Genomic DNA, 69,132 nt, shown 5'->3' on the forward strand with positions numbered 1-69,132 from the left:
TCCCAGGGGACCCCAAGACCCAGATTCCTTGAATCTCACAACAAAGGGAAATAAACCATTCCCTCCCACCTCTTTACCTCCTCCCAGATCTTTCCAGCCTGGATACACTAGGAGATACCGTGAGTCAATTCCTTGAAACACAACACAGAGAGATCAAGTTTCTATCTCCCCTTCTCCCAGAGACAAAACAGATTCAAGCTGCGTGACTCTAACACAAAGAGGAAATTTATCCTTCCCTTCCCCCCAAAATATTCCCTGGTATGTACAGACTCAATTTCTTTGAGCCTTATTTAAGAGAGAAATATCAACAGGTCTTAAAAGCAAAACTTTTAATAAAAAAAAAGAAAGAAAAAACTAAAAGGTTTATCTCTGCACTTTAGATGGTAAAACAGTTACAGGGTCTTTCAACTTATAAACAATAGAAAGAAACTTTCTCCAGCAGAAACACAATTTAAGCTACTTCCAGCAAGTACACATATGTAAATGAAAAAAAACAAATTAAAAGACTATGACTGCTTTTTCTTACTTACAGTTCTGAATAGATAAGAGACTGTAGCAGGGAAATTGGCAGAAACCTCTAGTCCCGTCCAGGACCCAGAGAGAACAAAGCCAAACCCCAAACCCACAAACAAAGGCTTCCCTCCCATGAGATTTTAAAATACCTTGTCTCCTGATTGGTCCTCTGGTCAGGTGTTACAGGTCACTCTTTGTTAACCCTTTACAAGTGAAAGAAACATTCACCCTTAGCTATCTGTTTAGGACAAGGTCATCTAGTCCAACCCCCCTGCTCAAAGTAGGACCAATCCCCAACTAAATCCCCAAACGGCCCCCTCAAGGATTGAACTCACAACCCTAGGTTAAGCAGGCCAACGCTCAAACCACTGAGCTACCCCTCCCCTCACAAGGGTCAGTCCACCAGGCCTGGACCCACAAAAGGGCCGCCCCCTGATATTGTTGGTGCCTAGTATCAGTCCATTGATTACTGCTTTCATAGTCCAGCCAATCTGAGAAGGCCTCAGTGAGAGTACCGCAAACCCACGCCTGCTCTGTATACCTACCAGAGAGAGATGTGTGGTTCTCAGCATCCCCATGAGCAGCCCAAACTCTACACTCAGTGCAAATATTGCATTGGGTGAGAACAAAAGGGAGCCTTCAGCTGCTGATGTTGGAGAGAGGGAAGCTGTTTTTTCTTGGCAAATTGGCCCAAAGTACTCACGGAGTTCTGGTTACGTGGAGAACTTGTGCGTGCAAAGCTCAGCTACATGTGTGCATGAGCAAACAGGAGCAGCTCAGTTCAAGAAGCCCTTGCCCCGCTTCCCCCATCACTCACAAAGTGCCACTCTGGGCCAGTTTCCAAGACAAATTGCCAGTGATAAGGAAGCAGTTTGAACAAAGAATGGCATCTCTCCAGTTGCTGGAAAAGCAAAACATCACTGATATGGAAAGAGAATGGCATATATTCAATGGCAGGAGCTAGAAGTTAAGGCAAAAGTGGACAGACTTAAGCTCGAGCTCAAAAGAATAAAGGAACAACAGAAACCAGATCATCCTGAAAAGCCAGCTCCTCTCAACGACAAAGATGGGGCTAGAATCTGTCCAGTTTGGAACAGTGTTGGTTTGTTGTTTGACTCTAAGCAGTTGTCTGTGTGTAACCAAATTTACCTCATCACTGCCACCTTTTATGTAAATGCTTTTACTGTGAGCTCGGGTGAAGGTCACCCCATAACTTGTGCAGAGAATGTAAAAATCAATGGGAAAAGCTGTTTAGGGCAAATTACAGCTGCTAACATCACACTTGTTAAAGCGGATCTTGTCAAAGAGGAGGATTGTTCACCAGATAAGAGTGAATACTGTAATCCTCTATGAGTTTACTGTAAGGGTATACTACACTACGAAATTAGGTTGATTTTATAGAAGTTGATTTTTAGAAATTGATTTTATACAGTCGATTGCATACGTCCACACTAAGCGCATTAAGTTGGAGGAGTGCGTCCTCACTACCGCGGCTAGTATCAATTTACAGAGCGGTGCACTGTGGGTAGCTATCCCACAGTTCCTGCAGTCTCTGCTTCCCGTTGAAATTCTGAGTTAAGCTCCCAATGTCTGATGGGGCAAAAACTGTAGTGAGTGGTTTCGGGTACATGTCGTCAGTCACCCCTCCCTCTGTGAAAGCAATGGCAGACAATCCGTTCACGCCTTTTTTCCTGGGTTACCCATGCAGACACCGTAGCACGGCAAGCACAGAGACCGCTCAGCACACCGTCACTGCTGCAGTTGCAGGCTGGAGGCTTCTGCCTCAGGCTGCTCTTCCGGACAGCAGAACTGCATGGTTGCACCTACCCCAGCCTATCCCTTGCTCCTATGGCTCATGAAGCCTGACAGAAGTAAGGAGAAGTACAACTATAGGCTGAGCAAGTGCAGCATGGTGGTAGAATGTGCCTTTGGATGTTTAAAAGCTCGATGGCGGTGTTGGGCAGACCTCAGAGCAACCAACATTCCCATAGTTATTGCTGCTTGCTGTGAACTCCATAATTCCTGTGAGAGTAAGGGGGAGACGTTTATGGCAGGGTGAGAGGTTGAGGCAAAGCACCTGGCATCTGATTTTGAGCTGCCAGACATCAAGGCAATTAGAAGTATACAGGAAGGTGTGCTGTGCATCAGAGAGGCTTTGAAAACCAGTTTCTTGACTGGCCAGGTTTCAGTGTGACAGTTGCCTGTGTTTCTCCTTGATGCAAACCTGCCCCTTTGTTCATTATAATTCCCTGTAAGCCAACCACCCTCCCCCCTTCGAAATAAAGTAACTATTGTTTTGAAACCATGCATTCTTTCTTTATTAATTACAAAAAATATGAGATAACGGACAAGGTAGCTTGGGTGGGGTGGGGAAGAAGGGAAGGACAAGGCCACATTGCTTATTGTAGCCAAACTAAAAATCAAACTGTTTGAATGACAGCCTTCTGTTGCTTGGCCAGCCTCTAGAGTGGAGTGATTGGTGCCTGGAGCTTCCCGCCCAGTGTTCTTGGGCATCTGGGCGAGGCGGCTATGGAACATAGGGAGAAGGGTAGGCGGTTATACAGTGGATGCAGCGGCAATCTATGCTCTTGTTGGCTTTCCTGCAGCTCCAACAGACGCTTCATCATGTCCATTTGCTCCCCCATTAGCCTGAGCATCGCGTCCTGCTTCCGCTCTTCACTCTCACTTAATTCTTTCCTAGCCTCTGCCACTCAATGGCTCCATGCATTAAGCTGTGCCCTATCAATGCAGGAGGACTGCATGAGATCGGAAAACATGTCATTGTGACAGGGCCGCCCAGAGGATTCAGGAGGTGTGACGAACTAGGAATGTTCTTAATGTTTTCTCTGAATACTGTGTTGGTGCCTCAGTGTCCCCATGGCAGTTCTTAAGTATCTGGCAGAGCAAAGGGCCAGTGCACCCAAATGCCTGGCACTCTGTCTCCTAGCAACTGATGGCCTGGGCCCCTCCCCTGCAAAGGTGCCAGCTGAAGGTGTTGGAGACAAAGAGATCAGGTGACCTCCTGGCCCGGGAAAGGGGCTGAGCAGAGGAGGAGGGGCTGAAGGGGATTGTTAGTCTGGAGCTGGCTGGGGACGAGGAGTGAAGTGTAGACCTGGGGGTCTGGCTCACTGCCCCCCAGAATGGACCCGGCCTAGGGGTCCGGTTCGCTGTATCTACAAGTTCTATTTTAGACCCTGTTCCTGTCATCGAATAAACCTCTGTTTTACTGGCTGGCTGAGAGTCATGGCTGATTGAGAAGTGGGGGTGCAGGACCCTGTGGCTTCCCCTGGACCTCGCTGGGGCGGGCTCGCTGTGGGAAGCGCACAGAGGGGCAGAGCATGCTGAATGCTCCAAGGAGAGACCCAGGAGGTGAAGCCGTGTGAGCTTCTTGCCCTGAACAAGTCTTCTCCAAGCAAGAGGAGGCTCCCCAAAGTCCTGCCTTGCTTGGTGGGGAGCAGTTCCAGAGCGTCGCCCGGTCACTCCGTGACAGGAGGCCTGGGGTCTTTGGAGGCGGGGTCCCCACTTCAGTGGTAATTCTACGGCGGGGGGTCCATCCACTCCGGGACCAGCCGCCTAAGTGCCCTGAAGACCTGTGGCGGGGACCCCTGCTGCCGAATTACCTCTGACGACCCAGCACTTCAGCGGCGGGTCCTGCTTCGGCGGTAATTCTGTGTCGGAGAGTTCTTCCACCCTGGGGCAGAACGACCCCCCCACTGCCGAAGACCTGGAGTGGAAGAAGCTCCAGGGGCCCGGGCCGCACGAGAGTTTTCCGGAGACTCCGGAGCGAGTGAAGGACCCCGCTCCAGGGACCCCACAAAACTCTCATGGGGGCTCCTGCGGGGCCCGAGGCCTGGGGAAAATTGCCCCACTTGCCCCCTCCTGGGCGGCCCTGCATTGCGAGAGCATTTTTTTTGCCTTCTAATCTGTGATAACCTCAGGGACGGAGATGATAAGGGGAGCGTAGAAACATTCTACACACTACGATTCTGGGGGGACTGCATGGTCACCTCTGCAACTGAGTGCTGCTGAGCTCACCACTCTGACCAAATTGGAAATGAAATTCAAAAGTTCCTGGGGCTTTTCCTGTGTACCTGACTAGTGCATCAGAGTTCAAAGTGCTGTCCAGAGCGGTCACAATGGAGCACTGTGCGATAGCTTCCGGCGGCCAATACCATTGATTTGCATCTGCACTACACTAAATTCAACCCAACAAGGTCAATTTTAGTGCTACTCCCCTTGTCGGGAAGAAGCACAGAAGTCGATTTTAAGAGCCCTTTAGGTTGACGGAATGGGGTTGGTTGTGTGGCTGTCATTTTTAAATCCACCTAACGGGGCTAAATTCGACCTAAGCCCGTTGCGTAAATCAGGGCTAAGTGTGCCTTTAGGCAGAATCCATCGTGACTGGAATGGTGCTAAACATGGAGTTATAGCTGGTGTAAGGAAGCTATTGCCTAAGAATCTTTTGATTGGGGATGATATTGAAGCTTTGTTCAGTCAGGCTGATGTCATAAATCAGTCACAGAAAAAAAATAACCCTAAACCTGTGTCTACAGGGGCAAGAACTTGCCTCTGGAGCGTTTCACCAAATGTTTGTCACAGGAAGATGGCTGTTTATGTGTGCAAAGAAACAGTGCATATGCGGGAGAAATTGCTGAGTGTCTGATATCTCAGAAGTGAATCTGGCATTAGATAAGTCTCAGGAAAATGTTTCTCTAGAGCAAATTAAAGTTGGTGATCAGGTTAAAGCCCTGACTGAGGGAGGAAGGGGACAGTCTTGGTGAGTGTTGGATTGTTGGCTAGTAAAGCTTGGGAAAATATGCTTAACCAATGGAAAAGTGATTTGCTTAAAGAAGCTCAGTATAATGTGGAGAATAGCAGTTTATTTGTTGGGAGTGGAAACTTGCCTGTTATATTACTTATACCAGAGGTGGTAAACTACAGGCCGCAGGCCGCAGCTGGCCCGCGGGACCCTCCTGCCTGGCCTCAGAGCTCCTGGCCCAGAAGGCTGACCATAGCCCCTCCCCACTGTGCCTCTTCCCCCACGGCCTCAGATAACTGCACCAGCGCCGCAATGCTCTGGGTGGCGGGACTGCGAGCTCTTGCCAGGCAGAGCAGCTGCGAGCCGCAGCTTGACCCGGTTCTCTGTGCAGAGTGGTAGCATGGCTGGCTCCAGCCGGGTGGCACAGCAACAGAGCCGCGGCCTGACCTGGTGCTCTGTGCAGCACGGTGACGTCGCTGGCTCAAGCCGGGCGGCACAGCTGCAGAGTCCTTAGATACAAGGAACCTTAGATACAAGGTTCTTAGATACAAGGAGTCCTTAGATACAAGGAACCCCTTCCAGTGTTTTCCAGTATTTACTGGCTAATCACCAATTTCAATTCTTTTGTTTTGGGGTGCTCACAGGTTAAAGCCTAAAATCAGAAGTCTGGTACCATGCGCATGGGTGTAGTTAAAGTTTCATAATGTTGATGCACTAACTGTGGACAATGTAAAATTGAGACCCTAACCTATGTGGAGTGTGCTGCACAGCCTAGGCTTTTCCCCCAGTCTTCATAGGACAATAAAATGTAGGGGTCTTGCCCTGCAGTACATTATAACAGATCAATTCTCTGTAAAACTACATCCCACAGCCCCTGAAAGCCATTAGTAGGTGCCATGCGGCTCAACCAAGTCAGGGGAGTGGAGAATGAGTTTCACCATGTTGAATATTAACCTGCCCAAGCTCTTATTACTTCTGTGAGACATTGCAAACCCTGCTCAGTGTAAAGGTCACCCCGTGAAAATGCACGAATCCATCCGATCCCTAAAGTTTCCGATCAGCCTCTCCCCCACCCCCACCATCTCCTTTTCTGCACTTCACAGCTCCTCCCTTCTGGGGAGCTCCTCCAATCCATGGTGACTCCCACACCTCTGCAGGGGAAGCCTCTGCTCAGCTTCCAGCGATTTTACTCTGCCCGGGGCTGGTTCCAGGCATTGGTGTGGAATCAGGGAGCTGGCACCCAGGAGTCAGATGCTGTGTAACCCCAGGTGCAGGGGACGTGGGGGCCAGAACTAGCCCAGCTCTCGCTAAGCAAAGGCCCTGCCAGCTGGGGCATAGGCAGGCGAGGACCATGGCTGGCTTTAATGTCCGCAGCGTTCTGGTGACTGGGGCCAATCGGGGAATCGGCCTGGAACTCGTCAAGCAGTTTCTGGAGAAATCAAACCCACCCGAGTGGGTCTTTGCGACCTGCCGGGACCCGGAGGGAGAGCGAGCGCAGGTGAGAACAGGGAGAGGTGAGAGGGAGTTAGCTGTAGCTGGGGTGGGGGAATCTAAGTGAGGGGCCTCCAGTACTTGGAGCCAAAAGCAACAGGCCCGAGCAGGAGGGGATTTCAGCCCCTGCTCCAGGCTGACGCTCCCTGGCGCATAAGGCTGGGGACGAGTTCTGCACGGGACACATGCAAAGCTAGCACAGCGCATTGAGGGAGAGGGCGGGGAGCACAGGTACCTTTCTCCTAAAGGGAACAGGGAAATGTGTCCCTGGCTTGACCGCACTGAGCTAAATGATGCCGGTTTAGACACCCTGCTGCAGACCCCGAAAGCCAGGGCTGGATCCTGCGCATGGGAACTTTGCAGGCAGATATTGACTTGGTCCGGGGTAGCAGCAGGGAGCTGGACTCTGCCCGGCCTGACTGTCCCTGCAGGCTGGTGGCTCTGTCAATAATCATTGACTTTATTCTCTTCCAGCAATTGAAGAACTTGGCGTCCAGGCATCCAAACCTGGCAATCGTTGCGCTAGGTGGGTGCCCTGCCCTGGGCCCGGAGCTGAGGCTCCCTTGCTCTGGGTCCCTTTGTTCCCTGTTCCCCGTCCCCCTGTCTCCGTGTTCCTGTTCCTTGCCTGGTTGGGAGCCACTGTTAGAGTTATTCCTGCCTAGGTGTTAGTGAAGGGGAGGGTGCCTAGCAGTCACCCTTCTCAGCAGAGCAACTTCCACGTCTCCTATGTCCCACTCAGGCTCTCTGGGCTTGGTCAGGAGGAGGCCCAGGATGTTCCTTGTATTTGCAGATTGTCCTGCGTGCCAGACTGGCAGGGAAGGGATGATTTTGATTGAGACAGGGGCTGCCTATGCCATGTATGAGCCTGGCTGTTTGGGTCTGAACAGACCTTGCTCTCTTGGAGACAAATTTGCTTTCATAAACTCATAGAATCAAAGAATATCAGGGTTGGAAGAGGCCTCAGGAGGTCATCTAGTCCAACCCCTTGCTCAAAGCAGACCAGTTCCTAACAAAATCATCCCAGCCAGGGCTTTCTCAAGCTGGGTCTTAAAAACCTCTTAGGAAGAAGATCCCACCACCTCCCTAGGTAACCCATTCCAGTGCTTCACCCCGCTTCTAGCAAAATAGTGTTGCCTAGTATCCAACCTAAACCTCCCTCACTGCAACTTGAGACCATTGCTCCTTGTTCTGTCATCGGCTACCACTGAGAGCGGTCTAGATCCATCCTCTTTGGAACCCTCCTTCAGGTAGTTGAAGCTTTGGAATTAAGGAATGAGTTTCATGAACAGGGAACCAATCCCAGCCTAGGGATCCTGCTAGGGCCAGATTAACAAACTAGGCCAATGGCCACCAAATTCATGGGGGAGCACCCCTAGCTCAGGTAGTAGCCATAAAGTGACTGGTCTGGTCATGCCTTTGATCTGCTGGGACCAGCTGCTTATCCTGCTGATGTTTGGAGTGCTGCTCACATGACTGAGGATAGGGGGAGCAGGGCCAAATCTGAGTGAGTGGCATAGTGACTTCACACATAGGGTCACACCAGTGCTCAGGGTGAACATCATAGATTATTAGTGTTGGAAGAGACCTCAGGAGATCATCTAGTCCAACCTGCTGATCAAAGCAGGACCAACCCCCAAATGGTTCCCTCAAGGCTTGAGCTCACAACCCTGGATTTAGTAGACCAATGCTCAAACCACTGAGCTATCCATCCCCTCCTTCGGTGATAAACCCCCTGAATTAGGGTTAACAACCCTTCAGGACTGTCCTGCATTCTCCAGGAATTAAAAATGTATGTTTAATTAATGATTGTCATGTGATGAAATCTCCAGGAATACCTCACACAAAACTTGGCAACCCTCCCTTGAAGGGGCCCAGCCTATCACCCCTCATGTGACCCCCTCTGCCCAGCCCCCCAGTGACACCCACTCTCAGACCCCTCACCTAATCCCCACCTTTCAACGACCCTCCCCTCCAGGATCCACCCTGTCAGCCCTCATGTGCCCCTCACGTGATGCCAGGGTCCCACCTCTCACTGACATCCCCGCGGGGGCCCAGCCTCCCATGTGAACCCCTACCTGCAGTGACAGTCCCACGGGGAACCAGCCTATTGCTCCCAGGCTCATCCCCCCTTTCCCGCAGCACACATGCCGCTGAGACCCGCCCGTCCGCTCCGTCCCGAGCCCCTCCTGGCTTGTCCGATGTTTTCGGTGATGTATCAAAATGACTATCAAGCTCTTTTGTTGAACCAGCTTTTTCAGTAACCCGAAAATGCTGCTGATGGTTCTGATTTAAAAAAATGCTGCAAACACGTTTTAATAGGAAAAATCGGCATGTTTCAAATGCTGCCACACAACTGTGCCATCAGGGTGCTCTCCCCTGAAGGGTGTTCTCATGGGATGATGAAAGCTGGGTGAGGGTGAGCCTGCCAGAGCTCTGATGGCAGATTTCCAACCCTGCTCACCCCTGGGAAGATCCTGTTGGTACAACACGCCTTCCTCCCACCCCATTACCACTCTCACTGCCTCACTGCTTTGCACTCGCCCAGCTGACTCCTGGTCCCCCTGATTTCACTCTCTGGCTTTGATTCCATCCGTCCTGCCCTTGCCATGGCACGACCCAGTTCTCGCTAGCTGTGTTTATGAGCTCCCGAGTCGTTAGCATGGCTCTGTAGAGAAGCCGGGGCTTCGGGTCTCTGGGAGAGGGGTTAGCGACAGGGTGGAGGAACCACACCTCTGAACTAGGGTGACCAGATGTCCCGATTTTATAGGGACAGTCCCAATTAATGGGTCTTTTTCTTATATGGTTTCCTATTATCCCCCGCCCCCTGTCCTGATTTTTACATTTGCTGTCTGCTCACCCTACTCTGAACCCCCTGCTCTGTCTCTATAGAAGCTACTGACCCAGCCAGCATCAAGGCGGCAGCAACCAGAGTTGAGGAGCATCTGAAAAGCTCAGGGCTGAATCTGTTGATAAACAATGCTGGGATAGTGAGGCCGAGCACACTAGAGTCTGAGACACCGGAGGACATGTCCCTGGTGTACGCAACCAACGTGACAGGGCCCCTGCTGGTGAGCCAGGTAAGGGCCCTGACAAAGGGCAGGTCGTCGGCTGCAGTGCGGTTTGACTTTGCATAGGCCAGAACTTCTCCCTTCCCCCTAGGGCTCTGGTTCCTGGATCAGTGAGCCAACCTGGTGTGTGTGTGTGTGTGTGTGTGTGTGTTTGGGGGCTGGGGTGTGGCGTTCATCACAGTGTAAGTGTCAGGTGCATTATGAGACTGTAATCACCCGAGAAATGGACTCAGAGGCCCTAACGCTGCCCTGGTGGGGTCTGAGCCAAGAGTTCAGCTCCTGCAGGAGAGGCCATCTCCTGAGAGCGGGGATGGGCAAACCTTTTTGGCCCAAGGGCCATACCAGGGTTGCGAAACTTTATGGAGGGCCGGGTAGGGAAAGCTGTGCCGTTGCTGGACTGGCCTGCTCTATCTCTGTGCACCAGGGCTGGGTTTTTCAAAGGTGGTTAAGAGAGTTGGGCACACAAATCACGTTGACAGTGAATGAGAGTTGGGCACTTAAATCCCAACCTTACACTGTGATAAGTTGTCGCTGAAGTGTGTGTTTGCATCTAGGTACGAGGTACTTTCCTCTCCCCCAGCAGCCCAGCCTTCTGCAGGGACAGGTATTAGACAAGGCAGTTACTGATGAGGTTGTCTTAGCTCTGATCATAGGTGCTCTGTTTTATACTGAATACGCCCACAAGTTTTTGCTGCTCCTCTTATACTGAGTGTAGGATTTGAAGAAGCCAATTGTATTGACCTAACCGGGCTCTTAATACCTCCGCGCTAAAACTCCCATTGACTCGGATGAAAGACGAGTTAGCAGGGGCGGCTCCAGGCACCAGCACACCAAGCGCACGCCTGGGGTGGCAAATCACGGAGGCGCTCTGCTCTTCGGCGGCATGCCTGTAGAGAGTCCGCTGGTCCCACGGATTCGGCGGACCTCCCGCAGGCGTGCCGCCAAATCCACAGGACCCAGAACCTCTCTGCTGTGCTTAGGGTGGCAAAATACCTAGAGTTGCCCCCGCGAGTTAGGCCAAAGCTGCTGGTATTTGACTATCCCACCCGATTTGTGCAGCGTGCTGTAAGTACAGCTCAGCGTATTAGAGAGGAAATACTTCCATGTCAGTGAGTTGAGGCCTCTGTCCAGCACAGATCTAGAGCAGGGGCTCTCAAACGTTTATACTGGTGACCCCTTCACACAGCAAGTCTCTGGGTGTGACTCCCCCCCTGTACATTAAAAACACTTTTTATATATTTAACACCATTATAATTGCTGGATGTAAAGTGGTGTTTCGGGTGGAGGCCTACGAAACCCCATGTAGTAACCTCATGACCCCTTTGAGGGTCCTGACCCCCAATTTGAGAACTCCGGATCTAGAGGGTGTGTACAATCCTACAAGATACTCTGTGCAGGGCTCTAAGGCGGGGAAACAGCATATGATCAGCTGTATCTACACTAGAAACATGACAGCAGTGGCAAAAGAGTTCCTCTGTTGCTGTAATAAATCTACTGCTCCGACAGGTGGTAGCTAGGGCAACTGCAGAATTTTTCCATTGACCTCAGGCTGTTTCCACTCGGGCTTAGGATGTCTCTCAGAGGTGCAGCCCTTTTCACCCACTTTCTATTGTAAACACTGGCCTGGTACCGGGCTCTCCCGTTCACTGCCAGCGAGGGCAGAATGGGATTACCCAACTGCTAGAAATCTGCCTTTAAAACAGGACTGAGCCTGAACAAGTTGGAGGGCAGGGGGAGAGCATGGTCCAGGAGCAGCAGGCCGAGGGGGCCAGCCTGTGACACCTCTGGGCAACAGCTGGACCCACTTCAATTCAAATCAGAGTCCGCTGGTGAAGAGAGAAATGTGGGTCCTTTCTTCTAAGCTGACCCAGGGGTGCTCTTTTCTCCCCATTGCCCAGGCGTTCCTGCCCTTGCTGAAGAAGGCTGCCCAGGGGAGCCCCCAACCAGGGCTGAGCTGCAGCAAGGCGGCCATTGTCAACATGTCCAGTGAGTGCGGCTCCATCACGAATCTCATTGCCTGGGAGTTGGTGCAAGTTGTCTCTTATCGGTGCAGCAAGGTAGGGGGTGTGCCCAGTGGGGCACCAATTCACGCTCGGTCCGTGTTCCGCTACAGCAAAGGGAAAAGAAAAATCTTTCTTGCCTAGGTGACCAGATGTCCCGATTTTATAGGGACAGTCCCGATTTTTGGGTCTTTTTCACATTTGCTGTCTGGTCACCCTATTCTTGCCCCGTGGTTTATCCCCCAGATTTGACCTGCCAGGCCAGCATTCAGGCCAATCTCACTCTGCTGTCTCTTGTGGGAAGCACGGCCTCCGGGTCACATGATGCTTGGTCACCTGACCCCAGAGCCCAAGCCTTGGAACAGGACTCTGGGTCCTGCACCTGGGCCCATTGCAGTGAGAGGTGGTGACTCAGTAACATGCTGATCATCCCCAAGGAGAGAATCACACATTGCAGCTTGCATCAGCTGTCCCCCTTACTCACCTTTCTCCTGGAGGTGGGTCCCTGCTCTCCTCACATGCTGCTGTCTCTGCTCATGGTGTCTCGCCCACAGGCTGCTCTGAACATGCTCACCAAGTGCCAATCCTTGGGGTATGAAGGAGACGGGATCCTGAGCATCGCTGTCCATCCTGGCTGGGTGCAGACTGACATGGGGAGCTCAACCTCCCACCAGGTAGGTGCTGAGTGGGAGAGGCCAGTCGTAGCCACATGTCAAGGGCAGAAGTTCATCATAGGGGGAATGGTTACACTGGAGCCTGTTCCCTTATCACCCCCGCCCCATATTGATGACACCTCTCAGGGGCTCCCATCCCAGCAAGGCGGTCGTCAGGACCGAGCTCCCTGGGGATTCAGTGCTGCGTCCTGGGCGTTGCTTCCCAGGGCTGCTGGTCCCATGGTTCCGTCAGCGCTCAGCGTTGCACAAGAAACCCTGCAGAGCTGCTGCCTTGGGGAGCTGGAGGGGGCAGGAGCTGGTCGTCTGTCTCCATTGGGGCTTAGGTTGTCTCTCAGGAGTGCAGCCCTTTTCACCTATTTTCTATTGTAAACACTGGCCTTGGACCTGCCTCCCCCGTTCCCTGCCAGCGAAGGCAGAATGGGATTACTGAGATCCTTTTCCAGATCCTGGCCCGGCCCCTGGTGTCCTGGGCCAGCCCCAGGGCAGGCTTCTCCCCCTCATTCTCCTTTGCCCCCTGCAGGCTCCACTGCCGGTGGACGTGAGTGTCCAAGGGATCCTGAACGTGCTTCCAACGCTCTCCAAGAAGGACAACGGGGCCTTTGTGAACTGGGAAGGGAAAGTTCTTCCCTGGTGAGACGTCCCCTGGCCACGCGACAGGAGCCCTGGGTCAGGTCATTCCAGTGACCGCGCCGTCAGCCGTTCCTGTGTCCTCAATAAACCCACTGTTCTAATGCAACAACCCTGCCGTTGGTTGGATTTGTACCATTTAGCCAGCCTGAAAGCTGGGCAAGTGCTACCCCCCTATGCCCAACAGAGTGGAAAGGCTGGACTTCCAACACCGGGGCTATGCCAGTGCCAGGGCCATGGCGAGTGAGATCAGGGCAGATCAGCACCCAGAGGGCAGCAGAGCCAGGTGGTCAGGAAACTGGTTTCAAACATCCTGCTGAAAGAGTCTGCGAGACAAAGCGGGCTGCAGGGAGCCAGTGAATGGCAGGTGAGGGCCTAGAAACGCCTCCAGAGAGCAAACTGAGATGGCAGCTGCTGCAGGGGAACCGGGGCAGCCCTAAGCATATGGAGAGCAGAGCCCGGGCTCAGTACTAGAGCAGAGCCAGGGAGATGGAGTAAGAGCGGGAGCTATGGGCAAGGCTGCTCTGGCTCCGTGGAGACCTGCCCACGAAGAAGGGGCTGGCAAGGCTGGGGAGAAACATTCTGTGTCCAGTGCAGCTCGGCTCCTGCCCGGCAGTCTGTGGGGTTAGAGCCGCTCTCTGCCTGGCTACAGCTGGCTGCCAAGGACATCTGGCCAATAATCAAGCACCTCTCCCCTTTAACGTCTCTGCCTAGCGCCTCCCTCCTGACACCAGGTGGGGTGTCCATGCCAGGCAGCTCCTCGACCTCCCCACCTTGGTGCATCCCCTCTGGCTTCTGGGCTGGGAACTAGACACTGACACTGTTCTCCAAAGAACACGACAAATTCTCCCCTGCCCTCTCTCAGCCACACACACAAAGGACACAGGGCCGGGCTGGACTAGGCCACCTTCCTGCACCACATGCAGCTTCCTCCACGTGATTAGTGAGGTGGGCGTGAAGCTCCAGTAGACGTTAGCCAATCTCCAAAGACAAGGTGCTGCACGTGCCAGGGGCCTGACTTGGAACAATACAAAACTGCCAGCACAGCCTTGGTCATACGGAACGGCACAGCCCTTGACAGCAGCCACGCTGGAGCCACGTATGGAGCTATGCATTACCCATGTACGCACACGGGAGGGAGGAAGCTCCATGGGCCGGGCCAGGGCTGACAGGAGAGAGCTGCAGGGCGAGAGGGCTCATGCTGGCAGGGCTCTCTGCACAGGAGGTTCAAATGAGCTGCTCTGCAGGACCTGTTTTACTCTGATTCTGGGGCCAGCTGAGAGCGTGCCCAAGCGAACAAGTCACTGGCTCCCAGCAGCTGATCAGGACAATGTTCTGCTGCTCAGTTTGGGCTGATAGGAAGCTGGGACCCTCCCCTGCTGCTGGGCGCTCTGGCAGGTGGTGTCCGAGCGAGGGGCTCGTGTCTCCAGCCAGGGCCGGGGGTCGCTCCAGTTTGCCCGTGCAGTTGAGTTTAGCTATCAGGTGCGGTGGGGACCTGTACCTGTCACTGGGTTGGGTTAGCCTCCCAGGCCAGCAGGCTGGGGAGGGGGTGCTGGAGCCTCGTCCTGTGAGGCAGAGGGAGTTGGAGCTGCCTGGCTGAATACAGAGGATTTCTCCAGCACCTTGGGCCGAGCGATTCCTGAACCCGACACCAGGAACTGAGTTTTCTAATTGCTCCTCCCAGCCTAGCCTCTGGGGTGGACAGCGCTGTGTGGGCGGGAGGGTGTCTCCACACACACAGGTCTGGCCACTCGCGGAGGTGGTGTAACCACGCTGACGGGAGACGCTCCACCCGCGGTGCAGCAATGTCCTCACTGAATGCCACAGCGGCTGGGTTTCAAGTGCAGACCTGCCATGTGTACCCCTCTGGGCAGCTCTGCAGGGGCTGGCTTTGGACTAGCCGCCGTGGGAGTTGCTGGGGTGGGGCTACCTGCCATTTGTGGCTGGGGGATTGTCGGCTTGGAGTTCAGGGAGCGCCCCTCTCTGCCATACTGCACACAGGTGTGAACAGAACATGGCTATTGATGGTCACGCTCATTCCAGACCAGCAATCCGAGTCGATCGCACTCCCTTGGTACTGACGGAAGCAACGGAAGCAGAGCTGAAATCGGCTAAGTGCCAACCACTGCCACGGAGATGCTCCCGCCTGTGTGATAAATAAGGCGGGGGGCAGGAGGAGCTCCCTTTGATGGACCCCCAGTCATCCAGTTAGCTGTAAAATCCCTCTTGGTGGCTGTTCTCTACTTGCTTTACTTGTGAAGGGTTAAAAAGACCCCCAGGTAAGAAAAAAAGGTGGGTACCTGACCAAAAGAGCCGATGGGACGGTAGAGCTTTTTAAAATTGGGAAAGAAACTTTTCCTTTGTCTGTTGTTCTCTCTGGGCTGCAGGGACACGGAGCAGCAATGCTCTAAGCAGGAATCCTGTGTAAGGTTTGAACCTGGTATGAAAAATTATCTTCCATACCTGGAAGGAATCACTGGGACAGGGAATGTTGAGATAAACGCAATCAGGTTTATTTCTTTATTTTTGTCTCGTGGATCTCCTCTGTGCTAATCCCGGATGCTTTTGTTTGCTTGTAACCTTTAAGCTGAACCCCCAAGAAAGCTATTCTAGGTGCTTAATTTTTGGAATTGCTCTTTTAAAATCTAGCAAAAGCCTAAGTTCCAGATGTATTTTCTTTCTTTTTTATTTTTAATAAAATTTACCTTTTGAAAGAACAGGATTTGGATTGTTGTGTTCTAAGTGGTTTGTGCCTATGCTGTTTGATTAGTTGGTGACAACAGCTAATTTCCTTTGTTTTCTTCTCAGCTCTTCCCTGGAGTGGGGGTGAAAGGGTTGAGGGTACCCCACAGGGAGGAATTCCCAAGTGCTCCTTCCTGGGTGAAAGGGTTTTTTTTTTGCATTTGGGTGGTGGCGGCGTTTACCAAACCAAGGTCAGAGAGAAGCTGTAACCTTGGGAGTTTAATACAAGCCTGGAATGGCCAGTATTAATTTTTAGAATCCTTGCAGGCCCCCACCTTCTGCACTTGGAGTGCCAGAGTGGGAACCAGCCTGCAACATAGCTCGCTTTGCTATAGCCTCACCCAGAACACTAGGCTGTGGGTCTCTGCTAGGGAGCCGTTCTCCATAGGGTAGTGAGGTACTGCCCAACTGCCACCACTGACTTAGGGCGAGTAGAAACATAGCATGTCTATGCCCATGAAAGTGGCATGTGCTCAGGCAACCTCCCCTCATTCCCTCCCACTCTGAATATTTCCCCTAGTGGCTGCAGCAGACCAGTCTGGCCAGGTAGAGAAACCACCTGCCCAGCCCAGGCCCCCAGAGTGCTGGCCCACTCAGATAGAGCCTGGCGCTAGGCCCACAAATCATAGATTTTTAGGGTTGAGAAGGGACCTTAGGAGATCATCTAGTTGAACCCTCTTGCTCAAAGCAGGACCAATCCCCAACTAAATCCTCAAATGGCCCCCTCAAGGATTGAACTCACAACCCTGGGTTTAGCAGGCCAATGCTCAACCCACTGAGCTAGCCCTCCCCTCACAAAGGTCAGTCCACCAGGCCTGGGCCCACAAAAGGGCCATCCCCCGATATTTTTGGTGCCTAGTATCAGTCCATTGATTACTGCTTTCATAGTCCAGCCAATCTGAGAAGGCCTCAGTGAGAGTACCGCAAACCCACACCTGCTCTGTATACCTACCAGAGAGAGATGTGTGGTTCTCAACACCCCCATAAGCAGCCCAAACTCTACACTCAGTGCAAATAATGCATTGGGTGAGAACAAAAGGGAGCCCTCAATTGCTGATGTTGGAGAGAGGGAAGCTATTTTTTTTTGGCAAACTGGCCCAAAGTCCTCAAGGAGTACTGGCTACCTGGAGAACTTGTGCATGCAAAGCTCAGCTACTTGTGTGCATGAGCAAACAGGAGCAGCTCAGTTCAAGAAGCCCTTGCCCCACTTCCCCCATCACTCACAAAGTGCCACTCTGGGCCAGTTTCCAAGACAAATTGCCAGTGATAAGGAAGCAGTTTGGACAAAGAATGGCTGGAAAAGCAAAACATCACTGATATGGAAAGAGAATGGCATATATTCAATTGCATGAGCTAGAAGCTAAGGCAAAAGTGGACAGACTTAAGCTCGAGCTCAAAAGAATAAAGGAACAACAGGAACTGCATCCTCCTGAAAAGCCAGCTCTTCTCAACGACAAAGGTGGGGCTAGAATCTGTCCAGTTTGGAACAGTGTTGATTTGTTGTTTGACTCTAAAAGCAGTTGTCTGTGTGTAACCAAATTTACCTCATCACTGCCACCTTTTATGTAAATACTTTTACTGTGAGCTCGGGTGAAGGTCACCCCATAACTTGTGCAGAGAATGTAAAAATCAATGGGAAAAGCTGTTTAGGGCAAACTACAGCTGTTAACGTCACTCTTGTTTAAGCGGATCTTCTCAAAAAGGAGGATTGCTCACCAGATAAGAGTGAATACTGTAATCCTCTATGAGTTTACTGTACGGGTATTCTACACTACGAAATTAGGTTGATTTTATAGAAGTTGATTTTTAGAAGCACATTAAGTTGGTGGAGTGCGTCCTCACTACCGCAGCTAGTATCAACTTACAGAGCGGTGCGCTGTGGGTAGCTATCCCACAGTTCCTGCAGTCTCTGCTGCCCTTTGAAATTCTGAGTTAAGCTCCCAATGTCTGATGGGGCAAAAACTGTAGTGAGTGGTTTCGGGTACATGTCGTCAGTCACCCCTCCCTCTGTGAAAGCAATGGCAGACAATCGTTTCACGCCTTTTTTCCTGGGTTACCCATGCAGACGCCGTAGCACGGCAAGCACGGAGCCCGCTCAGCTTGCTGTCATCGCTGCTGTTGCAGGCTGTAGGCTTCTGCCTCAGGCTGCTCTTCCAGACAGCAGCACTGTGTGGTCGCACCTACCCCAGCCTACCCCTTGCTCCCATGGTTCATGAAGCCTGGACAGAAGTAAGGAGCAGTTCAACTATAGGCTGAGCAAGTGTAGCATGGTGGTAGAATGTGCCTTTGGATGTTTAAAAGCTCGATGGCGGTGTTGGGCAGACCTCAGAGCAACCAACATTCCCATTGTTATTGCTGTTTGCTCTGTGCTCCATAATATCTGTGAGAGTAAGGGGGAGACGTTTATGGCAGGGTGAGAGGTTGAGGCAAAGCACCTGGCATCTGATTTTGAGCTGCCAGACACCAAGGCAATTAGAAGAACACAGCAAGGTGTGCTGTGAGTCAGAGAGGCTTTTGAAAGCCAGTTTCATGACTGGCCAGGCTTCAGTGTGACAGTTGCCTGTGTTTCTTCTTGATGCAAACCTGCCCCCTTTGTTGATTTTAATTCCCTGTATGCCAGCCACCCTCCCCCCTTCAAAATAAAGTAACTATTGTTTTGAACCCATGCAAGGTAGCTTGGGTGGAGTGGAGGAGAAGGGAAGGACAAGGCCACATTGCTTATTGTAGCCACACTAAAAATCAAACTGTTTGAATGACAGCCTTCTGTTGCTTGGCCAGCCTCTAGAGTGGAGTGATTGGTGCCCAGAGCCTCCCGCCCAGCGTTCTTGGGCATCTGGCCAAGGCATCTATTTAACATGGGGAGGAGGGTCGGCGGTTATACAGTGGATGTAGCAGCAATCTGTGCTTTTGTTGGCTATCCTGCAGCTTCAACAGACGCTACATCATCTTCATTTGCTCCCCCATTAGCCTCAGCATTGCGTCCTGCCTCCGCTCTTCACTCTCACTTAATTCTTTCCTGGCCTCTGCCACTCAATGGCTCCATGCATTAAGCTGTGCCCTATCAATGCAGGTGGACTGCATGAGCTCGGAAAACATGTCATTGTGACAGGGCCGCCCAGAGGATTCAGGAGGTGTGATGAACTAGGAATGTTCTTAATGTTTTCTCTGAATACTGTGTTGGTGCCTCTGTGTCCCCATGGCAGTTCTTAAGTATCTGGCAGAGCAAAGGGCCAGTGCACCTAAATGCCTGGCACTCTGTCTCCTAGCAACTGATGGCCTGGGCCCCTCCCCTGCAAAGGTGCCAGCTGAAGGTGTTGGAGACAAAGAGATCAGGTGACCTCCTGGCCCGGGAAAGGAACTGAGCGGAGGAGGAGGGGCTGAAGGGGATTGTTAGTCTGGAGCTGGCTGGGGATGAGGAGTGAAGTGCAGACCTGGGGTTCTGGCTCACTGTCCCCCAGAATGGACCCGGCTGAGGGGTCCAGTTCGCTGTACCTACAAGCTCTGTTTTAGGTACCCTGTTCCTGTCATCTAATAAACCTCTGTTTTGCTGGCTGGCTGAGAGTCACATCTGACTGCGAAGTGGGGGTGCAGGACCCGGTGGCTTCCCTAGGACCCTGCTGGGGTGGGCTTGCTGTGGAAAAGCGCACGGAGGGGCAGAAGATGCTGAATGTTCCAAGGAGAGACGCAGGAGGTGAAGCCGTGTGAGCTTCTTGCCCTGAACAAGTCTGCTCCAAGTGAAAGGAGGCTCCCCAAAGTCCTGCCTGGCTTGGTGGGGAGCAGTTCCAGAGCATCGCCCGGTCACTCCGTGACAGCAGGCCTGGGGTCTTTGGAGGTGGGGGGCCCCCAATTTGGCGGTAATTAGACGGCGGGGGATCCTTCCACTTCGGGACCAGCCACCGAAGGGCCCTGAAGACCTGTGGCGGGGACCCCTGCTGCGAATTACCGCTGATGACCCGGCACGTCGGGGTGGGTCCCGCATCAGCGGTAATTCGGTGTCGGAGAGTCTTTCCACTCTGGGGTAGAAGGTACCCCCATTGCCGAAGACCAGGAGCGGAAGAAGCTCCGGGGCCCGGGCCACACCAGAGTTTTCTAGAGCCCCAGCAGCGAGTGAAAGACCCTGCTCCAGGGACCCCACAAAACTCTCATGGGGGCTCCTGCGGGGCCCGAGGCCTGGGGAAAATTGCCCCACTTGCTGCCCCCCCCAGGTGGCCCTGCATTGCGAGAGCATTTTTTTTGCCTTCTAATCTGTGATAACCTCAGGGACGGAGATGATAAGGGGAGCGTAGAAACATTCTACACACTACGATTCTGAGGGGACTGCATGGTCACCTCTGCAACTGAGTGCTGCTGAGCTCACCACGCTGACCAAACGGGAAATGAAATTCTAAAGTTCCTGGGGCTTTTCCTGTGTACCTGACTAGTGCATCGGAGTTCAAAGTGCTGTCCAGAGCGGTCACAATGGAGCACTCTGGGATAGCTCCCGGATGCCAATACCATTGATTTGCATCTGCACTACCCCAAATTCAACCCAGCAAGGTCGATTTTAGTGCTACTCCCCTTGTTGGGGAGGAGCACAGAACTCGATTTTAACAGCCCTTTAGGTCGACAGAAAGGGGTTGGTTGTGTGGTTGTCATATTTAAATCGACCTAAGGGGCTAAATTCAATCTAACCCCATAGTGTAAACCAGGGCTAAGTGTGCCTTTAGGCAGAATCCCTCGTGACTGGAATGGCGCTAAACATGGAGTTATAGCTGGCGTAAGGAAGTTATTCCTTAAGGATCTTTTGATTGGGGATGATATTGAAGCTTTGTTCAGTCAGGCTGATGTCATAAATCAGTCACAGAAAAAAAATAACTCTAAACCTGTGTCTATAGAGGCAAGGACTTGCCTCTGGAGTGTTTCACCAAATGTTTGTCAGAGGAAGATGGCTGTTTAGGTCTGTGTAAGCAGAGTCAGGATAACCTCTACCCTGACATCTGGTGGAAAGAATTTCAGAGAGTGTATTTGCATAGGCACGCCTACCCTATCCCAGACTGCCGAGTTGTGGGACTGCTTGGTGACAAATGACTCACCCTCAGTTGGGTGGTACTCGCTAGACAAGGGACATGGGTTCCAAAACCCTGTGAGGCAGGCAGGCAGGCAGGCAGGCAGCGGCGGCGGCGGCGGCGGCGGCGGCGGCGGCGGCGGTGGTGGTGGTGGTGGTGGTGCCTTGTGGAGCCAGAAGCACCAGTCCCACTTTCTCCACTGTGGAATGTCAGAGTTGATTTTTTTATTCCCTCAAGAATCTATATACAGGTTACTGAGCTGAATTAACTTTGGGCTAATGGTGCACTAGTACTGGGGCTCCCCTACTAAGAGTTGAAATCACTATAAGAGCTGAAATTATTGAGCTGAGAGCACTGGGTACTGTGCTAACTAGTAGGGGAGACTGAAAATATGATGTGGAGCGGAGTGGCTGGCAGAGCGGAGTAGCTGTGGGACGGGTGGGATGGCCCACAGAGTGAGCAGAGCCGAGCAGTTTGCAGGGAGAACTGGAGCAGCTCATGGAGCGGAGCAGCTGGTGGAGCGGAGCAGTTTGTGAGGATGGCTGGAGGAGCAGAGTGGAGCAGCTGGTGGAGCGGAGCAGTTTCTGAGGACAGCTGGAGGAGCAGAGTGGAGCGGCTGGTAAAGCGGAGCAGTTCGTGGAGAAGGTGGAAGCAGAACCCACGAAGAGGCAGGGCAGTTGGCCCCGGACCACGTAACGTGCCCCTTTCTACCCAGGCTGGGGGGAGGGACCTCTACAGATAAACTCTCGAACTCTGGGGTGGCATTGACCAGAGACTTTTGGGTTGTTGGACTTTGGGGTGATTGGACTTAAAACCCTAAGGGGAAAAAGGACAGTGCCAAACGTATTTGGAGGTGGGTTTTTGTTTATGGTTTGTGTTATAACCCTGCTTGTGGTGTTTCTCCAATGGGATGCCGCACTGATTCCTTCCTTTATTAAAAAGATTTTGCTACACTCAGACTCCGTGCTTACGAGAGGGGAAGTATTGCCTCCTAGAGGCGCCCAGGGGGGTGTGATATGTGAGTGTCCCAGATCACTGGGTGGGGGCTCGAGCCGGTTATGCACTGTGTTACTGAAACGGAACCCCTGGATACTGAACCCGGCCCTTGTGCTGCCAACTTAGAGGGGCAGAAGGGTTACATTTTTGGGGGCTCGTCCGGGATCCCTGGGTCAGTACCCCTCGCAAGCACCTGTTGAGTGTTCCACTGTATTGGGAAATAATTGTGTTTATATTTTGAGGAAACTACTGTTTGTATAATGGCTAATATGTCGGGTTTGTTGGGCCCCAGTTCTGCAGCCCCTAGCTCAGGGGTGGCAGACTCAGCCTATGATTGGGCAGAAGCACTGGGACATATATTGGAAAAGATTGTGTTGGCCTATGCTACGTCAAACTCTTGTCGTAAGTTAAGGTTATTTGATGGGGAAGAGGAGTTTGAACTCTGGTCGGAGCATACTACTAAAATGCTGCGGGATTGGGCCGTACCCGATGTAGAAAAGCGACGATGTCTAATAGAGAGCCTTAGTGGCCCAGCATTAGATGTAATTCGCACCCTGAAGCTCATTGACCCTGAGTTCAGTGTGAAGGACTGCCTAGAGGCCCTTGATAATACCTTTGGAAGCGTAGAGGGCCCTGAGGACAGTTACTGTAAATTCATTAATTCCCGACAGCAAAGGGGTGAGAAAATTTCAGCCTATATACAGAGGCTGGAGAGACTACTTCAGAGAGCTGTTATGAGGGGAGCAGTGACTGCTGAGCAGATGGATCAGACCAGACTGGCTCAGGTTGTAAGAGGGACTCAGTATCAGAACCCGATCCTACTTCACCTCCAACTAAGAGAACGGCAGGAACATCCCCCAAGCTACTCCCAGCTGATAAAGGAGGTCAGGGAAGAAGAAGAAAGGCAGGCGGCCAGCGAGTGTTGGGAAGCCCAAACATTGGAACCAGGCAGCACAACGCCACTGCCAATGGCCAGGGTACTGATGGTGAGCACCACAGAGGAACTTGCCCAACAAATGCAGGTCCTGGCAGAACGGATAGCTGAGCTGCAAAGCATCATTGACCGAGCTAAGATTTCCAGGAATAAGGAGCCTCAGACTGTGACGATAGAGAAGTCAGTATCTAGAGTCACCATCCCACCTCGCCAAAGGGGGAAAGGACAATTCTTTTGCTACCGGTGTGGTCAGGATGGGCATAGTGCTGCTAACTGCCATAAGGAAGAGAACCCCTCCTTAGTGTATGAAAAGCTGAGGACTAGTTGGAAGAGATCCAGTAGCTGCCAGAAGGTCCGGGGACGGAGACTACCTAGGCCTAGAGGATTTGAAGATTCCCCCAGAAGAGACCATCCAGCTGGGATCCCTGCAGGACTGATAGGGCCTCGAGCAGAGGTCACGGTGAGGATTGAAGGGGTGGAGTGTAAAGCCGTGCTTGACACTGGATCTCAAGTGACTATTATATTTCAGTCATTCTACCAACAGATGCTTAGGCACCTGCCCATACAGCCACTGACTGGCATTGCTCTGTGTGGCCTCAGCATGGATGAATACCCCTATCAAGGGTATGTCATAGTGCATCTGGAATTCCCAGAGGAGGTTGCTGGGGTAAAGCAAGAGGTAGACACCGCTGCCTTAATATGCCCTGACCCGAAAGGGACTTCTGATGTGTCTGTGCTGATAGGGACCAACTCCAGCCTCTTCAAGGTGCTTGCGGATTACTGCAGACAACGGGCTGGGGACCAGTACCTGAGTACCCTGATGATCCATACGCTTTGTGCTGAAGCCTATAGGAAAATTGAGAGCACCAAGAAGGAGACATCTGAGCTACCGATTGGGGCACTGAAGTACATGGGTACAACCCCCTTAGTAGTGCCTGCAAGGATGGAGCAAGAAGTACTTGTCATGAGTACCAGGCTGAAAGGCAGTAAAGGGGCATTAGCAATGATAGAGCAGCCGGCTGAAGGAGAGCTCCCGGAAGGAGTGCTGGTCCCCAGTGGAGTCATAACCCTACCTGCTGAAGCCCAGGAAAAGGTGACTATACTGATTGCTAATGAAACAAGTAGAGATGTTGTTGTGAGGCAAGGACAAAAGATAGCAGACCTCTTTGAGCCAGAATCAATTGTAAAACCCCAGTGTGAGACTCAAGTGCCAACAATAGACCCAGCAAAGTTTGACTTTGGAGATTCACCATTGTCCGAGGAGTGGAAGGATCGCCTAAGAAGGAAACTGTGTGACAGATCCAAGGTGTTTTCATTGCATGAGTGGGATGTGGGATGTGCAAAAGAAGTAGAGCACAACATCAGACTACATGACTCTCGAACTTTCAGAGAGAGATCTAGGAGGCTTGCTCTCTCCGAGATGGAAGATGTGCGACAACATCTTCAAGAGCTGGCTGCAAATGGCATCATTACAGAGTCCCGCAGCTCATACGCCTCACCCGTTGTGGTGGTCCGTAAAAAGAATGGGAAAATCCGGGTGTGTATTGACTACCGCACCCTAAACCTCCATACTGTAGTTGACCAGTACACAATGCCTCGAGTTCAAGATGCCTTAGACTGTTTACTGGGAAGCCAGTGGTTCTCTGTGTTGGATCTTCGGAGTGGATACTACCAGATCCCTCTGGGTGAAGAAGATAAGGAGAAGACAGCCTTCATCTGCCCATTAGGATTTTATCAGTTCGAACGCATGCCCCAAGGGATTTCTGGAGCACCTGCCACATTTCAGCGTCTTATGGAGAAAGTTGTGGGAGACATGAATTTACTGCAAGTGTTAGTTTATTTGGATGACCTGATTGTGTTTGGAAGAACTTTGGAGGAGCATGAAGAAAGACTTCTTAAAGTGCTTGATAGGCTGGAGGATTATGGTTTGAAGCTTTCAATTGACAAATGCCAGTTCTGCAGGACCTCGGTGAAGTATGTGGGGCACATTGTGTCCCAAGAGGGTGTGAGTACTGATCCTAATAAAATAGAAGCACTCACTACATGGCCACATCCAAGCAACTACAGAGAACTCAAGACCTTCCTTGGGTTTAGTGGTTATTACCGCAGATTTGTGAAAAACTATGCTACAATTGTAAAACCCCTCAATGATCTTACCAGGGGATATCAGTCCAGCAAGGACAAATCTAAGACCAAGAATAAAGGGCCTTCCGTGCAGAGACACTATGGCTCCTTCGAACCCTTTGGGCCACGGTGGGATGAGAGATGTGAAAGGGCTTTTCGAGAAATCATTACTTGCCTAACACATGCCCCAGTCCTAGTGTTTGCTGACCCAAGCAAGCCATTCATCCTGCATACTGATGCCAGTTTGGAGGGTCTGGGGGCGGTACTGTACCAGGAGGTGGAAGGCAAGCGTAAACCTGTAGCCTTTGCCAGCCGAGGACTGTCTGATAGTGAAACCCGCTATCCCACCCACAAGCTGGAGTTCTTGGCCTTGAAATGGGCCATCACTGAGAAATTTCGAGACTACTTGTATGGGGCTCAGTTCCAGGTGTGGACAGACAACAACCCACTGACTTATGTGTTAACAAGTGCTTAACTGGATGCTACAGGGCAAAGATGGGTGGCCGCTTTGGCTAGCTATGACTTCAGCATTCAATACCGATCAGGTAGAAGCAATGTAGATGCAGATGCATTGTCCAGGCGTCCACAGGCACCAAGACTTGCTGTGATACCCACGGATGGAGTGAGAGCTATTTGCAGTGTGAGTCGCCGAGAGCCAGAGTTCCATGAGAGCGTTCATGGATGTGTTGCTGAAACTTTGGGCCTACCCCCTGAATACATGCCTTCTGCTTCAGTGAACTATATCGCTTTGGACCAATCTCCCTTGCCCATGCTCAATGCGGCTGACTGGCAGGAAGCCCAGCTGCAAGATATTGACATTCGTGATACACTACTTGCCAAAAGAGAGGGGCGAGGCCCAGCTGAGGTTGTCCCACCTACCCCAGAGGGCAAACTACTATTGAGAGAATGGACCAAACTAAAACTGATTCAGGGAGTGCTACACCGCACGACCACAGACCCTCTACAAAAGCAATGGAATCAACTAGTGCTGCCAAAAGATTACAGAGCCCTGGCCATGAGGGTCCTGCATGATGACTTTGGACATTTAGGGATGGAGAGGACCCTGGAACTTATCCGCAGTAGATTCTATTGGCCACGGATGGCTGAAGATGTTCGCAGGAAATGTGAGACCTGCGTGCGATGTGTTCAAAGGAAAACTCTGCCCACGAGGGCTGCATATCTGAAGAACATCACCAGCAACAAACCTCTGGAGCTGGTTTGCATTGATTTCTTGTCTTTAGAAGTGGACAAAAGGAATATTGGGAACATCCTAGTAGTGACCGATCATTACACGCGATATGCACAGGCATATCCCACACTTGATCAGAGGGCCATCACTGTCGCTCGAGTACTGTGGGAAAAATGTTTCTCAGTTTATGGATTCCCAGCCCGGATACACTCGGATCAGGGACGAGATTTTGAGAGTCACCTTCTGAAGGAGGTGCTGAGGATAGCAGGTATTAAAAAGTCGAGGACAACGCCTTACCACCCGCAAGGTGACCCTCAGCCAGAGAGGTTCAACCGAACCCTATTGGATATGTTAGGGACTTTGCGGCCAGAGCAGAAGGCAACCTGGAGCCAACATGTTGCATTTCTGGTGCACGCCTACAACGCCACAAAGAACGATGCTACGGGGGTCACCCCATATCTCTTGATGTTTGGGCGAGAACCAAGACTACCCATAGATCTGTGCTTTGGTGTATCAGAGGATGATGATAGCTATGAAACCCATCAGCAATATGTATCCCAACTACGAGAAAAGCTACGGGATGCTTATCACTTAGCTACGTCTGCAGCTCGGAAGAACGCAGACCGCAACAAACAGCGATATGATGCTAGGGTGCGTCTGCAAGAGCTCCAGCCAGGGGACAGAGTCCTGCTGCGAAATTTGGGTATTGCTGGCAAACACAAGATAGCTGACAGGTGGAAGGCAATACCTTACCTAGTGATGGAAAAGCTAGGAGACCTGCCGGTTTATAAGATCAAACCTGAAGAGGGTACAGGGCAGACAAAGACCGTGCACAGAAACCTTTTGCTCCCTGTGGGGGAATTGGTAGGCAACCCTTATGAGATTGGCCACAACCGGGCAACTGGGCAGAACGAAGGTGCTGTGCCAAAGCCGCCTTCCAACGTGGACAGCCGGCTCCCTGCAGCTAACCTACCCCTACTCAGCACATCTGAGAGTGAGTCCGAGGAGGAAGACACAACCATGGTGTATCCTGGGATGAAGACAAGATTTCAGTCTCGATCCGCTGAATCAGAAGAGAGCACATCCTCTTCCGCCCTAAACCCTATGGCAGAAGTATTTAGGCCCATTTCTGACATCCCTGAGCCACTGGTGGGACCCCCGTGTAATGACTTACACAGGCTATTGGACAGTGGTGACATACAGATGGAGGATGTCCAGAGCACCTGCGACCCTCCACTGTTAGAACTAGAAATGCAGGGGCCTATGCCAGTATCCGAGGGGAACTCACAGGAAACCTCCCCATCCGTCACTCAAGAGGATGTCCCCCCTACCATAGCAACAGAGATTCTCAATAGGCGAGACAGGGTAATAAGACCAGTGAAACGGTTAACTTACGATGCACCTGGGGTGATTAGTGAGGAGCCTATACATTTAGCACACAGGTTTGTGAAAGCTAAAGTGGTCTATCTAATGCCTTTTGGAGGGGACCAATAAGATGGTATAGTAGGGAATGTGATTTGTCGGGACGACAAATTCTTGGCTGGGGGCAGGATGTAAGCAGAGTCAGGATAAGCTCTACCCTGACATCTGGTGGAAAGAATTTCAGAGAGTGTATTTGCATAGGCATGCCTACCCTATCCCAGACTGCCGAGCTGTGGGACTGCTTGGTGACAAATGACTCACCCTCAGTTGGGTGGTACTTGCTAGACAAGGGACATGGGTTCCAAAACCCAGTGAGGAGAGAGAGGCTGGGGGACAGGTATGTGTGTCTGGTAGTGCAGTCTCCTTATGGAGCTAGAAACACTAGTTCCACCCCCTCCTCTCTCTACTGTGGAATGTCAGAGTTGTTTTTTTAATTCCCTCAAGAATCTATATACAGGTTACTGAGCTGAACTCACTTTGGGCTAATGGTGCCCTAGCACTGGGGCTCCCCTACTAAGAGCTGAGTTCACTATAAGAGCTGAAATTATTGAGCTGAGAGCACTGGGTACTATGCTAACTAGTAGGGGAGACTGAAGATATAATGTGGAGTGGAGCGGCTGGCAGAGCAGAGTAGCTGTGGGATGAGTGGAGTGGCCCACAGAGTGAGCGGAGCCGAGCAGTTTGCAGGGAGAACTGGAGCAGCTCATGGAGCGGAGCAGCTGGTGGAGCGGAGCAGTTTGTGAGGATGGCTGGAGGAGCAGAGTGGAGCGGCTGGTGAAGCGGAGCAGTTCGTGGAGAAGGCGGAAGCAGAACCCACGGAGAGGCAGGGCAGTTGGCCCCAGACCACGTAAGGTGCCCCTTTCTACCCAGGCTGGGGGGAGGGACCTCTACAGATAAACTCTCGAACTCTGGGGTGGCATTGACCAGAGTCTTTTGGGTTGTTGGACTTTGGGGTGATTGGACTTAAAACCCTAAGGGGAAAAAGGACAGTGCCAAACGTATTTGGAGGTGGGTTTTTGTTTATGGTTTGTGTTATAACCCTGCTTGTGGTGTTTCTCCATTGGGATGCCGCATTGATTCCTTCCTTTATTAAAAAAATTTTGCTACACTCAGACTCCGTGCTTGCGAGAGGGGAAGTATTGCCTCCTAGAGGCGCCCAGGGGGATGTGATATGTGAGTGTCCCAGGTCACTGGGTGGGGACTCGAGCCGGTTATGCATTGTGTTACTGAAACGGAATGCCTGGATACTGAACCCGGCCCTTGTGCTGCCAACTCACAGGGGCAGAAGGGTTACATCTGCAAAAAAACAGTGCATATGCGGGAGAAATTGCTGAGTGTCTGATATCTCAGAAGTGAATCTGGCATTAGAGAAGTCTCAGGGAAATGTTTCTCTAGAGAAAATTAAAGTTGGTGATCAGGTTAAAGCCCTGACTGAGGAAGGAAGGGGACAGTCTTGGTGAGTGTTGGATTGTTGGCTAGTAAAGCTTGGGAAAATATGCTTAACCAATGGAAAAGTGATGTGCTTAAAGAAGCTCAGTATAATGTGGAGAATAGCAGTTTATCTGTTGGGAGTGGCAACTTGCCTGTTATATTACTTATACCAAAGGTGGCAAACTACAGCCCGCAGGCCACAGCTGGCCCATGGGACCCTCCTGCCTAGCCTCTGAGCTCCTGGCCCAGGAGGCTGCCCCCAGCCCCTCCCCCACTGTGCCCCCTCCCCCACAGCCTCAGCTCACTGCATCGCCGACGCAATGATCTGGGCAACAGGACTGCAAGCTCTTGCCAGGCAGCACAGCTGCAGAGCCAGGGTCTGACCCGGTGCCCTGTGTGGAGTGGTAGGTTAAAGCCTAAAATCAGAAGCCCGGTACCATGCGCATGGGTGTAGTTAAAGTTTCATAACGTTGATGCACTAACTGTGGACAATGTAAAATTGAGACCCTAACCTATGTGGAGTGTGCTGCACAGCCTGGGCTTTTCCCCCGGCCTTCATAGAACAATAAAATTTAGGGGTCTTGCCCTGCAGTATCTTATAACAGATCATTTCTCTGTAAAACTACATCCCATAGACCCTGAAAGCCATTAGTAGGTGCCATGCGGCTCAACCAAGTCAGGGGAGTGGCGAATGAGTTTCACCATGTTGAATATTAACTTGCCCAAACTCTTATCACTTCTGTGACAGATTGCAAACCCTGCCCAGTGTAAAAGTCACCCAGTGAAAATGCACGAATCCATCCGATCCCTAAAGCTTCCGATCAGCCTCTCCCCCACCCCCGCCATCTCCGTTTCTGCACTTCACAGCTCCTCTCTTCTGGGGAGCTCCTCCAATCCATGGTGACTCCCACATCTCTGCAGGGGAAGCCTCTGCTCAGCTTCCAGTGATTTTACTCTGTGCGGGGCAGGCTCCAGGCCTTGGTGTGGAATCAGGGAGCTGGCACCCACGAGTCAGACCCTGTGTAACCCCAGGTGCAGGGGATGTGGGGGCTAAAACTAGCCCAGCTCTCGCTGAGCACAGGCCCTGCCAGCTGGGGCACAGGCAGGCGAGGACCATGGCTGGCTTTAATGTCCGCAATGTTCTGGTGACTGGGGCCAATCGGGGAATCAGCCTGGAGCTCGCCAAGCAGTTACTGGAGAAATCAAATCCACCCGAGTGGGTCTTTGCGACCTGCCGGGACCCGGAGGGAGAGCAAGCGCAGGTGAGAACAGGGAGAGGTGAGAGGGAGTTAGCTGTACCTGGTGGTGGGGGAATCTAAGTGAGGGGCCTCCCTGGCGCATAAGGCTGGGAACGAGTTCTGCACGGGACACATGCAAAGCTAGCACAGCGCATTGAGGGAGCGGGTGGAGAGCACAGGTGCCTTTCTCCTAAAGGGAACAGGGAAACGTGTCCCTGGCTAGACTGCACTGAGCTAGATGATGCCGGTTTAAACACGCTGCTGCAGACCCCGAAAGCCAGGGCTGGACCCTGCGCATGGGAACTTTGCAGGCAGATATTGACTTGATCCGGGATAGTAGCAGGGAGCTGGACTCTGCCCGGCCTGACTGTCCCTGTGGGCTGGTGGCTCTGTCAATAATCGTTGACTTTATTCTCTTCCAGCAATTGAAGAACTTGGCATCCAGGCATCCAAACCTGGTGATCATTGCGCTAGGTGGGTGCCCTGCCCTGGCCCTGGAGCTGAGGCTCCCTTGCGCTGGGTCCCTTTGTTCCCTGTTCCCCGTCCCCCTGTCTCTGTGTTCCTGTTCCTTGCCTGGTTGGGAGCTACTGTTAGTGTTATTCCTGCCTAGGTGTTAGTGAAGGGGAGGGTGCCTAGCAGCCACCCATCTCAGCAGAGCAACTCCCACGTCTCCTACATCCCACTCAGGCTCTCTGGGCTTGGTCAGGAGGAGGCCCAGGAAGTACCTGGTATTTGCAGATTGTCCTGCCTGCCAGACTGGCAGGGAAGGGATGATTTTGATTGAGACAGGGGCTGCCTGTGCCATGTATGAGCCTGGCTGGTTTGGGTCTGAACAGGCCTCGCTCTATTGGAGACAACTTTGCTTTCATAGACTCATGGAATCAAAGAATATCAGGGTTGGAAGAGGTCTCAGGAGGTCATCTTGTCCAACCCCCTGCTCAAAGCAGGACCAGTTCGTAACTAAATCATCCCAGCCAAGGCTTTGTCAAGCTGGGTCTTAAAAACCTCTAAGGAAGGAGATTCCATCACCTCCCTAGGTAACACATTCCAGTGCTTCACCACCCTCCTAGTGAAATAGTCTTCCCTAGTATCCAACCTAAACCTCCCTCACTGCAACTTGAGACCATTGCTCCTTGTTCTGTCATCAGCCACCACTGAAAACAGTCTAGATCCATCCTCTTTGGAACCCTCCTTCAGGTAGTTGAAACTTTGGAATCAAGGAATCAATTTCATGAACAGGGAACCAATCCCAGCCTAGGGATCCTGCTAGCGCCAGATTAACAAATTAGGCCAATGGCCAGGGCCCAAATTCATGGGGGAGCACCCCTGGCTCAGGCAGTAGCCATAAAGTGGCTGATCTGGTTGTGCCTTTGATCTGCTGGGACCAGCTGCTTAACTTGCTGATGTTTGGAGTGCTGCTCACAATACTGAGGCTGGGGGGAGCAAGGCCAAATCTGAGTGAGTGGCACAGTGACTTCACACATAGGGTCACACCAGTGCTCAGGGTGAAAATCATAGATTATTAGTGTTGCAAGAGACCTCAGGAGATCATCTAGTCCAACCTGCTGCTCAAAGCAGGACCAACTCCCCAATGGCTCCCTCAAGGATTCAGTTCACAACTCTAGGTTTAGCAGGTCAATGCTCAAACCACTGAGCTATCCCTCCCATCCTTCAGTAATAAACCCCTTGAAGTAGGGTTAACAACCCTTCAGGACTGTCCTGGATTCTCCAGGAATTAAAAATTTATGTTTAATTAATGATTGTCATGTGATGAAACCTCCAGGAATACCTCACACCTAACTTGGCAATCCTCCCTTGAAGGTGCCCAGCCTATCACCCCTCATGTGACCCCCTCTGCCCTGCTCCCTAGTGACACCCACTCTGAGACCCCTCGCCTAATCCCCACCGCTCAACGACCCTCCTCCCCCCAGGACCCACCCTGTCAGCCCTCATGTGATCCGTGCCCCTCACGTGATGCCAGGGTCCCGCCCCTCACTGACGTCCCCGCGGGGGCCCAATCTATCACCCCCCCATGTGAACCCCTCCCTGCAGTGACACCCCCATGGGGACCCAGCCTATCGCCCCCAGGCTCATCCTCCCTTTTCCACAGCACACATGCCACTGAGACCCACTCGTCCGCTCCGTCCTGAGCCCCTCCTGGCTTGTCCGATGTTTTCGGTGACGTATCAAAATGACTTTTGTTGAACCAGCTTTTTCAGTAACACGAAAATGCTGCTGATGGTTCCGATTAAAAAAAATGCTGCAAACACTTTTTAATAGGAAAAATCGGCATGTTTCAGTTGCTGCCAAACAATTGTGCCATCGGGGTGCTATCCCCTGAAAGGTGTTCTCATGGGATGATGAAAGCTGAGTGAGGGTGAGCCAGCCAGAACTCTGATGGCAGATTTCCAACCCTGCTCACCCCTGGGAAGACCCTGTTGGTCCAAGACGCCCTTCCCCCCGCCCCATTACCACTCTCACTGCCACACTGCTTTCCACTCGCCCAGCTGACTCCTGGTCCCCCGGATTTCACTCTCTGGCTTTGTTGCTATCTGTCCTGCCCTTGCAATGCCACTCCCCAGTTCTGGCTAGCTGTGTTTATGAGCTCCCGAGTCGTTAGCATGGCTCTGTAGAGCAGCCTGGGCTTCGGGTTTCCGGGAGAGGGGTTAGCGACAGGGTGGAGGAACCACACCTCTGAACTAGGGTGACCAGATGTCCCGATTTTATAGGGACAGTCCAGCTTTTTGGTTCTTTTTCTTATATGGTCTTATTACCCCTCAACCCTTTCCTGATTTTTCACATTTGTTGTCTACTCACTCTACTCTGAACCCCCTGCTCTGTCTCTATAGAAGCTACTGACCCAACCAGCATCAAGGTGGCAGCTACCAGAGTTGAGGAGCATCTGAAAAGCTCGGGGCTGAATCTGTTGATAAACAATGCTGGGATAGTGAGACCGAGCACACTAGAGTCTGAGACACCGGAGGACATGTCCCTGGTGTATGCAACCAACGTGACCGGGCACCTGCTGGTGAGCCAGGTAGGGGCCCCAACAGAGGGCAGGTCGCCAGCTGCAGTGGGGTTTGCTTTGCATAGGCCAGAACTTCTCCCTTCCCCCCAGGGCTCTGATTCCTGGACCAATGAGCCAACCTGGTGTGTGTGTGTGTGGTTTGGGGGCTGGGATTTGGCATTCATCACAGTGTACATGTCAGGTGCATTATGAGTCAAGAGTCCAGCTCCTGCAGGAGAGGCCATCTCCTGAGAGCAGGGATGGGCAAACCTTTTTGGCCCAAAGGCCACATCAAGGTTGCGAAACGTTATGGAGGGCCGGGGAGGGAAAGCTGTGCCATTGCTGCCCTGGCCTGCTCTATCTCTGTGCACCAGAGCTGGGTTTTTCAAAGTTGGTTAAGGAAGTTGGGCACACAAAGCGTGTTGATAGTGAATGAGAGTTGGGCACCTAAATCCCAACCTTACACTGTGATAAGTTGTTGCTGAAGTGTGTGTTTGCATCTAGGTACAAAGTACTTTCCTCTCCCCCAGCAGCCCAGCCTTCTGCAGGGACAGGTATTGGACAAGGCACTTACTGATGAGGCTGTCTTAGCTCTGATCATAGGTGCTCTGTTTTATACTGAATACGCCCACAAGTTTTTACTGCTCCTCTTATACTGAGTGTAGGATTTGAAGAAGCCAATTGTATTGACCTAACTGGGCTCTTTATACCTCCGTGTTAAAAGTCCCATTGACTCGGATAGAAGCTGAATTAGCAGGGGCGGCTCCAGGCACCAGCACGCCAAGTGCATGCCTGGGGTGGCAAGACACGGAGGCGCTCTGCTCTTCGGCAGCATGCCTGTAGAGGGTCTGCTGGTCCTGCGGCTTCGGCGGACCTCCCGCAGGCGTGCTGCCAAATCCACGGGACCCGGGACCTCCCTGCTGTGCTTGGGGCGGCAAAATACCTAGAGCTGCCCCCGTGAGTTAGGCCAAAGCTGCTGGTATTTGACTGTCCTACCCGATTTCTGCAGTGTGCTGTAAGTACAGCTCAGCGTATTAGAGAGGAAATACTTCCATATCAGTGAGTTGAGGCCTCTGTCTAGCAAAGATCTAGAACAGGGGCTCTCAAATGTTTGTACCGGTGACCCCTTCACACTGCCAGTCTCTGGGTGTGACACCCCCCCTTGTACATTAAAAACACTTTTTATATATTTAACACCATTATAAATGCTGGATGTAAAGTGGGGTTTGGGGTGGAGGCGCACGACTGCCCAAATAGTAACCTCATGACCCCTTTGAGGGTCCTGACCCCCAATTTGAGAACCCCGGATCTAGAGGGTGTGTACAATCCCGCAAGATACTCTGTGCAGGACTCTAAGGTGGGGAAACAGCATATGATCGGCTGTATCTACACTAGAAACACGACAGCGGTGTCAAAAGAGTTCTTCTGTTGCTGTAATAAATCCACTGCTCCAACAGGTTGTAGCTAGGGCAACGGCAGAATTCTTCCATTGACCTCGCGCTGTCTCCACTGGGGCTTAGGTTGTCTCTCAGGGGTGCAGCCCTTTTCACTCACTTTCTGTTGTAAACACTGGCCTGGGACCGGGCTCTCCCGTTCACTGCCAGCGAGGGCAGAATGGGATTACCCAACTGCTAGAAATCAGCCTTTAAAACAGGACTGAGCCTGAACAAGTTGGAGGGCAGGGGGAGAGCATGGCCCAGGAGCAGCAGGCCCAGGGGGTCAGCCTGTGACACCTCTGGGCAACAGCTGGACCCACTTCAATTCAAATCAGAGTCTTCTGGTGAAGAGAGGAATGTGGGTCCTTTCTCCTAAGCTGACCCGGGGGTGCTCTTTTCTACCCATTACCTGGGAGTTCGTGCAAGTTGTCTCTTATCGGTGCAGCAAGGTAGGGGGTGTGACCCGTGGGGCACCAATTCACGCTTGGTCCGTGTTCCGCTACAGCAAAGGGGAAAGAAAAGTCTTTCTTGCCTAGGGTGACCAGATGTCCCGATTTTATAGGGACAGTCCCGATTTCTGGATGTTTTTCCTATATAGGCTCCTATTACCCCCCAGCCCCATCCCGATTTTTCACATTTGCTGTCTGGTCGCCCTATTCTTGCCCTGTGGTTTATCCCCCAGATTTGACCTGCCAGGCCAGCATTCAGGCCAATCTCACTCTGCTGTCTCTTGTGGGAAGCACGGCCTCCGGGTCACATGATGCTTGGTCACCTGACCCCAGAGCCCAAGCCTTGGAACAGGACTCTGGGTCCTGCACCTGGGCCCATTGCAGTGAGAGGTGGCGACTCAGAAACATGCTGATCATCCCCAGTTGAGAATCACACACTGCAGCTTGCATCAGCTGTCCCCCTTGCTCACCTTTCTCCTGGGGGTGGGTCCCTGCTCTCCTCACATGCTGCTGTCTCTGCTCATGGTGTCTCGCCCACAGGCTGCTCTGAACATGCTCACGAAGTGCCAATCTTTGGGGTATGAGGGAGACGGGATCCTGAGCATCACTGTCAATCCTGGCTGGTTGCAGACTGACATGGGGAGCTCAGCCTCCCACCAGGTAGGTGCTGAGTGAGAGAGGCCAGTCGTAACCACATGTCAAGGGCAGAAGTTCATCGTAGGGGGAATGGTTACACTGGAGCAGGGCCGTCCTGAGGATTTATGGTGCCCTAGGTGAGATTTTTAAACTGGTGCCCCCGTGCCTGTCTTGCTCTTAGCAACACAAACATAAGCTTACAGTACTGGAAAACTTGCCACATGCATGTTATTAAAACCAGTTTAACTTAATTAAGCACGCTGTAATGCTGATGGACTAGCACTAAAGAAGTAGCACTATAGAAAAAATTCTGATTTGACAGAATGATGCAAATAATATCATTTTTTAAAGTTTGTCAACATTTTGTTGGGAATTTCTATGAAGAGGTATTGAAACAAGGATTAGTTTTTAATTAAAAGCAATCTTTCTGGCTTTTTTGGCTGCAAAATCAGTAATAATGTTATCGTATGACAAAGACAAAGTGATGTCTTGTTCGATTGCAAGAATAGCAGGACCAGTCAAGTGTTCCTGACTCCTTGTAGAGTGGAGATAGTTTTTAATGAGCTTTAGTTTTGAAAAACTCCGTTCTCCTGATGCTTCTGTTACAGGAATTATCAATAGAATACGAGTGGCAATGTACACATTAGGATATATGTCAACAAGTTTGCTGGTATGAATAAACTGTACAATGTCCATCATCGATTTTGCATGTGGCAACAACTCAATTTTTCGTACAGTTCAAGTCCATTTAAATCAAAACGATCACCGTGCTTCAGGAAGCTCTTTAGGTCAGGGGTCCCCAACGCGGTGCCCGCAGGTGTCCCGGCGCCCGCAGGGGCCTCTCAGTGCACCCACATTCTGGCCGGAGGACGAGCATCTGCCGAAATGCCGCTGAAATTCGGTATGATTTCGGCAAATGCTTGTCCGCCACCACGGTCCTTCATCTGGCGCCTGCCAGACAAAAAATTTTGGGGACCACTGCTCTAGGGTCTTGCACTTTGTCATTAGTTGTTCTTGTTTTCCTATTTCGTTGAATTTAGTCCCGTCAGCCCACTGCCAGCTGAGTGAATGGAACCCCAGGCCGACAGTGGGTTGAGTGGCTCAGCCGGGGTCTCAGCCGCCGGCCTGCTCAGCCGCTGCCAGCCTGGGGTTCCTTGGGAGTCCCCAGGCCAGCAGTGGGTGCTGAGTGGGGCTGGCGGCCGGGACCCTGGGTGGCAATGGGTTAGCAGCCGGAATCCCAGAGCAGCCGGAATCAGGATGGGGGTGGGGCGGAATAGGAGCCTATATAAGAAAAAGACCCAAAAACTGGGACTGGTCCTATAAAAGTGGGACATCTGCTCACCCTACCCCAACCCCCTGTCTGATTTTTTGCACATGCTACCTGGCTATCCCCAGCACAGCCCTGTGCAACTCTTCCAATCCTGGCTGCCTGCCAAGGAAGTGAGTTACTTTCACTTTCATTCCTCAGCAGGCAGTCAGCCAGCCTCCCCTCTCCCCCAGCACCTCACCAACCCAGCCCTGATGGAGGGGAGGGGGAAGAGAGGGGTGCTCCATGGGGGGGAGGGAGAAACAGGGGTGCTCTGTGGGGCAGAGGGGAGAAGAATGGACGTTATGGGGGACAACAAAGGATACTGCCACAGTCGCCGAGCCTGCCTCACCTCACGCTGGGGGAAAGAGTCACACTCACAGGTGATTTCCTTCCCCTACCCCTTCCCAGACACCCCAGCAGCCAATCCCCTCCCTGAGACTGTGCTGCATTTGGCTCTCTCTAGGACCCAGCAGCCCTGCTCTTACATGCTCCACTGCTTCCGGTCTGTTCAGGCTCTCGCAGAGCGGTGCCCCCAGACCTAGTGGTGCCCTAGGCGGCTGCCTATTCTGCCTATGGCTAAGGACAGCCCTGCACTGGAGCCTGTTCCCTTATCACCCCCGCCCCATATTGATGACACCTCTCAGGGGCTCCCATCCCAGCAAGGCGGTCGTCAGGACCCAGCTCCCTGGGGATTCAGTGCTGTGTCCTGGGCGTTGCTTCCCAGGGCTGCCGGTCCCATGGTTCCGTCAGCGCTTAGCATTGCACAAGCAACCCTGCAGAGCTGCTGCCTTGGGGAGCTGGAGGGGGCAGGAGCTGGTCGTCTGTCTCCATTGGGGCTTAGGTTGTCTCTCAGGGGTGCAGCCCTTTTCACCCATTTTCTATTGTAAACACTGGCCTGGGACCTGCCTCCCCCGTTCACTGCCAGCGAAGGCAGAATGGGATTACGAGATCCTTTTCCAGATCCTGGCCCGGCCCCTGATGTCCTTGGCCAGCCCCGGGGCAGGCTTCTCCCCCTCACTCTCCTTTGCCCCCTGCAGGCTCCACTGATGGTGGATGTGAGTGTCCAAGGGATCCTGAACGTGCTTCCAACGCTCTCCAAGAAGGACAACGGGGCCTTTGTGAACTGGGAAGGGAAAATTCTTCCCTGGTGAGACATCCCCTGGCCACGTGACAGGAGCCCTGGGTCAGGTCATTCCAGTGACTGCGCCGTCAGCCGTTCCTGTGTCCTCAATAAACCCACTGTTCTAATGCAACAGCCCTGCCGTTGGTTGGATTTGTACCATTTAGCCAGCCTGAAAGCTGGGCAAGCGCTAACCCCCCTATGCCCAGCAGAGCGGAAAGGCTGGACTCCCAATGCCGGGGCTGTGCCAGGGCCAGGGCCGTGGCGAGTGAGATCAGGGCAGCTCAGCACACGGAGGGCAGCAGAGCCAGGTGGTCAGGAAGCTGGTTTCAAACTTCCTGCTGAAAGAGTCTGCGAGACAAAGCGGGCTGCAGGGAGCCAGAGAATGGCAGGTGAGGGCCTAGAAACGCCTCTAGAGAGCCAACTGAGATGGCAGCTGCTGCAGGGGAACCAGGGCAGCCCTAAGTGTATGGAGACCAGAGCCCAGGCTCAGTACTACAACAGAGCCAGGGGGCTGGAGCGAGAGTGGGAGCAATGGGCAAGGCTGCTCTGGCTCCGTGGAGACCTGCCCACGAAGGAGGGGTTGGCAAGGCTGGGGAGAACCATTCTGTGTCCAGTGCAGTTCGGCTCCTGCCCGGCAGTCTGTGGGGTTAGAGCCGCTCTCTGCCTGGTTACAGCTGGCTGCCAAGGACATCGGGCCAATAATCAAGCACCTCTCCCCTGTAACGTCTCTGCCTAGCACCTCGCCCCTGTCATACCATATTCCCAGGTTTGGACCTTAGCGTCCAAAATATGAGTGTTAGCATGAAATCCTCCAAGCTTAGTTACCAGCGTGGACCTGGTAAAGCTGCCACCACCCAAAAAATTAGAGTGTTTTGGGGCACTCTGGTCCCCCCAGCAACCTTCCCTGGGGACCCCAAGACCCAAATTCCTTGAGTCTTACAACAAAGGGGAATAAACCATTTCCCCCCCCCACACTTCTCCCTTCCAGGAGTTCCCTCCCTGGGTTCCTGGACAGATACACAGAAGCAAGCTCCGTGAATCTAAACAGAGGAATTCCACCCTCCCTATTTCCAGTCCTGGAAATAGAAGTACCGAGAGAGAGAACCAAGCTCTCCCCAACCCCTCTCCTTCACCCAGAGGGAATGCAAAGTCAGGCTAGTGAATCTAACACACACAGATTTCCCCCTGACTTCTTCCTCCCACCAATTCCCTGGTGAGCTACAGACTCAATTCCGTGGAGTTCCCCACTAAAGAAAAACTCCAACAGGTCTTAAAAAGAAAGCTTTATATAAAAAGGAAGAAAAAGTACATAAAAATGGTCTCCCTTTATTAAGGTGACAAATACAGGGTCAATTGCTTAAAAGAAATATGAATAAACAGCCTTATTCAAAAAGAACACAATTCAAAACACTCCAGCAACTACACACATGTAAATACAAAAAAAAAAGCATATAAGCCACTATCCTTTCTGTACTTACAACTGGGAAAAAGAAGATTAGAAAGCAGGAGACAGAAAAATCCTTCCCATAGCCGAGGGACAGACACAAGACAAAGAACAAAGAACTCACACCCAAAACTTCCCTCCACCCAGATTTGAAAAAGTCTTGTTTCCTGATTGGTCCTCTGGTCAGGTGTGTTTTGTTACCCCTTTCCAGGTGAAAGAGACATTAACCCTTAGCTATCTGTTTATGACAGCCCCGACACCAGGTGGGGTGTCCATGCCAGGCAGCTCCTCGACCTCCCCACCTTGGTGCAGCCCCTCTGGCTTCTGGGCTGGGAACTAGACACTGACACTGTTCTCCAAAGAACACGGCAAATTCTCCCCTCCCCTCTCTCAGCCACACACAGGGCTGACAGGAGAGAGCTGCAGGGCGAGAGGGCTCATGCTGGCAGGGCTCTCTGCACAGGCGGTTCAAATGAGCTGCTCTGCAGGACCTGTTTTACTCTGATTCTGGGGCCAGCTGAGAGCGCGGAGATGCCAGTGCCCAAGCGAACGAGTCACTGGCTCCCAGCAGCTGATCGGGACAATGTTCTGTTGCTCAGTTTGGGCTGATAGGAAGCTGGGACCCTGCCCTGCTGCTGGGCGCTCTGGCAGGTGGTGTCCGAGCGAGGGGCTCATGTCGCCAGCCAGGGCAGGGGGTTGCTCCAGTTTGCCCGTGCAGTTGAGTTTAGCTATCAGGTGCGGTGGGGACCTGTACCTGTCAGTGGGTTGGGTTAGCCTCCCAGGCCAGCAGGCTGGGGAGGGGGTGCCGGAGCCTCCTCCTGTGAGGCAGAGGGAGTTGGAGCTGCCTGGCTGAATACAGAGGATTTCTCCAGCACCTTGGGCCGAGCGATTCCTGAACCCCACAAGGGGAACTGAGTTTTCTAATTGCTCCTCCCAGCCTAGCCTCTGGGATGGACAGCGCTGTGTGGGCGGGAGGGTGTCTCCATGCACACAGCTCAGGCCTCTCGCGGAGGTGGTGTAACCACGCTGACGGGAGACGCTCCACCCGCGGTGCAGCAATGTCCTCGCTGAATGCCACAGTGGCTGGGTTTCAAGTGCAGACCTGCCCTACGTACCCCTTTGGGCAGCTCTGCAGGGGCTGGCTTTGGACTAGCAGCCGTGGGAGTTCCTGGGGTGGGGCTACCTGCCATTTGTGGCTGGGGGATTGTTGGCTTGGAGTTCAGGGAGCGCCCCTCTCTGCCATACTGCACACAGGTGTGAACAGAACATGGCTATTGATCACGCTCATTCCAGACCAGCAATCCGAGTCGATCGCACTCCCTTGGTACTGATGGAAGCAACAGAAGCAGAGCTGAAATCGTTTAAGTGCCACCCACGGCCAGGGAGATGCTCCCGCCAGTGTGACAAATAAGGCGGGGGGGCGGGGGAGCTCCCTTTGATGGACACCCAGGCAGCCAGTTAGCTGTAAAATCCCTCTTGGTGGCTGTTCTCTACTTGCTTTACCTGTAAAGGGTTAAAAAGTTCCCCGGGTAAGAAAAAAAAGTAGGCACCTGACCAAAACAGCCAATGGGACGGTAGAGCTTTTTAAAATTGGGAAAGAAACTTTCCCTTTGTCAGTTGTTCTCTCTGGGCTGCAGGGACACGGAGCAGCAATGCTATAAGCAGGAATGCTGTGTAAGGTTTGAACCAGGTATGAAAACTTACCTTCCATACCTGGAAGGAATCACTGGGACAGGGAATGTTGAGATAAGCGCAATCAGGTTTATTTCTTTATTTTGTCTCGTGGATCTCCTTTGTGCTCACCCCAGATGCTTTTGTTTGCTTGTAACCTTTAAGCTGAACCCCCAAGAAAGCTATTCTGGGTGCTTAATTTTTGGAATTGCTCTTTTAAAATCTAGCAAAAGCCTAAGTTCCAGATGTATTTTCTTTCTTTTTTATTTTTAATAAAATTTACCTTTTTAAAGAACAGGATTTGGATTGTTATGTTCTAAGAGGTTTGTGCTGTTTGATTAGTTGGTGACAACAGCTAATTTCCTTTGTTTTCTTCTCAGCTCTTCCCTGGAGTGGGGGTGAAAGGGTTTGAGGGTACCCCACAGGGAGGAATTCCCAAGTGCTCCTTCCTGGGTGAAAGGGTTTTTTTTTGCATTTGGGTGGTGGCAGCATTTACCAAGCCAAGGTCAGAGAGAAGCTGTGCCCTTGTTAGTTTAATACAAGCCTGGAGTGGCCAGTATTAATTTTTAGAATCCTTGCAGGCCCCCCAGCCCACCTTCTGCACTTGGAGTGCCAGAATGGGGAATCAGCCTGCAATATAGCTCGCTTTGAGGGGCCCCTTCTAAGCTATAGCCTCACACAGAACACTAGGCTGTGGTCTCTGCTAGGGAGCCGTTCTCTGTAGGGTATTGAGGTACTGCACAACTGCTTCCACTGACTTCGGGCCAGTAGAGGCATAGCATGTCTATGCCCATGAATGAGGCATGTGCTCAGGAAACCTCCCCTCATTCCCTCCCATTTACATGTCGTCAGTCACCCCTCCCTCTGTGAAAGCAATAGCAGGCAATCGTTTCACGTCTTTTTTCCTGGGTTACACATGCAGACGCCGTAGCACAGCAAGCATGGAACCTGCTCAGCTTACCGTCACCGCTGCTGTTGCAGGCTGGAGGCTTCTGCCTCAGGCTGCTCTTCCAGACGGCAGCACTGCGTGGTCGCACCTACCCCAGCCTACCCCCTGCTCCCATGGCCCATGAAGCCTGGACAGAAGTAAGGAGAAGTTCAACTATAGGCTGAGCAAGTGCAGCATGGTGTAGAATGTGCCTTTGGATGTTTAAAAGCTCGATGGCGGTGTTAGTCAGTCCTCAACGCAACCAGCATTCCCATTGTTATTGCTGTTTGCTGTGTGCTCCATAATATCTGTGACGGTAAGGGGGAGACGTTTATGGCAGGGTGAGAGGTTGAGGCAAAGCACCTGGCATCTGATTTTGAGCCGCCAGACACCAAGGCAATTAGAAGAACACAGCAAGGTGTGCTGTGCATCAGAGAGGCTTTGAAAAGCAGGTTCACAACTGGCCAGGCTTCAGTGTGACAGTTGTGTGTGTTTCTCCTTGATGCAAACCTGCCCCCTTTGTTGATTTTAATTCCCTGTAAGCCAACCACCCTCCCCCCTTCGAAATAAAGTAACTATTGTTTTGAAACCATGCATTCTTTATTAATTAAAAAAAATGAGATAATGGACAAGGTAGCCTGGGTGGAGTGGGGGGGGAGGGAAGGACAAGGCCACATTATTTATTGTAGCCACACTAAAAATCAAGCTGTTTGAATGACAGCCTTCTGAGAGTGGAGTGATTGGTGCCGGGAGCCTTCCCCCGGCGTTCTTGGGCGTCTGGGCAAGGCGGCTATGGAAAATAGGGAGGAGGGTAGGCGGTTATACAGTGGATGCAGCGGCAATCTATGCTCTTGTTGGCTTTCCTGCAGCTCCAACAGATGCTTCATCGTGTCCGTTTGCTCCCCCCATTAGCCTGAGCATCGCGTCCTGCCTCTGCTCTTCACTCTCACTTAATTCTTTCCTGGCCTCTGTCACTCAATGCCTCCATGCATTAAACTGTACCCTATGAGTGCAGGAGGACTGCATGAGCTCGGAAAACATGTCATTGTGACAGGGCTGCCCAGAGGATTCAGGAGGCCTGTGGTCTGTGGAGGGAGGGGGCCCCCACTTTGGCGGTAATTTGACGGCGGAGGGTCCTTCCACTCCAGGACCAGCCGCCAAAGTGCCCTGAAGACCTGTGGCAGGGACCTCTGCTGTCAAATTACCGCTGACGACCCGGCACTTCAGCAGCGGGTCCCGCTTTGGCGGTAGTTCCGTGTCGGGAAGTCCTTCCCCCCTGGGGCAGAAGGACTCCCCCACTGCTGAAGACTCAGAGCGGAAGAAGCTCCAGGGGCCCGGGCCCCACGAGAGTTTTCCGGGGCCCCCGGAGCGAGTGAAGGACCCCGCTCCAGGGATCCCACAAAACTCTCATGGGGGCCCCTGCGGGCCTGAGGCCTGGGGCAAATTGCCCCACTTGCCCCCCGCCTGGGCGGCCCTGCATTGCGAGTGCATTTTTTTTGCCTTCTAATCTGTGATAACCTCAGGGACGGAGATGATAAGGGGAGCGTAGAAACATTCTACACACTATGATTCTGGGGGGACTGCATGGTCACCTCTGCAACTACGTGCTGCTGAGCTCACCACGCTGACCAAACGGGAAATGAAATTCAAAAGTTCCTGGGGCTTTTCCTGTGTACCTGACTAGTGCATCAGAGTTCAAAGTGCTGTCCAGAGCGGTCACAATGGAGCACTCTGGGATAGCTCCCGGATGCCAATACCATTGATTTGCATCTGCACTACCCCAAATTCAACCCAGCAAGGTCGATTTTAGTGCTACTCCCCTTGTCGGGGAGAAGCACCGAAGTCGATTTTAAGAGCCCTTTAGGTCGACGGAACGGGGTTGGTTGTGTGGTTGTCATTTTTAAATCGACCTAACGGGGCTAAATTCGACCTAAGCCCATAGCGTAAACCAGGGCTAAGTGTGCCTTTAGCCAGAATCCCTCGTGACTGGAATGGTGCTAAACATGGAGTTATAGCTGGTGTAAGGAAGCTATTGCCTAAGGATCTTTTGATTGGGGATGATATTGAAGCTTTGTTCAGTCAGGCTGATGTCATAAATCAGTCACAGAAAAAAAATAACCCTAAACCTGTGTCTATAGGGGCAAGGACTTGCCTCTGGAGTGTTTCACCGAATGTTTGTCAGAGGAAGGTGGCTGTTTATGTGTGCAAAGAAGCAGTGCATATGTGGGAGAAATTGCTGAGTGTCTGATATCTCAGAAGTGAATCTGGCATTAGATAAGTCTTGGGGAAATGTTTCTCTAGAGCAAATTAAAGTTGGTGATCAGGTTAAAGCCCTGACTGAGGAAGGAAGGAGACAGTCTTGGTGAGTGTTGGATTGTTGGCTAGTAAAGCTTGGGAAAATATGCTTAACCAATGGAAAAGTGATTTGCTTAAAGAAGTTCAGTATAATGTGGAGAATAGCAGTTTATCTGTTGGGAGTGGCAACTTGCCTGTTATATTACTTATACCAGAAGTGGCAAAGTACAATCCGCAGGCCACAGCTGGCCCATGGGACCCTCCTGCCTGGCCTCTGAGCTCCTGGCCCGGGAGGCTGCCCCCAGCCCCTTTCCCACTGTGCCCCCTCCCCCACAGCCTCAGCTCACTGCACCAGCGCCGCAATGCTCTGGGCGGCGGGACTGCGAGCTCTTGCCAAGCAGAGCAGCTGCAGAGCTGCGGCCTGACCCAGTGCTCTGTGCAGAGTGGTAGCATGGCTGGCTCCAGCTGGGCAGCACAGCTGCAGAGCCGCGGCCTGACCCGGTGCTCTGTGTGGTGTGGTGGCATGGCTGGCTCCAGCTGGGCGGCGCAGCTGCAGAGCCGCGGCCTGACCCGGAGCTCTGTGCGGAGTGGTAGCATGGCTGGCTCCAGCCGGGTGGTGCAGCTGCAGAGCCGCAGCCTGACCTGGTGTTCTGTGCGGAGTGGTAGCATGGCTGGCTCCAGCTGGGCGGCACAGCTGCAGAGCCGCGGCCTGACCCGGTGCTCTGTGTGGTGCGGTGGCATGGCTGGCTCCAGCTGGGCAGCGCAGCTGCAGAGCCGCGGCCTGACCCGGTGCTCTGTGCGGAGTGGTAGCATGGCTGGCTCCAGCCGGGCGGCGCAGCTGCAGAGTCCTTAGATACAAGGAACCTTAGATACAAGGTTCTTAGATACAAAGAAACATTTCCAGTCCTTAAGAGTCCTTAGATACAAGGAACCACTTGCAATGTTTTCCAGTGTTTACTGGCTAATCACCAATTTCAATTCTTTTGTGTTGAGGTGCTCACAGGTTAAAGCCTAAAATCAGAAGTCTGGTACCATGCGCATGGGTGTAGTGAAAGTTTCATAATGTTGATGCACTAACTGTGGACAATGTAAAATTGAGACCCTAACCTATGTGGAGTGTGCTGCACAGCCTGGGCTTTTCCCCCAGTTTTCATAGGACAATAAAATGTAGGGGTCTTGCCCTGCAGTACCTTATAACAGATCATTTCTCTGTAAAACTACGTCTCACAGCCCCTGAAAGCCATTAGTAGGTGCCATGCGGCTTAACCAAGTCAGGGGAGTGCAGAATGAGTTTCAACATGTTGAATACTAACTTGCCCAAACTCTTATTACTTCTGTGAGAGATTGCAAACCCTGCCCAGTGTGAAAGTCACCCCGTGAAAATGCACGAATACATTCAATCCCTAAAGTTTCCAATCAGCCTCTCCCCCACCCCCGCCATCTCCTTTTCTGCACTTCACAGCTCCTCCCTTCTGGGGAGCTCCTCCAATCCATGGTGACTCCCACACCCCTGCTGGGGAAGCCTCTGCTCAGCTTCCAGCGATTTTACTCTGCGAGGGGCAGGCTCCAGGACTTGGTGTGGAATCAGGGAGCTGGCACCCAGGAGTCAGACCCTGTGTAACCCCAGGTGCAGGGGACGTGGGGGCCAGAACTAGCCCAGCTCTCGCTGAGCACAGGCCCTGCCAGCTGGGGCACAGGCAGGCGAGGACCATGGCTGGCTTTAATGTCCGCAGCATTCTGGTGACTGGTGCCAATCGGGGAATCGGCCTGGAGGTCGTCAAGCAGTTTCTGGAGAAATCAAACCCACCCGAGTGGGTCTTTGCGACCTGCCGGGACCCGGAGGGAGAGCGAGCGCAGGTGAGAACAGGGAGAGGTGAGAGGGAGTTAGCTGTAGCTGGGGTGGGGGAATCTAAGTGAGGGGCCTCCAGTACTTGGAGCCAAAAGCAACAGGCCCGAGCAGGAGGGGATTTCAGCCCCTGCTCCAGGCTGACGCTCCCTGGCGCATAAGGCTGGGAACGAGTTCTGCACGGGTCACATGCGAAGCTAGCAGAGCACATTGAGGGAGAGGGCGGGGAGCACAGGTGCCTGTCTCCTAAAGGGAACAGGGAAACGTGTCCCTGGCTTGACTGCACTGAGCTAGATGATGCTGGTTTAGACACCCTGCTGCAGACCCCGAAAGCCAGGGCTGTACCCTGCGCATGGGAGCTTTGCAGGGAGATATTGACTTGGTCCGGGGTAGCAGCAGGGAGCTGGACTCTGCCCAGCCTAACCGTCCCTGCAGGCTGGTGGCTCCGTCAATAATTGTTGACTTTATTCTCTTCCAGCAATTGAAGAACTTGGCTTCCAGGCATCCAAACCTGGAGATCGTTGCGCTAGGTGGGTGCCCTGCCCTGGTCCTGGAGCTGAGGCTCCCTTGCTCTGGGTCCCTTTGTCCCCTGTTCCTCATTCCCCTGTCTCCATCTTCCTGTTCATTGCCTGGTTGGGAGCCACTGTTAGAGTTATTCCTGCCTAGGTGTTAGTGAAGGGGAGGGTGCCTAGCAGTCACCCTTCTCAGCAGAGCAACTCCCACCTCTCCTATGTCCCACTCAGGCTCTCTGCGTTTGGTCAGGAGGAGGCCCAGGAAGTTCCTGGTATTTGCAGATTGTCCTGCGTGCCAGACTGGCAGGGAGGGATGATTTTGATTGAGACAGGGGCTGCCTGTGCCATGTATGAGCATGGCTGGTTTGGGTCTGAACAGACCTCGCTCTCTTGGAGACAGATTTGCTTTCATAGACTCATAGAATCAAAGAATATCAGGGTTGGAAGAGGCCTCAGGAGGTCATCTAGTCCAATCCCCTGCTCAAAGCAGAATCAGTCCCTAACTAAATCATCCCAGCCAGGGCTTTGTCAAGCTGGGTCTTAAAAACCTCTAAGGAAGGAGATTCCACCACCTCCCTAGGTAACCCATTCCAGTGCTTCAGCCCCCTCCTAGCGAAATAGTGTTGCCTAGTATCCAATCTAAACCTCCCTCACTGCAACTTGAGACCACTGCTCCTTGTTCTGTCATCGGCCACCACTGAGAACAGTCTAGATCCATCCTCTTTGGAACCCTCCTTCAGGTAGCTGAAGCTTTGGAATCAAGGAATCAGTTTCATGAACAGGGAACCAATCCCAGCCTAGGGATCCTGCTAGGGCCAGATTAAAAAACTAGACCTGGTCTGGTCAACAAACTGCTCTGGTCTGGTCATGCCTTTGATCTGCTGGGACCAGCTGCTTATCCTGCTGATGCTTGGAGTGCTGCTCACATGACTGAGGCTGGGGGAGCAGGGCTAAATCTGAGTGAGTAGCCCTCGCAAGGATTGAGCTCACAACCTGGGGTTTAGCAAGCCAATGCTCAAACCACTGAGCTATCCCTCCCCTCCTTGAGTAATATTCCCCTTGTATTAGGGTTAACAACCCTTCAGGACTGTCCTGGATTCTCCAGGAATTAAAAATTTATGTTTAATTAAAGATTGTCATGTGATGAAACCTCCAGGAATACCTCACAGCAAACTTGGCAACCCTCCCTTGAAGGGGCCCAGCCTATCACCCCTCATGTGACCCCCTCTGCCCAGCCCCCCAGTGACACCCACTCTGAGACCCCTCGCCTAATCCCCACCGCTCAACGACCCTCCTCCCTGTCAGCCCTCATGTGATCCCTGCCCCTCACGTGATGCCAGAGTCCCACCCCTCACTGACGTCCCTGCAGGGGTGCAGCCTGTCACCCCCCATGTGACCCCCTGCCTGCAGTGACCCCCCCACGGGGACCCAGCCTATCGCCCCCGGGCTGATCCCCCCTTTCCTGCAGCCCACGTGCCGCTGAGACCCGCCCGTCCGCTCCGTCCTGAGCCCCTCTTGGCTTGTCCGATGTTTTCGCTGACGTATCAAAATGACTATCAAGCTCTTTTGTTGAACCAGCTTTTTCAGTAACCCGAAAATGCTGCTGATGGTTCCGATTAAAAAAAATGCTGCAAACACTTTTTCAAAGGAAAAATCGGCATGTTTCAAATGCTGCCAAACAACTGTGCCATCGGGGCGCTCTCCCCTGAAGGGTGTTCTCATGGGATGATGAAAGCTGGGTGAGGGTGAGCCTGCCAGAGCTCTGATGGCAGATTTCCAACCCTGCTCACCCCTGGGAAGATCCTGTTCGTCCAACACGCCCTTCCCCACGCCCCATTAACACTCTCACTGCCACACTGCTTTCCACTCGCCCAGCTGACTCCTGGTCCCCCCGATTTCACTCTCTGGCTTTGATGCTATCCGTCCTGCCCGTGCCATGGCATTCCCCAGTTCTGGCTAACTGTGTTTATGAGCTCCCGAGTCGTTAGCATGGCTCTGTAGAGCAGCCTGCGCTTCGGGTCTCCGGGAGAGGGGTTAGTGACAGGGTGGAGGAACCACACCTCTGAACTAGGGTGACCGGATGTCCCGATTTTATAGGGACAATCCTGATTTTTGGGTCTTTTTCTTATATGGGCTTCTATTATCACCCACCCCCTGTCCTGATTTTTCACATTTGCTGTCTGCTCACCCTACTCTGAACCCCCTGCTCTGTCTCTATAGAAGCTACTGACCCAGCCAGCATCAAGGCAGCAGCAACCAGAGTTGAGGAGCATCTGAAAAGCTCGGGGCTGAATCTGTTGATAAACAATGCTGGGATAGTGACGCCGAGCACACTAGAATCTGAGACACCGGAGGACATGTCCCTGGTGTATGCAACCAACGTGACAGGGCCCCTGCTGGTGAGCCAGGTAAGGGCCCTGACAGAGGGCAGGTCGCTGGCTGCAGTGGGGTTTGACTTTGCATAGGCCAGAACTTCTCCCTTCCCCCCAGGGCTCTGGTTCCTGGATCAATGAGCCAACCTGGTGTGTGTGTGTGTTTGGGGGCTGGAGTGTGGCGTTCATCACTGTGTAGGTGTCAGGTGCATTATGAGACTGTAACCACCCGTGAAATGGACCCAGAGGCCCTAACACTGCCCCGGTGGGGTCTGAGCCAAGAGTCCAGCTCCTGCAGGAGAGGCCATCACCTGAGAGCCGGGATGGGCAAACCTTTTTGGCCCGAAGGCCACATCGAGGTTGCGAAACTTTATGGAGGGCCGGGTAGGGAAAGCTATGCCATTGCTGGACTGGCCTGCTCTATCTCTGTGCACCAGGGCTGGGTTTTTCAAAGGTGGTTAAGGGAGTTGGGCACACAAATCACGTTGACAGTGAATGAGAGTTGGGCACCTAAATCCCAACCTTATGCTGTGATAAGTTGTCGCTGAAGTGTGTGTTTGCATCTAGGTATGAGGTACTTTCCTCTCCCCCAGCAGCCCAGGCTTCTGCAGGGACAGGTATTGGACAAGGCACTTACTGATGAGGCTGTCTTAGCTCTGATCATAGGTGCTCTGTTTTATACTGAATACGCCCACAAGTTTTTGCTGCTCCTCTTATACTGAGTGTAGGATTTGAAGAAGCCAATTGTATTGACCTAACCGGGCTCTTAATACCTCCGCTCTAAAACTCCCATTGACTCGGATGGAACCTGAGTTAGCAGGGGCGGCTCCAGGCACCAGCACGCCAAGCGCGTGCCTGGGGTGGCAAGCCATGGAGGCGCTCTGCTCTTCGGCGGCATGCCTGTAGAGGGTGCGCTGGTCCCACAGCTTCGGCGGACCTCCCACTGGCGTGCCGCCAAATCCACGGGACCCGGGACCTCCCTGCTGTGCCTGGGGTGGCAAAATACCTAGAGTTGCCCCCGCGAGTTAGGCCAAAGCTGCTGGTATTTGACTATCCCACCCGATTTGTGCAGCATGCTGTAAGTACACCTCAGCATATTAGAGAGGAAATACTTCCATGGCAGTGAGTCAAGGCCTCTGTCTAGCACAGATCTAGAGCAGGGGCTCTCAAACGTTTGTACTGGTGACCCCTTCACACAGCAAGTCTCTGGGTGTGACCCCCCCCCTTGTACATTAAAAACACTTTTTATATATTTAACACCATTATAAATGCTGGATGTAAAGTGGGGTTTGGGGTGGAGGCCCACGACCCCCCTTGTAGTAACCTCATGACCCCCTTGGGGGTCCTGACCCCCAATTTGAGAACCCCAGATCTAGAGGGTGTGTACAATCCCGCAAGATACTCTGTGCAGGGCTCTAAGGTGGGGAAACAGCCTATGATCGGCTGTATCTACACTAGAAACACGACAGCGGTGGCAAAAGAGTTCTTCTGTTGCTGTAATAAATCCACTGCTCCGACAGGTGGTAGCTAAGGCAAAGGCAGAATTCTTCCATTGACCTCACACTATCTCCACTGGGGCTTAGGTTGTCTCTCAGGGCTTTTCACCCACTTTCTATTGTAAACACTGGCCTGGTACCGGGCTCCCCCGTTCACTCCCAGCGAGGGCAGAATGGGATTACCCAACTCCTAGAAATCAGCCTTTAAAACAGGACTGAGCCTGAACAAGTTGGAGGGCAGGGGGAGAGCATGGCCCAGGAGCAGCAAGCCGAGGGGGCCAGCCTGTGACACCTCTGGGCAACAGCTGGACCCACTTCAATTCAAATCAGAGTCCGCTGGTGAAGAGAGGAATGTGGGTCCTTTCTCCTAAGCTGACCCGGGGGTGCTCTTTTCTCCCCATTGCCCAGGCATTCCTGCCCTTGCTGAGGAAGGCTGCCCAGGGGAGCCCCCAACCAGGGCTGAGCTGCAGCAAGGCGGCCATTGTCAACATGTCCAGTGAGTGCGGCTCCATCGCGAATCTCTTTGCCTGGGAGTTGGGGCACGCTGTCTCTTATCGGTGCAGCAAGGTAGGGGGTGTGCCCCGTGGGGCACCAGTTTACGCTTGGTCCATGTTCCGCTACAGCAAAGGGGAAAGAAAAATCTTTCTTGCCTAGGTGACCAGATGTCCCAATTTTATAGGGACAGTCCCAATTTTTGGGTCTTTTTCACATTTTCTGTCTGGTCACCCTATCCTTGCCCCGTGGTTTATCCCCCAGATTTGACCTGCCAGGTCAGCATTCAGGCCAATCTCACTCTGCTGCCTCTTGTGGGAAGCACGGCCTCCGGGTCACATGATGCTTGGTCACCTGACCCCAGAGCCCAAGCCTTGGAACAGGACTCTGGGTCCTGCACGTGGGCCCATTGCAGTGAGAGGTGGCGACTCAGTAACATGCTGATCATCCCCAAGGAGAGAATCACACACTGCAGCTTGCATCAGCTGTCCCCCTTGCTCACCTTTCTCCTGGGGGTGGGTCCCTGCTCTCCTCACATGCTGCTGTCTCTGCTCATCATGTCTTGCCCACAGGCTGCTCTGAACATGCTCACCAAGTGCCAATCCTTGGGGTATGAGAGAGATGGGATCCTGAGCATCGCTGTCCATCCTGGCTGGGTGCAGACTGACATGGGGAGCTCAACCCCCCACCAGGTAGGTGCTGAGTGGGAGAGGCCAGTCGTAGCTACATGTCAAGGGCAGAAGTTCATCATAGGGGGAATGGTTACACTGGAGCCTGTTCCCTTATCACCCCCGCCCCATATTGATGACACCTCTCAGGGGCTCCCATCCCAGCAAGGCGGTCGTCAGGACCCAGCTCCCTGGGGATTCAGTGCTGTGTCCTGGGTGTTGCTTCCCAGGGCTGCCGGTCCCATGGTTCCTTCATAGCTCAGCATTGCACAAGAAACCCTGCAGAGCTGCTGCCTTGGGGAGCTGGAGGGGGCAGGATCTGGTCGTCTGTTTCCATTGGGGCTTAGGTTGTCTCTCAGGGGTGCAGCCCTTTTCACCTATTTTCTATTGTAAACACTGGCCTGGGACCTGCCTCCCCCGTTCACTGCCAGCGAAGGCAGAATGGGATTACTGAGATCCTTTCCCAGATCCTGGCCCGGCCCCTGGTGTCCTGGGCCAGCCCCAGGGCAGGCTTCTCCCCCTCACTCTCCTTTGCCCCCTGCAGGCTCCACTGACGGTGGACGTGAGTGTCCAAGGGATCCTGAACGTGCTTCCAACACTCTCCAAGAAGGACAACGGGGCCTTTGTGAACTGGGAAGGGAAAGTTCTTCCCTGGTGATACGTCCCCTGGCCACGTGACAGGAGCCCTGGGTCAGGTCATTCCAGTGACCGCGCCGTCAGCCGTTCCTGTGTCCTCAATAAACCCACTGTTCTAATGCAACAGCCCTGACATTGGTTGGATATGTACCATTTAGCCAGCCTGAAAGTTGGGCAAGCGCTAACCCCCCTATGCCCAGCAGAGCGGAAAGGCTGGACTCCCAACACCGGGGCTGTGCCAGGGCCAGGGCCATGGCGAGTGAGATCAGGGCAGCTCAGCACCCAGAGGGCAGCAGAGCCAGGTGGTCAGGAAGCTGGTTTCAAACTTCCTGCTGAAAGAGTCTGCGAGACAAAGCGGGCTGCAGGGAGCCAGCGAATGGCAGGTGAGGGCCTAGAAACGCCTCTAGAGAGCCAACTGAGATGGCAGCTGCTGCAGGGGAACCGGGGCAGCCCTAAGTGTATGGAGACCAGAGCCCGGGCTCAGTACTACAACAGAGCCAGGGGGCTGGAGTGAGAGCGGGAGGTACGGGCAAGGCTGCTCTGGCTCTCTGGAGACCTGCCGATGAAGGAGGGGCTGGCAAGGCTTGGGAGAACCATTCTGTGTCCAGTGCAGCTCGGCTCCTGCCCGGCAGTCTGTGGGGTTAGAGCCGCTCTCTGCCTGGCTACAGCTGGCTGCCAAGGACATCGGGCCAATAATCGAGCACCTCTCCCCTGTAACGTCTCTACCTAGCGCCTCTCCCCTGACACCAGGTGGAGCATCCATGCCAGGCAACTCCTCGACCTCCCCACCTTGGTGCAGCCCCTCTGGCTTCTGGGCTGGGAACTAGACACTAGCACTGTTCTCCAAAGAACACGGCAAACTCTCCCCTGCCCTCTCTCAGCCACACACACAAAGGACACAGGGCCGGGCTGGACCAGGCCAGCTTCCTGCACCACATGCAGCTTCGTCCACGTGATTAGTGAGGTGGGGGTGAAGCTCCAGTAGCCGTTAGCCAATCTCCAAAGACAAGGTGCTGCCGTGCCAGGGGCCTGACTTGGAACAATACAAAGCTGCCAGCACAGCCGTGGTCGTACGGAACAGCACAGCCCTTGACAGTAGCCATGCTGGAGCCATGTATGGAGCTATGCATTTACCCATGTACGCACACGGGAGGGAGGAAGCTCCATGGGCCGGGCCAGGGCTGACAGGAGAGAGCTGCAGGGCGAGAGGGCTCATGCTGGCAGGGCTCCCTGCACAGGAGGTTCAAATGAGCTGCTCTGCAGGACCTGTTTTACTCTGATTCTGGGGCCAGCTGAGAGCGCGGAGATGCCAGTGCCCAAGCGAACGAGTCACTGGCTCCCAGCAGCTGATCAGGACAATGTTCTGCTGCTCAGTTTGGGCTGATAGGAAGCTGGGACCCTCCCCTGCTGCGGGGCGCTCTGGCAGGTGGTGTCCGAGCGAGGGGCTCGTGTCTCCAGCCAGGCCCGGGGGTTGCTCCAGTTTGCCCGTGCAGTTGAGCTTAGCTATCAGGTGCGGTGGGGACCTGTACCTGTCAGTGGGTTGGGTTAGCCTCCCAGGCCAGCAGGCTGGGGAAGGGGTGCTGGAGCCTCCTCCTGTGAGGCAGAGGGAGTTGGAGCTGCCTGGCTGAATACAGAGGATTTCTCCAGCACCTTGGGCCGAGCGATTCCTGAACCCCACACCAGGATCTGAGTTTTCTAATCGGCCTCCAGCACCTTTATCACTGACGGCCTAGCACATGCTGGGGACTTTCAGGTTTGTACTTGTTTGCTGTATTCTTCCATTCTTGTAAAAATATAGATTTATAGACTTTGCCCTTTGCTTCCTGTTTGCAGGGAGAAGCCCAGCTCTCTGCCACAGCCCTCCCCTCTGGGGGGGAACAGCTCCAGCCCCAGGGATGGCCAGTCAAACTGCTTGTGGCTGGGGCTTCCCCCCAGTCTGTCACTTTATGCCATCACTGCCACCTGCACAGAGTGCAGGCTGAGCAGGGGTCCATCGCTCCCACCTATGGGAGGCAGCAAAGTGGGCACACACACACACACGCACTTGCACACACACACGCACACGCTTTGCACCGCTGTGGATGAGGGCCCTGGCACAGGGAGTTAGCAGGAGTCAAAGAGGGAGCACAACCCCCCCCCAAAAAAAAAAACAAGGAGTCCTTGTAGCACCTTATTGACTAACAAAATTATTTGGGCATAAGCTTTCGTGGCTATAACCCACTTCATGACATTTATATGGCCAACAAGGAAAGCCCAAGTTACAATAGTTAGTGTCCCATCAGCCCACCCACAAGTTCTCTGGGTGCCCCCTCCCATCCCCTCTATTTCAGGGACTCCCTGCAACTCCCCCAATCTCCCCACTGCCAGGGGCTCTGTGTGCTCCCTTCTATTCTCCCCCATACCAGAGACCCCTATTCTCCACCCATATGACATGGGCTCTGCGTGCACCCCTATAACCACTCCCCCATGTCTCCTCTCTGACCCACCCCCACGGCAGGGGCTCTGTGTGCACTCCCATAACCACTCCCCCATGCCCTCCATTCTCCTCACATCCCCAATGGCAGGGCATCTGTGTGCACCCCCATATCCACTCCCCTATGCCCTCCATCCCTCTCTTACCCCCGTGGCAGGGCCTGTGTGTGACCCTCCCTTTCTCTATACCAGGATCCTCCAATCTCCGCCCCCCCACCTGAGATTTTGTGCACATCTATCCCTGCTGCCCCCATTCTCCCTACCATGCCAGGGGCTCTATTCCCCCAATACACCAAGATGCCCCAGTCTCCTGATCATGCCAGGAGGACTTAGAGTTGCCAACTTTCTAATCGGACAAAACCAAACACCCTACCCCTGCCCCTTTCCTGATTCCCTGCCCCCTGCTCACTACATTCCCCCCTCCCTCTGTGGCTCACTTTCCCCCATCCTCACTCACTTTCACTGGGCTGGAGCAGGGGTTGGGGTGTGGGAGAGGGTGATGGCTCTAACTGGGGGTGTGGGCTTTGGGATGGGGCCAGAAATGAGGGGTTCAGGGTGCGGGAGGGGGTTCTGGGCTGGGGCAAGGAGTTGGGGTGCAGTACGGGGCGAGGGCTCTGGATGGCATTGTGGGCTCAGGAGTGAGGCTTGGGATGAGGGGTTTGGGGTGCAGGAGGGGACTCCAGGCTGGGGGAGTGAGGCCGAGGGATTCAGAGTATGTGGGGGGGGGACTGTGGGTTGAGGTAAGGGGTTGGGGTGAGGGTGCAGGGTTGTGGGCTTGGAGGAAGGGATGAGGGGTGCAGGAGGGGGTCTGGGTTGGTTCAGGGGGTTGGGGGTGCAGGAGGAGTGAGGGCTGTGGGGTAAGGCCAGGGATGAGGTTTGGAGTGCAGGAGGGGGCTCTGGGTTGGGGAGGCTCAGGGTTGTGGTAGGGGCTTGGGGTGGGGGCGTGATCTTACCTCAGGCGGTTCCCGGGCGGCAGTGCTGTGGTGCTAAGGCAGGCTGTCTGCCTGTCCTGGCACCGCGCTGCGCCCTGGAAGCGGCCAGCAGCAAGTCTGGGTCCTAGGTGGGGGCGGCCAGGAGGCTCCGTGCACTGCTCTCACTTGCAGGCGTTAACCCCACTACCAGCTCCCATTGGCCGGGAACTCATGGGCCCATGGCCCACCTGCCTAGGAGCCAGACCTGCTGGCCGCTTCTGGGGTGCAGCCTGGAGCCAGGACAGGTCGGGACTAGCCTGCCTTAGCCCTGCAGCACCGCCAACCGGCCTTTTAATGGTGCTGATTGGAGCCACCAGGGTCCCTTTATGACTGGGTGTTGTAAACTGGACATCTGGCAACCCTAGGGGGCTGTGTGTCTCTTCCCACCCCAGGTACGTCCTTCTCCCATTGAAGGGTGGCATGGATGGCTGGTGCCCTCTCTCCCCCACCTTTGAGGGTGCAGGATGTAAGCAGGAGGCAGGGATGAATGAACCTTTTGTCTCTTTTCTCCTCTGGCGGGTCCTACGGGCCTCGGGCTCCCAGCAGGGAGAGCACTGACTTCTCTTCCCTCATGCAGGGTGCCAGGGCCACCCTCCGCTGGGCGAGGGAGCAGGGGCTGTCCTTAAGCTGCAGGGTTTAATGGTGCCATCAAGGGAGGCCTGCGGCTCCCTGTGTCCCCCACTTGATGTGCCGACTGGCCCCAGGACAAGAGGCTCTGCCCATGGATGTCTAGAACATTCCCTGATGTTTGGGGCAGATCCATGCGGTGTTCAAACATGCTCCCATGATGGGCAGACAGCAGGACGGGGAAATGTCAGGGCCGGCTTAGGAAGTGCGGGGCTTGATTTGAATACCAGGCAGCGGTCCGGCTCTTCGGCAACACTTCGGCAGTAGGTCCTTCACTCGCTCCGGGTCTTCCGCAGCACTGAAGGACCCGCCACTGAAGTGCCACCAAATACCCAGACTGCCGCTGGGTGAGTAAAAATTAAGAAGTTAGGTATCCTTCTTTAGGGCGCGGGGCCCTCTTAGGCATGGGGCCCAATATGGAGGAATCGGGAATTGGCCTAAAGCCGGCCCTGATAGTTGTGCCTAGAAGCTGCAATTGGCTGGCTTTACAAATGGGCAGAAATAAAAGGGAGAAGGCAGGTGGGCAGGGCCACAGGGAAATGGTGGGTGGGAGGAGATGGTTAGACGGGAGAGAGCCCATGCAGAGTGAGCTGGGACATCAAGAGATGCAAGGCAGGGACAGCAAAGCTCACGGGCTGGGACCAGCCTGGCCAGCTGGAGAGATACTGCTGGGAGATGTGGACAGAGCACTGCAGAACCTGAGGGTCAGGGTGACAAGCTTTTCCCCGCCTCTCCTCACTTCAGCTCTCGCTGTTTCACTTCTCTCGTTCTGACAGGCACCAGTCTAGGTCTCAATTTAGGTTTTACCAGAACCTGGCTTTATCACAAGGCGGTGGCTGCACTGCAGTGGACCCCATTTCATCTTTTAATTTGTCCCCCTTTTTCCATTCCCATTCCCCATTCTTCAGGCACAGGGGAGCTACCTGAAGCCTGCTCTTGACTACAACTATCTATAACAGGAGATGGCATATCTCTTTTTTGTAGGTTTCTTACAGCTGTTTTCAATGTTTTATTCTGTTCCTGTGCTGGTTGTCTCTGGGCTGCTTATGGCCCTTCAAGGAGGATGGGAGCAGGGCTGTGTAGCTTCTTTTGATTCTTTTAACTCTTTCTTTGTTACTGTTACTTGCCCCAATTTTGTGGGGTGCCGTTTTAACCATTTAACAGCCATGGTTATAGTTTGCAATAGTTTACATTTCAAGGCTACTGTCTCTGCCCTAGCCTTACAAATTACATTACATGTTTCTTCCCCATTATATTTCTAAACTCTGTGGGGATTTGGAGGGAGAGGTTAAGGGGGTTCCCTGGCTCATGGTTTTCTGTCATGTTAGATCGCGATTCTCCAGCGGAGAGCTCACTTACCAGATCAGCAGTCAGGGTCACCAATGTTGTCAGACATCACAGGCGTGGTGCTCTGCTCTGTTCAGCGTTGATAACAGTCAGCTCCGTGCATGTTCTCTCTATGTGCTGCCCCAGCTCTGCACAGATCACTGACACAGCAGGCCCTGAGAGAACCCCCAATGACCACAGACTCTGAAAAGGTACGAAGGCACCCGGCCAGGTTTATTGCCAAATGAAACGCAGTCTCTAGTTCCCCAGATCAGATGTCTATGGTTCTACTAGTATATATGTGCTCCCTGACAATGAACGCAGCTCAGTCAGTGGCGAGATTCTCCACTGCCCCCTAGGCTTGACAAAGACACGGCCCCAGGGATGTATTCTTATACACAGGTACAAACAGGTTACACATCACTCCTGACGTATTGAGGTACAACCCCTCTACGCGGTAAGGTGCTGCCTCTCACCTTGTACATGTTGGTTTGAACAAAACAACTCTATCCATCATATTACCTGTAGCAGGGTGGACCCTGCTCCTGCATTGAAGGGGTAAAAACAGTCCTGGGAGGGGGCTGTGGCTGAAGAAAGCACCTTTTAGGCTGGGCTGATTGGGGGATGTGACTGCAGCTGGGGTCATGCCTCAAACAGACCCAGCTGGCCCTATAAAGGCAGAGAACCTGGAGGTAGAGAGATACTCCCTCTGTCTGTAGAGGGAGAAGGGCCTGGCTGCAGGGAGCTAGAGACAGAGTACCTGAGTGGAGCAGGGCTGGGGACAGGCTGAGGAGCTCCTGTCTGGAAAGCCCCGGGCTGCAGCCTAGCAGAAGGCCAAGGGGTACTAGGGGTTGCAGAGGGCAGCCCAGGGGTAGGCCAAGGCAGTAGGTCCAAACCCTCCTTGCCAGTGATGAATAGGCTGATACTGCAGTCTGCCCCAGGGCGTGGGGCTAGATGGTGACTGGCAGTAGCCTTATACTGAGGTGAGGTAGGAATAGTGGGTGGCGGTTCCCTGGGGACGGGAGACCCTAAGACTGGGGGATTACTGCCAGGGAGCAGCACCCCAGGTAAAAGGGCACTGGGTCCAGGGAGGGACACAAGGGCCAGAGGACAGGCGGATCACCAGCCTGTAGAGGGCGCTCCAGAGCTGGAACAAGCTAATTCCTGGAAGTCACCAGCAGGAGGCATCACAGCAGTGAGTCCACTTGTCTACATTACCCTTAAGCCCATGTTTATGAGGGGTCAGCCTGTTCCTTGTTTTCTGTGTGGAATGTGCAAGTATCTGAGTGTTCTGGTCCTTTTAGGTCTGTATCTTCTTGCAACATCAGCCCTTTCCTTGCCAGGTTCTGTGAGCAGGTCCTGCCTCTGGCTCACAGCTTCACTTTGCTTTAAGTTCACAGAATCACAGAATATCAGGGTTGGACGGGACCTCAGGAGGTCATCTAGTCCAACCCCCTGCTCAAAGCAGGACCAATTCCCAACTAAATCATCCCAGCCAGGGCTTGGTCAAGCCAGGCCTTAAAAACCTCTAAGGAAGGAGATTCCACCACCTCCCTAGGTAACCCATTCCAGTGCTTCACCACCCTCCTAGTGAAATAGTGTTTCCTACTATCCAACCTAAACCTCCTCCACGGCAACTTGAGACCCTTGCTCCTTGTTCTGTCATCAGGTACCACTGAGAACAGTTGAGATCCATCCTCTTTGGAACCCCCTTTCAGGTCATTGAAAGCAGCTATCAAAGCCCCCCTCATTCTTCTCTTCTGCAGACTAAACAATCCCAGTTCCCTCAGCCTCTCCTCATAAGTCATGTGCTCCAGGCCCCTAATCATTTTTGTTGCCTTCCACTGGACTCCTTTTTTTTTTCCAATTTTTCCACATCCTTCTTGTAGTGTGGGGCCCAAAACTGGACACAGGACTCCAGATGAGGCCTCACCAATGTCGAATAGAGAGGAATGATCACATCTCTCGATCTGCTGGCAATGCCCCTACTTATACAGCCCAAAATGCTGTTAGCCTTCTTGGCAACAAGGATGCACTGTTGACTCAGATCCAGCTTCTCATGTACTGTAACCCCTAGGTCCATTTCTGCAGAACTGTTGCTAAGTTAACAAAGTCTTGACCGTTACTTTAGTTCAGGTCTAAGGGTTTATGTTTCAGGGATTCATCTTACTACACCTATTACAGCGATAAATCAATGACAAAGCATGCATGGGATGGAAAGATACAGGGTAACCATTATCTGCTTAAATCAAGAGAGATTCCAAAATCTGACCTGTTGCCTGGCTGAATGGCAGAGCTTGTGTTAAGAGGACGATCTAGGAGTTTTGTCCCTTTAGCCATGGTGCATAGAGAAGATGATGGTTTACAAAGTGATTGACAAGTGGGGGCAGTGGACGACTTCCCCACTGACATGCTTATTGGGAATTATTTGTTTATTTGGCTAAGGCTGTGGATATGGTAACCCGCAGCCAAAGGCACCTTTGTGCTCAGATCCCAGAGAGAAGGGGGAAATCCCAGAAGCTACTGAGAGACAGAGAGAGTCTCTCTGACACCCCGGCAGCAGAGAGAAGTGGCGTGTCTCCTGCAGCAAAGGGGGGTGCTGAGACAAACTCCCGCCACGCAGCAAAAAGCAGCCTGCCCAGTGCCCTCAGAGCCAGAGGGGTTCGAGGTGGGGCCTATCACTGCACAAACAGTTCCAATTGTTGAATGCCAGAGTTAGCACCAGGAAAGGTGTCCTAGAGGGGGCCCCAGGAAAGGAAAACTGGGAAAGACCTTTTCAAAAAGATGATAAATTGCCCAGGGATGCTCCTGTAGGAGAGAGCCAAAGCCCTGCTCAATCCTCTCAGCTGTTGGGTGCGCCCAGCCAGCACCATGGGGAAGTCACGTTTTTAGCAAATGTCCCATGCAGGTCACTTGGGGGTGGAAAATGATGATATCTCTTTGTGACATTGCACTCTATAATGTTTTATGGAAATATGCTTCTGAGTGTAAATATGATGTAACTGGAATATGCTTCATGCAAAAGGTATCATTGTAAGGTATCATTACAAAGCTTAGAATCCACTGAGTGTGGTCATCCTATTTGTATGAATGTATCACATTTGTATCTGAAACTAGAAATATGAAATATAACTCTGAGGTCCTATTGTAATTATGCAAAGTGTGGGCCATTAATGGTGGTTTGGAATCTTGATGGCTCCCATTGACTAGGACAACTGACTGTTTACTTGCATACCTTCCTGGGTATGTGCAAGCCAGCCCAGGAAGAATGGAGGCTGGGAGTCTCACAGGACATGTGACCAGGTCACATGATACTGGACTCCATCTTAAACCTGGTGCTTTTCCATTTAGGAGGAGGGGTGGGGACCCAGAAAGACAAAAGATTCCCACCTTGTGCCAAAGTTATAAAAGGGGATGGAACAGAACAAAGAGGGCTGCAGTCATGAGAACACCCCTAGTTTCCACCTAAGATGTCTGCTGGAACTAAAAAGGACTGAACCAGGAGAAAGGATTGGGCCCAAAGTAGGCAGAAGCTTACAGATAATATCTCACCCTCAGAGATGTTCCAATAATCAGTTTCTTAATGTATTAGGCTTAGACTTGCGTGTTTTGTTTTATTTTGCTTGGTAACTTACTTTGTTCTGTTAATACTTGGAACCACTTAAATCCTACTTTTTATACTTAATAAAATCACTTTTGTTTATTGATAAACCCAGAGTAAGTGATTAATACCTGGGGGAGCAAAGAGCTGTGCATATCTCTATCAATGTTATAGGGGATGGACAATTTGAGTTTATCCTGTATAAGCTTTATATAGAGTAAAACACATTTACTTGGGGTTTGGATCCCATTGGGAACTGAGTGTCTGTGTGCTGGAGATAAGGGACCAGCTGAGCAGTTTTTGGTTAAAGTCTGCAGCTTTGGAGGCATTGACCAGACCTGGGTCTGTGTTGCAGCAGGCTAGCATGTCTGGCTCAACAAGGCAGGGTTCTGGAGTCCCAAGCTGGGAGGGAAAATGGACTCAGAGGTAATCTCAGCACATTAGGTGACAGTCCCAAGGGCGTCTCTGTGACCAAACCCGTCACACTCTTTAAGACAGAATTCAGCCCCTGTCTCTGTAATAGACAAGGATTTGAATCCAAGAATTTGAGTCCTTCAGGCTGAACATGCAGGTGTCTGTGAACATGCAAATGAGCCGGTTGGCTGGGGGATGAGGGAACCTTCCCCTTAGCCAGTAGCACAAAGGAAGCAGCAGAAAGAATGCTGCTGGTATCAGGGATGCCTGGAGAGAGGGAGGATACTCTTAACCCGCAGAGCCCACATCACAACCCTCCAGGAAAGGGGCCTGGGAGTGAGGGTCTCAGCTTGACCCGAAGAGGGGAGATGAGCTTTTTGCATATGCACAGCCCTAGGGTTGGGAGACATTTCCAGACAGGGCCTGCGAATGTGCAGGAGCACCCCGCATCCTCACCTCACCAGACCCTGAGACACCACAGCCCTAAGACTCTGACTGGATGAAGGATCCATGCTGAAGGGAACCCCAAGGGAAAAGAGCCAATAAGTGAATACAGACAAAGGTTCAGGAAGGAGCTAAAAGTTGCAATGGGGATTGTTCAAACCAACCTCAAAGACAGAGGATCTAAACAAAAGGTGTAAGATCGCAGCAAGAGAGGTTTAGGTTGGACTTTAGGAAAAACTTCCTAACAATCAAGGTAGTTAAGCAGTGGAATAAATTGCCTAGAGAGGTGGTGACATCTCCATCACTGGAGATTTTTAAAAGGAGGTTAGACAAACATCTGTCAGGAATGGTCTAGATAGTACTCAGTCCTGCCATCAATGCAGGGGACTGGACTAGATGACCTCTTGAGATCCTTTCCAGTCCTATGATTCTATGATGACATAAATACTTGTAAATGGTCTTTTGCAATGCGTGAGCTGATATTAATGTTAAACCCTGTGGAAAGGTACAAAATGCCAAATTCTTGGGAAGGACCCTTTGAAATGATAGAAGTGGTAAATAAGGGCATATATTGGATGGCCTGACAGACAGCGAAGACGAACTTGCCAACCTTATGAAACAATTGGATGAAACCGCTGCAAAATATGGCATGAAAATTGGGGCAGAGAAAACCAAGCTGATGACAAAGAAACATGATGGGATGAGCTCACATCAGTGTCAGTAGACAAGAGCTGGAGACAGTGAAACAGTTCAAGTATTTTTGGGGACAGTCATCACTGATGAAGGATCCAAGGCAGAAATGTAGGCAAGAACTGTGCAAACAGCAGTAGTGGCAAAGCTAAAGCCAGTTTGGAGGAATAAGAACATCTCCTTGGAAGCCAAACTGAAACTGCTGCAGGCACTGGTCATCTCCATTTTTTCTGTATGTGTGCGAGACATGGACCACTATGGCAGAACTTGAATGGAAAATACAGATAGTAGAGATGAAATGCCCAGGATTTTATGGAAGTATCTCCTACTTCGATCACATCAGTAATGAAGAGGTCCACAACATCACCCAATGTGCTGGATCATATGAAGACCTCATGACAACCATGAAGAAGTGCAAGCTGAAGTGGTACAGCCATGTAACAAGATCATCTGGCCTATCCAAGATCATCCTCAAGGGACACAGGGGAAGAGAAGAAGAGGCAGACAGAAGAAAAGATGGATTGACAACATAAGAGTGGACAGGAATGGACTTCGCAGAGAGTCAAGTACTGACACACAATCATTAGAGGTGGAGACAATTGGTTGATTACTCATCACTGATGGTGCCCCAATGACCCATGCGAGTGGTGATGGTGATGATGATGTAGAGAAACCTCATGGTAATGCTGTTTCACAATTAATACATGTAAACAGACTTGATAGTATCACAGCTGAGAAGTTATAGTAACCATGATCTGCTGTGTAGAAGGGGAAACTGAGGCACACCACCTCATTGATTTGCTGGCTAAATGCCAGGATAACTCCACACTGGAAAGCATTGATATCTCCAGTAAGCTAACATCAGTTGAAAAGGCAAATGTGGTGTTAGGGTTGCCAAGACATGGATGTTTTCTGACATCCAAGTGTGACGTTGCACTCCTTTGCTTTATAAAAATGTTTAAGTGTGAATATGATGTAACTGGAATATGCTTTATGCAAATGGTCTCTTGTAAGGTATCATTATAAAGCTTATGATCTACTGAGTATGCTCATCCCACTTGTTTGCATGTATTTCTATGTTTGGAGTTAGAGGATAAGATATAAACGTGTATTACTGATGTAAATATGTTAAGTGGAAGGCATTAAGGGTGCTTCAGAATCAATTAACTGTGAATGGCTCTGTTTACTTGCAAACCTTCCGGGGTACATGCGGCTTGAGTCTTACAGGGTCACCTGGTACTGAACTCCATCTTAAACCTGGTGCTTTGCCATTTAGGAGGAGGGGTGGGGACCCAGAGAGACAAGATTCCTGCCTTGTGCCAAAGCTATAAAAGGGAGTGGAACAGAATAAAGAGGGCTGCAGCCATGAGAACACCCCTAGTTTCCACCTACGATGTCTGCTCGAACTAAAAAGGACTGAATCAGGGAAAAAGATTGGGCCAGACTAGGAAGGAGTCTAGTCTGTGAAAGAAGCGTATTGGAACATCTCTGAGAGGGAGATTTACATTAAGAAACTGAATACAGGTATTAGGCTTAGACTTGTGTTTTGTTCTGTTTTGCTTTGTGACTTACTTTGTTCTGTTATTACCTGAAACCACTTAAATCCTACTTTTATACTTAATAAAATCACTTTTTGTTTAATCATGTACTCTGGGTTAATAAATAATACCTGGGGCAAACAGTTGTGCATCTCTCTCAGTGTTATAGAGGGTGGACAATTTGAGTTTACTGTGTATAAGCTTTATACAGAGTAAAATGGATTTATTTGGGGTTTGGACCCCCATTGGGAGCTGGATATCTGGCTGCTGGAGACAGGACTACTTGCTGAGCTGTTTTTCAGTTAAGGCTGCAGCTTTGGGGGCATGGTTCAGATCCTGGGTCTATGTTGCAGCAGGCTAGTGTGTCTGGCTCAACAAGGCAGGATTCTGGAGTCTTAAGCTGGCAAAGAAAAGGGGCTCAGAGGTAGTTTCAGCACATCAGGTGACAGTACCAAGGGCGTCTCTGGGACCAAACCCATCACACCAGGAAAAATATTCTTGCTAACTAATGAGACCACTAGACTGGTTCACAAAGTCTTACCTGGTCCACAGAACTTTGCAAAAGCATATGTAGCTAACATTACAATGTTTAGCAACATTTGGGAGTTATGTTGTCAAAACACAAAAGGGCCTGAAACACAGTGGCCTTCATATCAGCCACTGGCCGACACACCTGCAGTTCTGAAAGGTGGGAGGTGTGACACCCTGTCCCCAATGTTCACTACTTGCATAGGGTGATCTATTTTGGACAAAGTATGTCTTGGGAGGTATCATTTGAAAACTCATAATCTGCTGAACATGACTTACACACTTTTAACAGAGATCAACATTGTACGATTCAGTTACTGGTCTGTGGATGTGGGAGGTGCAGGAGAAGGAACTACTGGGAAATATTACTTTAGGGAAGTGGAGATGAAGAGTTCACAACAGGCTTGATCCAAAGCCCAAACAAAACCAATGGGAAGACTCCCATGACTTCAGTCCCTATTGTGAATAATTCAAGTAAAAGTATTGTCAAGCCTATTCAATGTTAGGCCTAAAACTTCCGGAAGCCTCAAAGATCAAGTGTAGCAACCAGAGCAAGTGTAGCAAATTCAAACTAGGAAATATTGTAGCCTTGTGGTCAGCTCCAAAAAGCAGGCTTTGCAAAATTAGAGATGGACATGTGGTCAAGCTGTAAATCAACCACATGCTTCTTTGGGCTGTTTTCAAATGTTGTGTCTGACACATTAACCACACTTAGGACAATTGGCTGGATTTGGAGAATATGAGCTGTGCACCTGTGCATAGATCATAATTTCAAAATAACCACAGCTACCACAGTAAACATTTGGCAGGCTAAGGGGGGCGGGGCGGCAAACTTTTTGGCCCAAGGGCCACAGTGGGGTTGCACAACTGTATGGAGGGCTGGGTAGGGAAGGCTGTGCCTCCTCAAACAGCCTGGCCCCTGGCCCCATCCGACCCCTCCCACTTCCCACCCTCCAACTGCCCCCCTCAGAACCCCTGACCCATCCAACCCCTGTCCTGCTCCTTGTCCCCTAACCACCATCTCCTGGGACCCCCCGCCCCCTATCCAGCCACCCCTGTCCCCTGACTGCCCCGACCCCTATCCACCTCCCCGCCCCCTGACAGGCCCCCGGGACTCCCACACTTATCCCCCCCCCCAACATAACTGACTGATACTAATTAGCTCCCAAAGCTTTGAGTCAGTGATTACAAGGCCATTGTAATGCACCCTGCAGGAACGGGCAGGCAGGGGATGTGGGGCTGGGACGCGTCCCCTTGTCGGCGCCCCAAGCTCCCCAGTCCCTGCTCTCTGCGCTGCCCCCTCCCCCGGGCGCCCGTGCGGTGCGGATCCGCGGGGCAGGGCTCGGGCTCTCGCTCTCCCCAGCAGCCCCATGGCGCCACCTACAGGCCACGGGCGGAACTGCGACCCCCCCCGCGCTGCTGCCCCTGGCACAACACACTGGTGTTGCTAACAGCCAGGGGGCCTGGCGTCACCGCAGAGCCCCACTCCCTGCCGCTGTCCCCGGGCCCCTCCCTCGGGGGCGCTGCTGCGATGCCGCGTAGCCCCTCCCCACGTTGCTCTTCGGCCCGGGAACGCTGCAGTTCCCCGTGCGCCCAGCAGAGGCCGCTGTGGCGCAGAGCAGCGCTGCGCGGCACAGACAGCGGCGGGCTCCTGTTCCCGCAGCCTGCAGAGGTACGGGCCGGGCGGGGCTAGCGGGGGCAGGCTGGGGCTCGGCAGGGGCTGGGCTGGGCTAGTGGGGGGCGGGGCTGGGGCTCGGCAGCGGCTGGGCTGGGCTAGCAGGGGGCGGGGCTGGAGCTCCGCTGGGGCTCGGCAGGGGCTGGGCTGGGCTAGCGGGGGGCGGGGCTGGGGCTCGGCAGGGGCTGGGCTGGGCTAGCAGGGGGCGGGGCTGGGGCTCGGCAGGGGCTGGGCTGGGCTAGCGGGGGCAGGCTGGGGCTCGGCAGGGGGCTGGGCTGGGCTAGCAGGGGGCGGGGCTGGAGCTCGGCAGGGGCTGGGCTGGGCTAGCAGGGGGCGGGGCTGGAGCTCCGCTGGGGCTCGGCAGGGGCTGGGCTGGGCTAGCAGGGGGCGGGGCTGGGGCTCGGCAGGGGCTGGGCTGGGCTAGCAGGGGGCGGGGCTGGGCCTCGGTAGGGGTTGGGCTAGGCTAGCGGGGGGCGGGCTGGGCTCGGGCAGGGCTAGGCTAGCGGGGGCAGGGTGGGGCTCGGCAGGGCTGGCAGGGGGCGGGGTGCGGCGGGCTGGGCTGGGACAGGGCTAGCGGGGGCCGGCAGTGGGTGAGGGTGGGGGACAGCTAGCGGCAGAGGGAGGGAGGATGGAGAGGGGGCGGGGCCTCTTCCACTTCCCTGGTCCCTGCAAGGGGAACCGTCCACGTGAAATCTCGTTGCAGTAGCTGCAGGGCGCACCCAGCTGCAGCAGGGGCCAGTTTGTTTTCTGCTCATTTTTGTAAGTCTCTTTCCTCTGTTACAGACCAACCCAAGCAAGGGGGCAGGTCACTGAGGAGAGGAAAACAGAGAAACTGCCTATGCACAAAATACACGGGCAACAATTCTCCCCTCCCTCAGCTTCCCATTCCCAGAGTCTTATGTGGTACCCCTGCGATGGTAGCTACCCCCTTTCAGACACAGGTGTGATTGACACCTTGGTCCCTTCAACTGAATAATTTAATCCTGTGCAATCTTTGGGGTCACAGTCTGCAGTAAAGACATTACAAACGATTTGATTCAAGTCTGGCTTTCCCTTAAGAATAAGATCAGACTGTGCAGGGAGTTGAGCATTTGAGGCTTGTTTGGCTAATGGAGATGTTTGATTCTGTCCTTGAAAATTAAAGTGGCAGAGAATCTTGAAAGATGGAACAGACTTATCAACTCCTTGTCCTGTGCACAAGGCAGGGAGGTGCCTACTGGGTAGTCCAGTGGTCTCCAAACTTTTCACATCATGCCCCCCATACCACTGTCCGCCCCCCGAGAGCCACGATCAGGAACTGGGGCCCGGAGTAGGGCCGTGGCTCCTGGGGTCGGGGTGCAGACAGGGTAAGGGGGCTGAGACTGGAGCCAGAGCCACGACTGGGCTGGGAGCTAAGGGCCGAGTTCAGGGCCATGGCTGGAGGTGGGGCCGGAGCAGAGCTGGGGGGCAGAGCAGGGTTGGGTGGAGCTCTCTGGGCTGGGCCCGCCATGCCCCTCTGAATGTTACTCTGCACCCCCTAGGCTGCCCCCCACAGTTTGGAGCCGCTGGTGTGGTCTCAGACGCTATGTCTGGTAAGTTCTGACACTTAGCCCCTTCCCTGGCAAGCGTTCGACAGTAGGAAGCACACCACCACCACTTCGGTTCTCTTGCTGTTCAGCCCAAGGTGCTTTTTCACTACAGGGCTTTTGCACTCACGGTGCGGGGGAAGAACATCCGCTTCTCTCCAGCTGAAGCTGCCCCCTTCCAACGGAGACAGAATTCTGCCACCCGGATGTTGCGCAGGGGATTATTGCTGGATTAGTCTTTGCCCTCTGAGAGCAAGATTTCAACACTGGGCTTCAGTTCCAAAGGGTTTTATACCAGTCCCTCTCCAGCCACTGCACCAGATCCAAGACAAGCAAGTGCGTATTTGGAGGGTTGGAAGGAGGAAGAGCTGTTACAGATGCTGCAGGCGAACATTTACATCCAAAGCACACTGTCTTCATGGGCCTGGGTTCTCCTTGCACCCCAAAGAATGTCCATGAAACCAGCTCACAGTTAGTAAATGGAACGAACTTCCATTCATACAAAACCAAAGGTTTAGCCCTAAACTACCTTGAGTTAAAATAATTCTTAATTGCTCACCTCAGGGTGGACTGATTTAAATTAAAGCCTTTATAATCACCACAGAGAAAACTTTGCTGTGAATCCTCGATCTGAATTGTGTTTGGCATTTGTACAGCAGGGGCGGCTCTAGGCATTTTGCCGCCCCAAGCACGGCAGGCAGGCTGCCC

The 69,132-nt window shown here is 52.8% G+C and overlaps 3 protein-coding genes across 4 annotated transcripts; all 3 read left to right on the forward strand.

Annotated features, from left to right (window-relative positions):
• The first annotated feature begins 6,622 nt into the window (after window positions 1-6,622).
• LOC115660464 (C-factor-like) lies at window positions 6,623-13,238 on the forward strand. Of its 2 annotated transcripts, XM_030581932.1 has the most exons (6): window positions 6,623-6,770; window positions 7,238-7,289; window positions 9,653-9,840; window positions 11,730-11,888; window positions 12,386-12,505; window positions 13,026-13,238. In XM_030581932.1, the coding sequence occupies exons 1-6, from the start codon at window positions 6,624-6,626 to the stop codon at window positions 13,137-13,139; spliced, it is 780 nt and encodes a 259-aa protein (XP_030437792.1). In that variant the 5' UTR covers window position 6,623; the 3' UTR covers window positions 13,140-13,238. The 2 variants fall into 2 exon arrangements, with proteins under 2 accessions (XP_030437792.1, XP_030437793.1); XM_030581933.1 differs by lacking the exon at window positions 11,730-11,888.
• A 16,839-nt stretch (window positions 13,239-30,077) lies between these two features.
• Window positions 30,078-38,518, forward strand: LOC115660482 (uncharacterized oxidoreductase C24B10.20-like). The gene is made up of 6 exons (XM_030581952.1): window positions 30,078-30,277; window positions 30,676-30,727; window positions 33,103-33,290; window positions 35,074-35,145; window positions 35,686-35,805; window positions 38,128-38,518. Exons 1-6 carry the CDS (start codon window positions 30,131-30,133, stop codon window positions 38,239-38,241), a joined length of 693 nt encoding a protein of 230 aa, XP_030437812.1. The 5' UTR covers window positions 30,078-30,130; the 3' UTR covers window positions 38,242-38,518.
• Window positions 38,519-46,074: 7,556 nt separating this feature from the next.
• On the forward strand, window positions 46,075-52,692 carry LOC115660462 (C-factor-like). Its single transcript, XM_030581928.1, has 6 exons — window positions 46,075-46,408; window positions 46,876-46,927; window positions 49,130-49,317; window positions 51,186-51,344; window positions 51,842-51,961; window positions 52,482-52,692. The coding sequence occupies exons 1-6, from the start codon at window positions 46,262-46,264 to the stop codon at window positions 52,593-52,595; spliced, it is 780 nt and encodes a 259-aa protein (XP_030437788.1). The 5' UTR covers window positions 46,075-46,261; the 3' UTR covers window positions 52,596-52,692.
• Window positions 52,693-69,132: the final 16,440 nt, after the last annotated feature.

This window comes from Gopherus evgoodei, chromosome 12 (assembly GCF_007399415.2).
Source record: "Gopherus evgoodei ecotype Sinaloan lineage chromosome 12, rGopEvg1_v1.p, whole genome shotgun sequence".
Lineage (NCBI taxonomy): Eukaryota > Metazoa > Chordata > Testudines > Testudinidae > Gopherus > Gopherus evgoodei.

What these genes read in the sequence shown, in the direction of transcription:
- LOC115660464 (XM_030581932.1), top strand. Translation starts at nt 6,624, where the DNA reads ATGGCTGGCTTTAATGTCCGCAGCGTTCTGGTGACTGGGGCCAATCGG. An exon ending in CGGAGGGAGAGCGAGCGCAG is followed by an intron (nt 6,771 to 7,237) that starts GTGAGAACAGGG and finishes ATTCTCTTCCAG; the next exon opens with CAATTGAAGAACTTGGCGTC. An exon ending in CCTGGCAATCGTTGCGCTAG is followed by an intron (nt 7,290 to 9,652) that starts GTGGGTGCCCTG and finishes CTGTCTCTATAG; the next exon opens with AAGCTACTGACCCAGCCAGC.
- LOC115660482 (XM_030581952.1), top strand. Translation starts at nt 30,131, where the DNA reads ATGGCTGGCTTTAATGTCCGCAATGTTCTGGTGACTGGGGCCAATCGG. An exon ending in CGGAGGGAGAGCAAGCGCAG is followed by an intron (nt 30,278 to 30,675) that starts GTGAGAACAGGG and finishes ATTCTCTTCCAG; the next exon opens with CAATTGAAGAACTTGGCATC. An exon ending in TCTCTTATCGGTGCAGCAAG is followed by an intron (nt 35,146 to 35,685) that starts GTAGGGGGTGTG and finishes TCTCGCCCACAG; the next exon opens with GCTGCTCTGAACATGCTCAC.
- LOC115660462 (XM_030581928.1), top strand. Translation starts at nt 46,262, where the DNA reads ATGGCTGGCTTTAATGTCCGCAGCATTCTGGTGACTGGTGCCAATCGG. An exon ending in CGGAGGGAGAGCGAGCGCAG is followed by an intron (nt 46,409 to 46,875) that starts GTGAGAACAGGG and finishes ATTCTCTTCCAG; the next exon opens with CAATTGAAGAACTTGGCTTC. An exon ending in CCTGGAGATCGTTGCGCTAG is followed by an intron (nt 46,928 to 49,129) that starts GTGGGTGCCCTG and finishes CTGTCTCTATAG; the next exon opens with AAGCTACTGACCCAGCCAGC.